The sequence below is a fragment of the Ceratotherium simum genome, chromosome Y (genome assembly GCF_057802395.1).
Source record: "Ceratotherium simum simum isolate JZ-2026a chromosome Y, ASM5780239v1, whole genome shotgun sequence".
NCBI classification, from domain to species: domain Eukaryota; kingdom Metazoa; phylum Chordata; class Mammalia; order Perissodactyla; family Rhinocerotidae; genus Ceratotherium; species Ceratotherium simum.
In genome coordinates, this window is record NC_141941.1 from 3,443,455 (window position 1) to 3,515,543 (window position 72,089).

General features: G+C 36.8%; 1 long non-coding RNA gene across 1 annotated transcript; it reads right to left on the bottom strand.

Annotated features, from left to right (window-relative positions):
- Positions 1–28,353: 28,353 nt before the first annotated feature.
- Positions 28,354–54,328, bottom strand: LOC147911615 (uncharacterized). The gene is made up of 6 exons (XR_015550811.1): positions 53,939–54,328; positions 46,309–46,416; positions 30,189–30,373; positions 29,666–29,769; positions 29,157–29,264; positions 28,354–28,943 (listed from the first exon to the last, which is right to left on the bottom strand). It is a non-coding gene; the product is annotated as an uncharacterized LOC147911615 (long non-coding RNA).
- Between the last annotated feature and the right edge of the window lie 17,761 nt (positions 54,329–72,089).

The following is a 72,089-nucleotide window of genomic DNA, read 5'->3' on the forward strand; positions in this document are numbered from 1 at the left end:
CACCTTGAAATCGAGAAGAAAAAAGACACATGAATATCAGAAATGCAAAGTCTTAATCAAGAACCTCACAAAAAAGAGTATTTGAATAGCCAATAAATATACAAAATGGTGGCCAACTTCATCGTGCCCAGGAAAATACAAATATAACACCAAGGAGGTACATAAACATACCCTCTGGAGTGGCTAAAGAGAAATAGTTTGACAATACCAAGTGTTGTTGGGGATATGGGAAAAGGAAACTTCCATAGACTGACGGTGGAAAGTAAATTGGTACCCAACTTTGAAAAACAATCTGGTATTATCTCATATACGTATGAACCAGACTCCCATGCCTGGGAGTATATACCAAATTGAAATGAGTAAATCATACATTCCAAGCACAGTGTACAACATATCTATTGCAGGTTTATTTTTTATACCCTCAATCTGGAGATCCACAGTGGATAGCAGGAGCCATAACACTCAGGATAGTGTTATTTTTGGAGATAATGGAGGAGTCAATGTTTCTGAGGGGTCGAGATGGATGCCAGTGGTGCTGTTAGTCTTATTTCTTGCCTTTGGTGTTCATTTCTGTAATATATCATCTACATGAGGTCTACATTAGCGTTTGTGCCCTCTTGGTGCATATGTTCCATAACACCAAGTGTAAATGTTTCCATACTAAGTCCATCTCCAGATCGTAATTGAGAAACACAAAGATTATAGAAGCACTGGAGATGGATGTAAACATTAATTCTGGACCAGAAAGCACAGATTTGCAAATATAACTTCTCAATCATTTTTTTTGCATCCCTCACCCTGCTACAATTGTCCCAACGAAAAGATTCACAACATATCTCCTCCTCTTATTTTTTTTTCTTTTGTTTTTCCAAATATTGGTGATGGGGAATGAAAGTTCTGAATTGAGACTCATGTGTTTTGAGTTCTAAACGACAATGGAAAACCACTTGCTGTAAGATCTTGAACACATTTCTAGACAGGGATCAGTTTACTCATCATTAAAAGTAATTGAGTAAAATAATCTCTAAGACATTTTTACAGCTTTAAACTGGTATGCTTTCAATTAAATATATGGCCACAATTGTGTTCTAAGAGAAAAACAAGAAGCCGATATTCTCTGGGTATTTATGTATAAGCGCATTTATATTTTCAAGCAGTTCCCACAAATCAAGGACATTATGTCTGAGCATAATATTTTAAAATTGAATGCCCTCCACCCCTCCAAATTATCACAGTAGCCATGGCTTGTACTGATAGGATCAATCAGTTCAGCATTCAGAAAAAGTAAAAATATTATGCAGCTGGACCACAGAGAGGGGATATGTTTGATACGAGAAAACTAGATGACTAATGTTGTGTGTTTGAAAATATCCATTGAAGAGCTTCCGTGAAGCAGCTGTCATATCCCGAGACACACAGTGTTTTTGCATTTTAAATGGACCTGTTCTCCTTACAAAGTAAGTGAAATGCAACTACCGTGACCTTGAGTGAAGAGTTTCAGAAGCTAATTAAAAAGGAGCCCCAAGATATTTCTCGAACATGCCCAGTATGCCCTTCTGGCATAGGAATGTTCCTAGGAGGGTTATTCATCGACTGTCTCCCTAAGTTAGGCAAATGCATTGTCAATTCTCCATGCAGGGCTTGCTAATTAAAATACTGATCCCACAAGAGACGGAGGCTCCATATTTTCTGCTTAAAGTAATATCTGGTGAGCCAGCTACACTTGATAGTACTAAGTTATTAAATAAGAGAAAATTCTCCAGGAAGCTGGGATGAACCAAACAGAACAGTTCCATTAATTGAGACTTAATTTTCTTAGCCCTTTAGTAAATCCGAAACAAGATCACGGAGCAGAAATCAAATAGAACATTGAGATGAATCACAAGAGAAGTGGGTGGGCTGGAATCTCATTGGAAGGTTTGACAAAATTGTGTTGATATCCACTTCAGTTTTGGGTCTCCCAGGACTTATATTCCTTCTAGAATTGTTGGATACCCCAATTGTTATATCTGTATGTTTGTATCAAAATTATATTGCCACACAAAGGAATGAAGTTCTGATACACGCTACAACACAGACGAACTTTGAAAACACTATGTTAGGTGCACAAAAGGCCACATAGTGTGTGATTCCGTTTATATGAAATGTCCAGAATAGATAAATTCTTAGAGGCAGAAAGCTGAGTAGTGGTTTCCAGGGGCTGGGGGAGGAAGAGTGGGGGAGAGAGTGCTAATGGGCACAGGGTTGCCTTTTGGTGTAATGAAAACAATCTGGAACTAGATAGTGGCAATGGTTGCACAACATTGTGAATGTACTAAATGTCACTGACTTGTACTCTTTAAAATGGTTAAAACTGGTAAATTTGGTATTATGTGTATTATACCACAATTAAAAAATACATATTGCTACATATGGGAAAAGAAACCGAAGGTGTCCAGGTGGCTGGAAAGAATGAAAACTGGGCAGTATTTAATATTAAAAACGCAATAGGTATTCTCCATGAGATTTTGACATGACAGACCCTCATGCTTTTTCACATTGTCAATATTCTGATTGTCCCAATGTGTATTCTGTCCCGAATCTCCACCTTGAATGCAAGACTTGAATATGCAAGGTCTGGTTTGACTTTTCACACTTGGTGGTGAATCATCACCTCAAAATAACATATTTAAAACCAAACTTCTGACTTTTTCTTTGATATCTACTCCTCCTGGTTGCCTCTGTATCAATAAAAGCTAACATAAGCCCCATGATGGTTTTATTTGATACTGAATCCAGAGTTTAGAACATTGCCCAGCACCAAGTAGGCGTTCAATAACTAATTACTGTTGGATGAATGGATGGGTTTTGTTCTAAATCTCTATATTTTATGAATATGACTCTTTCCTTAATTGTTACATAAGGAAGAAAATAGCAATATCTAGCCTTGTAAGTATTGAAAGGGATGTTTTATTGATTATTCCTAATCTGGAAAACTGTTTATCCAAAGTATAAGAAACAGAGGATTTAATGTACTCACTCTGTTATCAAAGTTTGTGTTCAAGACAATAATTTTCAGATTTCCAAGTTCTTTTTATATATTTTCCTCTGACACTGTCATAGTTATCAGAATTTTGAAACATGACATAATGTAGACACGATGTTACTAGATCAAATAATGCAATGGGGTAGACACCATTTTCTCTCTGCACTACCACACATCTCCCACTTCCTTCCTTTGGCATCAGAAGTTTTTCCCCCATCCCTACTGAGTGGGTCATTCCACAGCATGGTTCTTTCACTTATCCAGTTGTGCTCCTTCTGGGTTTCTCTAAAGCCCTCTACTACCCTCAGAGATTTCCCGAAATCTACAGGAAAACGGACAATCTTGACAGCTTGGAATCTGTGGCAACCTGGGTAGTGTTCTGTTAGATGTGAGAGTCCTCTAAGGCATTTTAGAGGTGAGTGTTTGCTCAATTATTAGAAATGTGACCAAGACTGAAAGGCACTTCAGCTCTTCCAGAGCCGAGAACCGTAGCTCTTTGGCCGTCTGTGTGGAAATCATCTCTGTATCCTTGTACCACATTCACAAGATGATGAGCCACGGCAATATAGAGGGTACGAGGCAGCCATTCTGCTTGGGGCTTCACTTGTTCCCATTTTCCTTCACCTATCCTGGCAATCCTCTCCATCTCCGTATCTCTGTTACGTGCTTTTCATCTGTTCATCTTTGACAGGAAGACTCTGCAACTCTTTTAAGATAATTCTGCTTTCAGTGCCATTTGCTAGCAATTTACTCAAGATGGGTAGACATGGCGATTAAGGATCTGGAACAGCTTTGACCCTTGCTGAGTCTGGTCAGAACAACTGTTTCATAAGGACATTCCTTTTTTTTGAAAGATCCATTTGGAGCAATTCATAAATCACAGGTTGCTTTAAGGTCACCTCTTTACATAATAGCCTTCCTGAAACTGCATAAAGTAATACAGTATATTCGTCTACTGGATTGAGTTTCTGCCATGTGTTCAAAACTCATCTCATTCAGGTTCTTATTCAAGCCAGTGAAGTTTTAAGCAAGAATAAATTGTAGAAGTTTGAGTGTCCTAAATTACATTATTCTTCTTTGCCGTAGGATGGAACATCATATAAACCTCAACGATTACAAAGTGTTTATGCTATATAAATTTCCAAAATAGAAAAACTTAATACAAATAATGGAGAATGGAAACATTTGGTATTTGAAGGTACCAGAGCATACACAGGAGAAATAAAACAACAATGAAAAAAAGAATCTCATTATCATCAAACTTGTATCTTTTCCTCAATTCTTCTTTTAAGTGAAGGAACTATCTCCCTACATGTTTTCCCATGCTAAGGAAAAATAAAATGGGTGAGAGAGAATCACAATCAAAGTCCACCTTTACCTACGAAGCATGATTGTACTTAAAATGCAGAAAATGTTTTCCCTAGGTACCAGGATGCAAATTAATTTGGGATGATTATCAAGAAACTCAGCATTAGTTCCCTTAGAGTCTTGATGATGTAGAAAGAATTGTTACTTCAAATAGAATTTACTTGTAACCTAGGTAGAATTTGCTATTATTTTGTCTTGAAAGAAAAGCTTCCCTAGAAAGGAACTTTAAGCAAAACAAAATACACTTTTTCCTATATTTGCATAGTTTAATGTCTTCCTTGAAAATTCAGTTTGTATAAGAACCATGCAAAACATTATTTGTATTCATATGTAAAACGGATTTAGTTTCCAGACTTAGATAATTATAAACAGGTTTTTTCCACCTACATTTATGCCTGGGGGATATCCGAAAGTACTGAAGGAAAAGGGACAATTCTTTGTACATAACTGTCCTCTATCTTGTCAAAATGGTTAGCACGTCTGGGCCCTGCCCACTAAATATCAGAAGAGATTCCACAATCCTTGTGTCAACTACAATTGACCCCACAGATTTCCATAATGTTAAGTGATTATATGTATTACATTTGGTAGTTTAAGAAATCTTGATTCTAAATTGTCCCCCTATATTAGCCTGGGTTCTTCAGAGAAAGAGAATACATATATATACACATAGATATAGATATTATATATTGATATATATTGATATCTACCTAGAAATATATATTTATATCTATCTATAAATATATATATTTACAATATATGTAACTTCTCACCCTCCATAATCTTGTGAGCTAAATTCTTATAATAAATCCCTCTACGCGTATACATGTATATATACAGAGATTTATTTTAAGGAATTGGCTCATGGAATTATGGAGGCTGAGAAGTGCCAAGATCTGCAATCAACAAGCTGGAGACCCAAGAGAACTGAGACTGTAAGTTCTAATCTGAGTCCAAAGACAGGAGAGGAATGATGACCTAGCTGGAAGAAAGTCAGGTAGAGAGAGAAGGAATTCTCCCCTCCTCTTCCCATTTGCTCTGTTCAGACCCTGAACAGATTGGATGAGGGCCACCCACACTGTGGAGGGCAATTTGCTTTACTCAGTCTACTGATTAAAATGTTAATCCCATCCAGAAACACCCTCACAGACACACTCAGTAATAATATTTAACCAAATATGTGAGCCCCCCATGGCCCGTTCAAGTTGACACATAAAGTTAGCCATCACATCTCCAAGTGGAAACAGGTGTTATTTGTCTATTCCCACCACAACCGACAGCTGAGTATCTCCAAAAATGGTTGGTTGGGGAAGTTTGAACCATCCTGGAGAGGAATGGCTAACATATTCCATCATCTCGAGATGGTTACTGGATCCAGGAAGTGCCTGTTTCTTAGCAACCATGAAACGGAAAGAGGAAAGTAAATATCCATGAAGGTGTTATGCCTTCTCAAGTCCTTCATGTGTATAACATGGAAAAAATTATTCTACATTGTTTTACCCAGATTATACATTTTCGTGCCTAGTGATACAAGAATTTTGTCTTCTCCTTAGTAATAACATCAAAAAATAGTTATCCAGTTCCAGAAATACTACTAATTTTTTTGAGATGTAAATGTGCTGAGGCCCCTAGGTCAAGGTTAATTCAGAGATAAATAGCCCATATGAGTACTATTTCCAACAGTTGGCTTTCGTATTAATAGTCACAATTTTTAGGGTGTGTCTTAGTTTATGCTGCAAAAATGATTAAGTTTAAAGAAATAGTATTTTTCCCTCTGATCCTGAAGACTTAGCAGAAATATTTTAGAATATTAATTAAGAACATGTGCTTACATTTTAACAGCTGGTATTTAATCTATTATGGCCTCAATCCACTTAGCTACAAACCCTCATACATAGTGTGGATAATAAAAATTGAAGAATAATCATCCACTTACAAAAAATACCAAGTTGACAAAAGATGGAAAATGCATAACACCGTTTTGCTATTCTCCCCACTCATTCTGCACATGTACATGATCGTTTCGGTGACGTATAGATTATAGTTAATCTTACTCACTCATTAATACATAAAGAAAGGTGCGCTTCCAAGAACATAATCTTACCTCTGCAGTCCCTGCCATAAACAGCAAAAAAGTTTAGTCGCAATTAACATTTAAAATGGCCACATTCTTACATTTGGCTGAAATCGTAAAATAGTCCATTTGCCTGAATTTTTTTTTAAATAAAATTGACAGTACAATTATTTGATACAGGAATTCTCTTAATGGAATTTCTTTTAAACCAATCAAAGAGAAAAGAATCTAGTTATAATAACAGTATCCATTACTTGCCTGTTAATTTAATGTGTCACTATGAACCCCAAAGACTTCCTTGAATAGGTTTTATGGACCATAACTATGTGATAGCCTAAAAAGTGAGATTATTCTATAACTTGCATCTGGCAGGAATGTAGAAGTAACTTCATATCTGGCTTTGAATACAGAAATTTCAGTCACTCTTTCTGTGGCCCAATATTTTGGATTATTACCTTCTTGAAAGAGATTTATTGTGCTCCTCTATAAACAAAATCTGTGTGTGTGTGTGTATATATATATATATATATATACAGTTATATTTATCATATAAATGCAGATATATTTATATACGTAAATATATAATTCCTTGAAATATTAACAGATGTATTAAGATGGTCTATCCTTGCTGGCAGAACAGAAGGTTCTCCGCAACCGTCATATTTTTTTGCACTGTTTCTTTGATCATGACCTCCCTTTATAAGCAATACATTTTCTTATCAGCCATCATGAAATCCCTCTCCCTTCCATGGTTTAGCTAAGTTGCCTAAAAATCTTCTCTGATCCCCATTCTAGTCATTGCCTCTTATTTTGAATTTGGATGTAACGTATTGTGTGTAGTTTCCATAAGATTCTGGCTTATTTTATAGTTAATTATATGTATTTCTGCTAAAAAGATATCATTAGATCCCAGCAACATGTCATATTGCACCTTGAAATACAAGTTTCTTGACAAGATAAACACGTATATTTAGTATGGTACAACTATTTGACCATTTTTACCTTTAAAAATTATCTACTGAGTTTTCAAGCTAAGATCTACCCTAGAAAGAAAAAAACTCCCTGCATTCTAGAATTATTCTAAACATCATGGGCATCATCTTCTAACGATTAAAAGGATTCCTAGTTCACCTTGTCCATCTCCTACTCTGTGAATATAATCATTAAGGTTATTTTAGTAGAATCATACAAAAATATAGCCTATGTAATATAAAATATAATAATGATTTTTAAGATTGTCTATAATTGTCAAAATTCAAAAACTAATTCCAGAGGTTTAACAGATTGAATTTCTGAATTTATAAATATAGTCCTACATAGCAAACACTAAATTCACATATATAACATTTAAAATTTAAATACTTAGTTCACGGAAAATTAATATAGGTGGGTCAATAATCTTAGCTTCATGTCTGGCCTGACATTAAGTAACTATTTCACCCTTAACAAGCCACTTACCTTTTCTGGATTTAAATTTTGATTCTATAAAACGGAGGAACTATATTAAGGTTATTTCCCATATTTAAGGTTACATAATTAGCATATATATTTATATTTTTCATATAAAATAATGGCGATGACCTATTTTCCTAATTTACCTTGGTGGTCTGCTATAAAAAACTACCCTATTCCATTTTAGTGACTATCCTCATTTTGGAAGAGGCGGAATAAACAACATGTAGCATAATTCAAAAGATACCGAGCTATGTCGACTGGTTTAAAATTGTATTTCATGTTTGGGTATTTTGTGAGGAACCTCAGAAGAGAGAGAGAGGCATATAATTTATGGAGCAGAGATTATGTGGTAGGTAAATTGCATAAACTTGTCTGCAAAGCAAATTTAATTGTATAATCCTATAATGCTATTGACAATGTCATTTAAACATCACTTCGGTGAAAGTCATTTTGTTCAAAGAGGTTTCCTGAATAGGAAAAAGAAAATACAAAAAAGCTGTCATAAAAAATACGATCTTTGTTTATATTCAGTTATTGGATGTTTCAGGGTAGAGTTGAGATCTTCTCTTTCCCGGCAGGCAATTAATCTCTAGCTGCTTCATTTCAATGTCTGAACTCATTTGTGTTAATTATCTAACCTCTATTTCTTAAATCTTTGGGTAACTGTGGCTTCTTTAAGTCAAAATCTTCAAAAGCAAAGCATGTCTCAAGTCAGAGCTCACAAATCTTCATCTGTTTCAAGTTTCAGAACTATGTGTATACTAGTGTATATTCACATATGAATACATATCTGCATATGCTTTGTGTACACATATACGTGTGTACGTATACACATATATTTGTGTATGTGTGTTTGTACATGCTCATGTATAAATGTGTGTATATCGCATTGTTTATAGATTTTTGAAAGAGCTTCGTACTCTATATTCTTTTAGGAACTTATTTTATCTATAAATATGATTACTCATGTGCATTCATGTTTGCAAGTAAGCAAGCAGTTATGATGATGTGTTTTCAATATTCCACTAAGTAAGCATGGCATGCTCTTTATACCCGTTCTTCTCCAAATGTGTTTGAAGTTACTTTGGGTTTTGTACCATTTTGCAATGTCACTAAAAACATTTTTGTGCTGCTCTCCTGGTACACATGACCAGAACTTTCTCATGTGTGTATGGCTGGGTCATAAGTCTGATAGCTGAATTCATCATAAACAAGGGAATGCAGAAGGCAATGGAATGACATTTTTTAAGTGCTGAAAGTTACATTTTCTGTAACCAGCAGAAATATCTTTCAAAAAATGAATTTGAGACAAAGACTGTTGGAATTTCTTACTAGCGGACATGGAGAACAAAGGAAATACTAAAAGAACGCTTCATAAAAATTATAGATGGATACAGAAAAGCAGTAGGATATAAAGAACCAGCAAAGGGTTAATATATTCATATACCTCAATAAATACTATCAAACAGTAATTCTGATTGTCTTTGAACTTCAAATTTTATTTAAACCAAAAATGAAAGAAAACAGTAACCTGAAAAGAGAGGACATAGGTAAATGCGTTTGGAGATTCTAAAGTTATAGCTGCATTGGGGAATTTGTAGTACTGTATTGGAATATTTTATACAGGGCATTATAAGTCTAAGATGTGTGCTACCATCTTTAGACTAGTTATAGAACATTAAAAACCTATAAAGAATTAAAAGAAGGAACAAATAAAACAATAAAAAGTGTCAATCGATATTATAGAGGAAAAAACTAATTAGCAATTACATTAAATGTAAGTTAACCAAAAACCCCCAATAAAATATAAAGGTTGTCAGCTTGGATTCAAAAAGAACAAGAACAAAGACAAAGACCTTATATTGATTAGAAGTTATATATTATACTGATTTAAAAATAAGAACAGAGAAAATTTGAAAGTAAAAGAGTTGGAAAGATATACCATTAAATCCATAACCAAAAGTGGCATCCAATAGAAAATTAGAGCAATCCCATATTTCTATGCACCTAACTATATAGATTCAAAATACATGCATAGTGAATATTAAAACAAATTTTATGAACTGCAAATGAGAGAAGTGAGAGAAGGCATAAAAAGTTCTCAGCGTTATGCAGTCACATAGGAAGCAATTAGCAAATGACCAGTATGTTCATTTTGGTAGTTAGGCTTCTTATCACTGCATTCCTGTCAAGGTGGGACAAAGTCCCTGCATATTCCCTGCAAGAAGCTAGACCTACAAGTCAGAGAAATGAAAGGTTTTAGGTAGAAAACGATAACAACACAGAAACTGTCTACTTCTCAGGAGGTTGAACGTGAATAGTTCTGGTAGAGACTGTATCATATATAAGATACAAATGGTAATAAGACAGGACATTTTTCGCATGGAATTCTCTCTCTCTCTCAGAAATAACTCAAAGTGTTTAAGCTGGACTGACCCCATTTAAAGTTATCTCTTTTATAGGGAGAACATGTGGACACCTGCTGTGATGGCCTGACATGCTGGATCTTTACACTATTACAATTTTATTTTTTTAAAGACTTTATTTTTTAGAGCAGTTTTAGGTTCACAGAAAAATTGAGAGGCAGATGCAGAGATGGGCAAACACCCCCGCCCCTACACATGCACAGCCTCCCGCATTATCAACATCCCCCACCAGAGCGGTACACTTGTTACAACTGATGAGCCTTCATCGATACATCATCATCACCCAACATCCACACTTTATCTTAGGGTTCACTCTTGGTGTTATACATTCTTTGGGTTTGAACAAATGTATAATGACATATATCCATCATTCCAGTATTCTTCAGAGTAGTTTCAGTGCCTGAAAATTCCCTGTGCTCTACCCATACATCCCTCCCTCCCCACTGGCCCCTGGCAACCACTGGTCATTTTAGTGTCTCCATAGTTTTGCCTTTTCCAGAATGTCATCTAGTTGGATTCATATAGTATTGTAGCCTTTTCAGGTTGACTTTTTCCCATTACAATTATTTTCTACATGAAAAAAATGTGAGAAACTTTACCTACTGAAAGTAGTTTGATAATTTATATATGCTCACTCGATTCAAAATTACTTAATATCTGGTCACCTGGATATCCAGAATTCGAGATAGCAGAGAATTTATACACAGAGCTAAAAGAAATATTCATCCTTCATTATTAAGCACTATAGGTTAATGAAATTGAGGCAGAGTTTGAGAGAGAGAAGGGCATTGAATCTGAATGAGAGATTAAATTCTTGCAATAGAAACATTACGAGGTAAAGAAGAATTTTAAAAATAATGTTTAAATAACTGTAGGTAATTTTGTTTTACAGTTTCATTCAGTTTTCTTCATAATACTGTGAGGGGGTAATGGTTGCGCTCTGCTGCGTATGAACATGTTGGAACTTAAAAGTGTTGCCATAGACTTTGAACCTGAATCTATCTGATTTTATGAAAACATGGTTACATGTAGATTTGCCCTAAGCCCTTTTAAACTGTATGGAAAATGTGAGTCTGTTCAAAAGTATCTTTTGTACAGAGATAATCAGGAGATTTCTTCTCAAAGAGATCCTTAACCCTCCACCTCAACTATGAATATTTACCTCAACTATGAATATTTAGTTGTCTATGACGTCTTAGAAATTTTACTTTGCATACGGGGATCTAGTAGCAGGGAATACTGAATGGACTTAATTTTAAAACTATTTTACTAGTAAAACATCAAAACATAATTAGACTTTAAAGGTTTACTACAAGGCAAGGACCCAATATTTTTCAGGAACTCTGTGATCTTCAACTCATTAAGTCAAAATAAGTCATTTTGATCCGTCTTCTGTAGGAGAATGGAAGCATTAGAATCTCCCACTGTGAAACATGGTTATATTTCACTCTACGACTATGGTTACCCTTAAAAAAGTCACAGGGAAATATTAACCCTGACAAACAGCTCTGTTGGCCTCTCCTTGTGGCATGGAATATTTTCCAGACCTTTAATCTGTTCTTAAATTTCGTATCTGTATGCTAGTACAGTTTTGGAAGTCTGCATTGAACATATGCCAAATCATCCTATTATGTCATTCCCTGTGATATGCAACTCTACCTGTGCATGCATATGTGCCATTATCAAAGCCAAATTCGTTTGACATAAATAGACTGAGAAGAACTCTAGCAATCTACCTTCTGTGGTCCCCTACTGCTGGCTTCACAGTGTCCTCCAGAGATTATGTACATAGATACACAGAACCTGTGACTTTGCTTCTTAATGCTTCAGTATTTATAGAGAAGTCTATTTTCTTTAAAAAAGGGTAGCTGAGGGGCCGACCCCGTGGCTTAGCGGTTAAGTGCGCTCGCTCCGCTGCTGGCGGCCTGGGTTCCATCCTGGGCGCGCACAGACGCACCACTTGTCCGGCCACGCTGAGGCCGCGTCCCGCATACAGCAACTAGAAGGATGTGCAGCTATGACATACAACTATCTACTGGGGCTTTGGGGGGAAAAGATAAATAAATAAAATTTTAAAAAATTATTAATAAAAGGATAGTTGAACAACTTTCTCACAAAAATATAAAAACACGTTATGGTCTTATTTTTACTATAGTGAACTCAAATCAAGATTTTTCTTAATCCTTGGTTTACTCACTTGGGAAATCTTCACCTCTAATATCTTCCATTCTTGGTTATCGGTAGTTATGGTAGAGTAACCAATGGTCTCATTTACTTTTTTCCTTAGGGAAACAAAAGAAAAGAAAAGAAAAATCCTCCTATGTCTTAAGCTGGAGATGAGACTGCTGAAAATACTCTATTTTTCAGCTCCACTTGCCGCTAGGTGTGGGTAGTGTCTGGACAATAAGCTGTGAGCAGAAAGGAAGCAAGAAGATCCAGGGATACCACTGAATGGACATGTGTGCAATCGCTCTGCACTGGCCAATCCTTCCTGGCAGAAATAAAGGAATAAGGAAGGTAGTGAGCATCTTAGATCTTGCATGAAGGCAGAGTCGAAGCTCTGGGGAAGGCAGAACAGCAATACGGAAGGATCCTGGGTTCCAACCACGGATCTCCCGTATCAGTGTTTAACACTTGTGTAGGACATAGAAGTCCTCTTATCTTAAGTTATTGTGATCCCGGTGATGATTAAATCAACAAACCTTGTTCCTGAATCAGTACTCTCCTTCCGCCATCTTGGCACATGATGATATTTCTCCATCAATATAAATTGATGAGTTTGTTGATGTCCAGAAGCTCATGGGCTGGAAGCAACAGCCACCCCAGACCCTGAGTTGTTGTTACAAGAACTAAAGTGATAAATAACAAATAAGAAAGAGGATAAATGTGCCCCCAATGTGCCACAGTTTAGAAAGCTGTGTCCCGTTAATAAGATAGCTATTATTAGAAATTCTGTACATATTAATTATGTTGTATAAACTTAATTAACAAAACAGAAGTTTTGAAAAATAGCGTGGATCTACATAAGGATAAAGTTTGCTTCAGAATAATAGAAAAACATTGAATAATTTTGACTAAGAGACTATGATGTGATAAATGGTTTTTTAGGAAAAAAAGTAACAGTAGGGTGTGGAAATACTTGAGATAAGAAAGAATGAAGTTTGTTATAGTAGAATAGATGATAAATTCTGAGTGTCTAAAATTAAGTAGATATAAAAATAAAAAGAGAAATTTGAAAGACACTATCAAAAACTTTTTGATTAGCAGATTGTAGAAAAATATTAACAAGTTTACTTTTTCTAATTTTATCCATGAATTGCTAGGAACCTGAGGATAGCATCGACAAAAAAAAAAAAAAGCAGAAAAAAGAAATATAAGGGGGAGAGTATTTAGAAGATGATGACTTCACTTAGGAGCGTTGAGGTGATTTCAGAACTTCAGGTTAGCCTTACCTAGAATGCAAGTGGAAATGAAAAAGTGTTCAAAGAAAGGATGAATAATGTGTATTTGCAGAAAGGAGATAGTCAAAAACACCCGGGTGCACCGAGCACCAGAATCATAATTTGTTTTTTTCTTATACAACGTTGTTATAATTAACAGAAGCTTCCAAGAGAAAGCTAATCCACCTAGAATTGCATGGATGGATGGATGGATAGATAGATGAGAGATAGATAGATGAGAGATAGATAGATAATAGATAGACAGACAGATAGATGGATAGATGACATAGTCAAGTGCCAAGCAGATAATAATACAGGTCACTGTATCTACAGTGTTATCTATAATTATGTTTATCCATGTTCTTGTTCATAGAACAGTATGGAAGAAAATTCAATACAACATTAGCAACGGCAAAACTCTATATTGTGCATTATGAGTGAATTTTTTGCTTATGTTGTATGTTCCTACATTTCTCAAGTTTTCAACCTTGAGTATTTATTATTTGGGGCTGACAAATCAATAAAATATTTTTAAAAGGAACTTTTCTTCCAACCATCTTTCATTTGCTCTTTGTGACAATGAAATTCAGCCTTATACAACATCGAATTCTAAGATGATTCTAATTGTAACACACGAATTATAATTTTTTTTTTCAAGTGAAGACTTGTCTCATGCCAGCTACAATGATTTCAAGTGATAACGCTCATTGGTTTTCTAGCCAAATATTTCCAAACATCATTAACAAATTAACTTTATTTAGAGATTCATCATATTAAGCATGGCATTTCATTGGTGTCAAGTGAATATTATTTTTTCAAGGCAGAATCTCTGAAGGGTCTTTTTAAAAAATTATACATTTTAGTGTATTGTTTGTGTTCTCACATTTTTTAAGAAGATTTCTTCTAAATGTATAACTTCCTTTTACTATTTCCAGTGAACCAAAAGTATACATTAAAAGATGCATTTTTCTGGGACACATTACATTTCTGACGGCCTTGACTAGAGCATAAACCTACAAGATTAAAGAAGTCTTTTACCAGCGCAGCTTGGATTGGTAGGGACGTATACGTTATTTTTGCTATTTATAGAAGAAAGAGCTTTCTCACAGGACAATTGACCAACGTAAATATTTCCTTGTGTAAACTGTCTGACCTTTTATTAACACTTGGGATTTAGTTCTTTGAATCTGAAAAGGCTAGAAGACTAACTGAAGAAATATGAATAATATCAAATCAGAAAGTTCTACCTTGCAGTCTTTTCACACATTTTCCAATAAATACTATTTTATATATTTATACATAACATATATATAATTTATGGATATATATGTATCCAATTTGTACAAGTACATATACAAGTGTATATACATATACACATTTACTATTAAAATTGTATAATTACATAAATTATATAAATTTATAAATACATTACTTATATATAATCTGTATTATATATGATACTTGTACAAATTGTATAAATATATACATTTAAATATATTTAAATATAAAATATAAATTGAGTATCTAGTACCATTGATATTCATTATCAAAAGTTCAAAATGTATTTAATACTACTTTTTATTGTATACAATAGTAACTATACGAAATCCCTCCAACAAACAAAGCGACAGGGATCTTAGGATGTTTTTAGATAAAGTGAGGATAAACTACACAAAGTAAAGGAAGCAGACCATACAGAAATGCACTCATGCTAGAATAGAATAGAAAAAGGTTTACTAACTAAAGTTAAAATATAAAGCTATCACAGTGAACACAGCTTATTTTATGTCTCACATGATAAAGTTTAAAGGCTGACCTTTATCTTGTTCTGATTTACCAGGGAGAGATGATGGCATTATGCAGAAAAAGTTCAAAGTGTAACGAGGTAATCCTCAGTAAACATTTCTTCGTAAACTTCAAGACTTTCCTAACGGTAAGATCTACTGGGGTGTGAAATTGTTTCCTGGGGACAGTGGGAGAAGAAACCCAAATGATGTCGTTTAAAATAACTGGAACAAGCCCTGGAGAGGACCACTCCTAGGAGTTAATGAGGACCACTCCTAGGAGTTAATGACCACTCACAGACATGAGGGGTATTTCTCTCCTCCTCATTCTGTGATTATCAAGTCCCAAGCTTTTGGCTATTAAAATATGCAGGCAATGCAGCACACATAATTTATATCCAATGGTGCAGATGACAGATTCCTGGGTAACATTTTTTAAAAATTTGAAATTGAAAGACAAAATATGAAGCGTGTGCATTTTCTTTTACTTTCTGTTTTTTTCCAGCTTTATCATGGTATAATTGAAAAATAAAAATTGCATATATTTAAGGGGTACAACATGGTGTTTTGATAAACGTATACACTGTGAAATGATTGCTACAATCAAGCTAATTAATATGTAATATGGACACTCCACACGCCCATGTTCTCATCAGCAATGGCTGACGAGATTCATTGGTTCCAATTAGCACTTGGGTATTTTCATGTCTGGATTTCTGCCATTCATAGGTTTGGTGGCTATCTCAGCAGCAAACTGGAATCTTCTCTGAGTGTTTCACTCTATCAAGTTGAGCTGTGGTCTATGGGCGTGTTCACTTTTCCACGGTCAAGGCTATCGTTACATCATACGTGATGTTTATTAGATTTTTATATCGTTTAACTTCTGAGAAACGACCAAAAGGAAAGATGAGAATATCTTAAAGATTTATAAATGGTGATATTGTGTCTAGCTGCCCCTGCTCCCAGGTTTTTTCCTTTAACCTGGCCGTATTAAATTAGTTTCATAATCATTTATAAAATACTATTCCTTTGCTATACTTTGTAAATGATCTGAAACCCAATTAACACGTACATCAGTAGAATTTTAACTCCTTGAGAAAAAAATAACTGTATGATTCTGTAAGAGCTTTTTTCTCCCCAAGTTTTCTGCTTTCCAAAAGCCCTATCAGTTTCCCAAATTTTTGAGAGCAAATAGGAATTTCAGTCAGTTGAGAGAAACACATCAGGCATAGCATTATTTCCTTGCTAAGGGCATCCAGAGGAAGAATATAATGTGTGAAAAGAAAGTGATCTAATTCCTTTAATTGGCTATGTCCAGGTGGGGACTGGACATTTCAAAACAACCTTTTGGTGGGTTTCCATGAGCAGAGAACAATAATTCAATCAATTTGAAGAGTAAAATAAGCCTATTAATCACTACACAGGTATACATACTCATTAAGCTTTTTTCTTGCTGTTATTCATGTATTTTATTGATTTCCGTACTGAACTGATCTCTAGGTAAGACTGTGTGTAGACATAAGCTCTCCACCATTAATTTAAATATCAGTAATTTTCTTTGTGTTTAGATATGTTTATTAACATATCTCTTGAGACATCATTCAAAAATACTCCTGTTGTTCTCAAGGGAAATAAAGCTTCTGTTTATTAATCCTAAAAAAACAAATTTTGAGAATCTAAAGTACTGAGGGAAGGCTCTATTAGTTTAAACTAGAACAACTGGGAAAAATGAATTGTTAATAGAATTACAGCCACGTGCTGCCTAATGACATTTTGTTCAACGACAGACGACATACATGATGGCGCTTCCACAAGATTAGTACCATACAGCTTAGGTGTGTGGTTGGCTATACCATCTAGCTTTGTGTAAGTACACTCTATGGTGTTTGCACAACTACGAAATCACCCAATGACGCATTTCTCGGAATCTGTCCCCATTGTTAAGTGATGCGTGACTGAAAGGGCTTCTTAAATAGATCAGTTTAGGGAATCTCACTGCCTGAAGGTGGCCAGGCTAAGAAAAGAGGAACGTCACATCAAGTTAAAAGCAGTCAGTCACCAAGAAAACTTAAAAGATAGTCAATACAAAACCATTTTAAGAATAAGACAAATATATAAATAATTACTATTTTTCTTAATTTTAAAATTTTGGATAGAGGACACAGCATGAAGCTGTAGTCTGATAAAAATGAATTTTACATAATCCTTTTGATATTATTGAAATTCCTTCAGAATAATTTCAAAAACATTAGTACAGGTCAATTTAAACCATAAATATGCATTAGGAATATTGTAACTGCTTAACATTTAACTACAATTTAAAAGAGCCAAGATGCACACAGTGGTGGTACAAGGTATTCACTCACCCAGACTTGAAGTGAAAGGAAAAACAGCAAAGTCCACAAATGACTCGATTTTGAAAACAATTTTCCACCAGATGGAATAGCCCACTTTAAGGAGGAGATGACTGTCTAAGACTATTGGAATCTAGAGTTAGCAGAGGAAAAAGCAGCCTTTTTTTTTTTTGCTAAACAGTAGGAAAGGGTATTTTGCAGCAGATGTCTATATAGGAAAGACACATTTCATTTTGCTACCTAATATTTATAAAAGGTGTTTGCCAATAATACAAATAGACAAACCTGACATCATTACTATGATTGGTCAAGTCTCTAGCAAACAAAACAAAAACTCAATACTGATTGCTACATAGGAGAAATGCTAACTAGAGGATGAAACTGCAGAATGGAACCTAAACATCTTTCTTTAACAGTACCAATTATTCCCTAAATTATTTTCTATAAGCTTCGATCTTACCTTTTTATGACAATGGATAAAATGTATCTGTTAGTCATTCCTCTGAAGGAAAATGGAAAGCATTTTCCTGTAGTACAACATCTTTTATCCAATTCATTATTCCAAAAAGATTATGTAAATCTTAAGTGATGTAAGATAACAAGAAAAAACTGCTTAGACAATGCCATTTTGTCACATAGAAAGTAGACTGTAACTTTTGGTACCTCCTGATGTCTACTGGGGTTATTTTCCTTCAAAATCTTCGCTGAACTGAATTAAATTCGTATGTACCCAAGGACATAATGATCTTTTCCTTTTGATTTCTTTCTCATGTTTGTGGCTAATTTTTTTCATATTTAATACTGCTTCAACTCTCTTCATTTTAACATATGTGAGCTATGGATGTACATGATTTTTTCCAAAATTTGGAAGTACATGTCCATTACCTTAGTTGTGAGTAATTCATCCTTTTACACTGAAATGTATTGCAGAATATAGAAAAGTTATGAAAAGTACAGAAACAGAAAAACAAAGAAGAAAATACACACTTTTATTTTTACTGCTCAGAAGCAATTATTTTAATATTTTATTATATTTTCTTTCAACATTTTATAAACATTTTAATGAATAATTGAGATCTTCCTGTATATAACCTAGTATATACCCTGTATAAATCTACTGTTCTCTAAGAAATTTTTATTATTAATTAAATATTTTTCCACATAAAGTGCTGAGAATGTAATTTAATGACTGGTTTTAACTAATTAATAACTTAATAATACTCCATCACCGCATCTACCGATATTTAATTATCTTTCCCAATGCAGCGAATGTTTCCAGATTTTTTTAGACTAATGAATTGTTCTAATATAGTCTTCTCCACTTCCTCATAGGTTCCTCGCTTCTCATTCTCCTCTATCCCTTCCCATCAGAATTCTGCATTCACTGGACCACTGAAATCCCTGTTGTGAAACTCAACAATGACCTACACGTGCCAAACCCAGTGATGTTCCTTAAGCTTATATTTCTAGCCTTCTCAGCAAGATCTAATACAAATCCTCCTTGCTCAATGGCCTTTCTTCCTGTTTATGACAGGGCTGGTGTAGTTTGTCCTCCCCTTCTGTGGCCTGGGGTTGGTAAGTTCAGATCCCGGGCACAGACATATGCACCGCTCATCAAGCCATGCTGTGGCAGCGTCCCGTATATAAAATGGAGGAAGATGGGCATAGATGTTAGCTCAGGGCCAATCGTCCTCAGCAAAAAAGAGGAAGATTGACAATGGATGTTAGATCATGTCCAATCTCCCTCATCAAAAAAAAAAAAAAAAAAATCAGAGAGTCCCCGGCGTGGCTATGGACCCTTATCTTAGTGATGACTTTCAGGCTCTGTTGCAGTTTTAAACACCATCTAAATATAGATAACTCCAGACTCACATATTTCTCATGCTTATAGATGTTTTTCTTGCATGAAGAAAGCAAGTCTCAAATTTTACATAATCAAATAGATCTCTTCATTTCCCCAACTTAAAAGAAAACTTATTCTATGCTCCCGTGTTCCTCACTGTAAATTTCCATACTGTAAACTCAGTTGTTCAAAATAAAAAAAAATCTAGAAGCCATGCTTGATTCCTTTTCTCCCTGTGCTTAATAACAAACTAAAACAACAGCAACAACAAACAACACACCCACACAAACACAAAAAATCTCTAGTACCTACAATATCTATTCTACCTGAAAAATATATGCATAATCCACCAATTTTCAACATCTACTAACCTACACCCTGTCATCTCTTCTGGGCTGTGGTTACATATTGGAATCCTATTGGAATCCTATCTTCCAGTCTTACTACCCTACACTCTGGTCTCCATCGAGTAATATTTTAAAGCATATGTAACAGTATTGTATATAAGAGTACTATATCACTCCATCCATCCCCTGTGACGAACACCCTCTAATTATCTAACACATCGTTCAGAATAAAATCCAAATTCTTTACCATAGGCTTCACAACATATATCATACGAACCCTGCACAATACTGCCGTTATCTCTACAAAATTACTGCTCATCAACCACCCTGGTATTCTTCCTTCTGCTTTCAGAAAACACCCATCACCTTCTCTCATCCTCTCTTCTGAGTAGGCCTCTTCTTCAAATCTCAACTAGGCTGGGTCCTTCTCATTATTCAAGGCTTTCAGCTCAAATGTTGCCTTGTTTGACTACCTTCTACAAAGTATACTATCATATCATAGTCAGTATCATGTTATACTCTTTTATGTTTTATACAATAGTACTATCATATTCAGAAATCATCTTGTTTATTTGTTTGCTGGCTGCAAATATAACCTCCATGAGAGGTGAGATCTTTTACGCCCTGTTCTCTATTTTATCTTCAATGCCTAAACAAGGCTCAGTACATAGAACTCTTAGAAAGTATCTGTTGAATGGCCCATCATAACCTTTTTTTATTGAGTTTTGTTAATTATATTTTTCAAGGAATTGGAAAATTTTTGAAGTATAGCGTTTTTTGTACTCCCTTCTGCTATCAGCGCTGCAGAGTGAATTCCACTTCTAGTGTCCCTGTGTACAGCAGAGCTGAAGCCTGCCTGGTCTTTTTTGCACCATCCTCTCACCTTCTGGTGGTCTATCAGACAACACTCTGATGCTGTTCATAGGGTTTTCATGGCCAATGTTTTCGGAAGTGGATGGCTAGGTCCTTCTTCCTAGTCTGTCTAGTCTGGAAGCTCTGCTGACATCGTCCCACCCTGGGTGACCCTGCTGGTATTTGAATACTGGTGGGTATCACGGCAACATGGAGCCACCAAAATATGACAACCGGCAGATAGGTGGTATGGGTCCCTAGCTGGGACACCAACCTGGGTCTTGGCGGTGAGAGGGCCGAATCTTAACCACTAGACCACCAGGACTGGCTGGTATGCCCTTATATTTTTAATGTCTGTTGGGTTCTTAGTGATGTTTCCCCTTTTATTCCCGCATTCTTTGTCTTCTTTTGTGTTGTTGGGTTTTTGTTTCATCCTTGGCAATGCTGGATAGAGGATTAACCACTTAATTGTCTTTTATTTTCTTCAGAGTGTCATTCTTTTGATATCATTCATTTTTGCCTTTGTGTGTCTGTTTCCAATTTCTTTGATTTTTTGCTCTTATAGTAACTATTTCTTTCCATTTTCTTGCTTTGTGTTTCATTGTTCTTCTTTCTCTAGTTTCTACAGGTGAAATCTTAGTGTGCAGAATTGAGATTTTTTTTTTCATAATGTATTTAATGCTATAAATTTTCCCCTAAACACCGTTTTAGCTTCATCCCACAAATTATGTTGTGCTGTATTTTTTTCCATTCAGTTCTTTATTTTCACTTGGAACTTCCTCTTTGGTTCATAGGTTATTGAGAAAGTTGTTGAATTTTCAAAAATTAGGGAATTCCAGTTATCTTTCTATCATTGATTCTTAGTATATTCTGTGATGGTTGAAAATAATTCTTTGTATACATTTCTATTCTCTTAAATTGTTTAATATTCTTTTTTTTTTTTTTTTTTTTATGGCCCGGAACATGATCTGTCTGCAAGAGTGCCTTTGTGACCTTGAGGAGGATGTGTATTCTTCAGTTCTTGTGTGATGTTTTCAAAAATGTCAACTGGTTGAAATTGCTGATGGTTATACTGATGTCATCTATACCCTTAGTGACTTTCCACCTACTTGTTTTATTCATTACTGAGACAGGAATGTCGAAGTCTCCAAATATAGTTGTAGATTTATCTATTTCTCTGTTCAGTTCTATTGTTCTTGCAAAACTTTTTTCTAATCTCTGTTTTTAAGTACATACACATACTTAGGAATTTTATGTCTTCTTGGGGAATCAACCCTTTTATTTTTATGTAATGTTTCTTTTTATTCCTTAAAATATCCTTCTTTTGAATACTTCAGCAGATATGAATATAGCTATTGCCAAGTATCTTAAATTTAGCATAGGCATCTTTTATCTTTTATCAATCTTTCATTATTAGCCTATCTATGTATTTATAATTAAATTTGGTTTCTTGTAGGCAACATATAATTTATCAGGCTTTGTTTTTTTATCCATTCTAATAATTTGTCTTTTTTTAATGGATTGACATCATTTTGTATAATATATAGCTTTAATTAATTAAGGCCTGTATTCAAATACTATTATATTGTCTAACATTTAGGGTAAGGAATTTACAACCATCTATACCCAATTTCCTCCCCTCATCCTTGGTGATGGTATTGATATATGTTTTACTTTTACATGTGCTACAGACATACCAAACATTACTCTTATTTTTGCTTTAAAAGCTTCTCTTTTAGAGCAATTAAATTAGGAAAAATTAATTTGATTTTGCCTTCATTTATTCTATTCCCAGTGATCATGTGTCTGTGTGTAGACCCAAGTTTCTGTCTAGTGTCACACTGCCAAAAACCTAAATGTGAAAGAGATAATTAAATTACAGTTACAATTATAATCCCCATGATATTCTCAACAGGACAGTATTTTAACAGAAAAGTCCTACACACAAATAATCTGTCATTAATGTCAACCTTTGCTAGCTGGCTGTTGGGTTTTTGCTACATGGTCTAGAATTACATGTGTAATGCATAAAAATATGTAGTGCTTCCTGAATATTTTGTTTTGTTATATTCCTTGAATTTCATCTTCCCCTGGCTTGGGGGTGCCCAGAAAAGCCTGCTATTTTATTTTCCACTCATAGTGACTTTTTCTTTTTTTTTAGAAGGTCCTAGCTTTTTTTTTTTTTTTTGAGGTAGATTGGCCGTAAGCTAACATCTGTTGCCAAGCTTCCTCTTTTTTCCTTTTTTCTCCCAAAGCCCCAGTGGATAGCTGTATTTCATAGTTGTACATCCTTCTAGTTGCTCTATGTAGGACGCTGCCTCAGCATGGCTTGATGAGTAGTGGGTATGTCTGCATCCAGGGTCTGAACCGGTGAACCCTGGGGCCACCAAAGTGGAGTGTGAGAACTTAACCACTATGCCACTAGGCTGGCCCCATTATACTGACTTTTAAGTCAAAATACTGTTTTTCTTTCTTATACATCTAATGTCATTTGTAAATTTGTACACACTACAGTAATATTTATTAAATATTTGTTATGTGCTTGACATGCTGAAGTCATTTATCTGTATTATGTTATCTATTTCCCATAGTGATCCTTTGAGTACAGCAATTACTTTCCCTATATCCTGATGTGCATCCTGAGTAATGCATGCACGTCACAATACACAAAATCATCAGAATTGGGAGTGCAACTTGCACATAGACCACTGATCATGACAACAAAGGCAGGCAGAGAACAGCTAGAGGTAATATCCTGGATTCAGTACAATCAATTAGCAGGTAGAAATTTCTGTTAAGAACAGAGGACTGGTACTGTGGATACAGTCTGGAAACCAAGAGATGGGGACTGAGAACGACTCCACTGGAAAGAGACCCCAATGACTTAAGTATCTCAAATGCTACAATCTGTGCCATTTGATGACACGACGCTTTTTCTGGCAGGTCAAGCGGGGTATCTTAGTACAAGCTATTTTGGTAAAGAAAGAATTCTACTACACTCTATCATTGTATAACCTGAAAAAGTAAAGGGGAGGACTCTTGGTTTAAAATTTGAAGTCTCTTGTTTTCCAATGTGTCCATCTCTGGTTTGGGATTATGTATGTAATCTGCGATGTCGTTGTTGATTTCAGTTATAACCTACAACATAGTAATAATGATATCTGCTGTTATCATTCCTTTTTTTTTTTTTTTTTTGGTGAGGAAGATTGGCCCTGAACTAACAGCTGTTGCCAATCTTCCTCCATTTTGTATGTGGGATGCCACCACAGCATGGCTTGATGAGTGGTACATAGGTCCTCGCCCAGGATCTGAACCTGCAAACCTTGGGCAGCTGAAGCGGCAGAGCACACGAACTTAACCACTATGCCACCAGGCCAGCCCCTCCATTTCTCTTTTTTTTTGGGGGGGGGGTCTAAGTAACAGAGGCCCTGCTTTTTTTTTTTTTCTTTTTTTGGTGAGGGAGATTAGCCCTGAGCTAACATCCGTGCTAATCCTCCTCTTTTTTTGCCGAGGAAGACCGGCTCTGAGCTGACATCTGTTGTCAATCCTCTTCCTTTTTTTCTTCCCCAAAGCCCCAGTAGATAGTTGTATGTCACAGTTGTGCACCCTTCTAGTTGCTGTATGTGGGACGCAGCCTCAGCATGGCCGCAGAAGCCGTGCGTTGGTGCGTGCCCGGGGTCCGAACCCGGGCCGCCAGTAGTGGAGCACACGCACTTAACCGCTAAGCCACCGTGCCGGCCCGCCCCTCCATTTCTTGATTGATTATAACAAAGCATGCATTGAACTGCTTGCTTTATTCTCATGACATCATTTTGTTCTCACAAGTATCTTATGACATATGTTCTAATATGTCCATTTTGTAAGCAAAGCAAGCAAAGGCTTGAGCCAAAGGATATCACTTACACTTCATAGACAGAGCCTGGATTTACACTTAATTGAGATACAATATTTCCTCTGAATTAAATGCTACATTAAATTACATTATTCAGCCACTTCTCAGACATGTAGCAAGTAGGTGGCTGTTAAAACGTAGAGTCAAATGCAATGCATGGGTGAGAGAAAATTGTAACTAATGGAATTTGGAGAGCTAAAGAGAGCTCAGTGGAGAACGTAATACACTAAATAGGTTCAATGAAGAAAATAGTAAAGGTATAGAGACAACTTATGATAATAAACAGATCTATGCACCCATAATTAGCAAGTAAGTTCTGGTCATCTAAATAAATGTCCTGGCCCAGTGCTTGGTTTATGATTGTGGAAAATTCTAATGAGTAAGCCATCAGCAGGCCTAAGAAATTATTTCACTGAGCTAATTTCACTTACATTTTTAAAAAATGCCAATGACAACACTCCAAATTAATGGCAAATCCTTTTCTCCCTAGGATAAGGTACAGTTGTCTAACTTTCCTAGAAATATCTTCCAGGAATAAGCTGTCTCTTTAGGATTTTTTAATTAAGCGTTTTTTTTTTTTTTTTTTAATTTGTTCCTTCTTCACTTTTCCCTTCTCAAATTGAGTTCTTTTTTTTTAAAAAATGTGTACCTTCCTTACTTTTCCCCTCTCAAATAAAAAAGGATACTTTATAAAAGGATTTTATAAGGATGAATGGCTCAATTGTCAAAGCAATAAGTAAAGGCAGAGAATAAACTCATGTTGATCATTCTAAATTAGAGAATAATTTTCTAAAAAAAGGGTGAAGTAGAGAAAACGATTTCAAAAGAAAAAGAGAGACTCTGTCACCATGGCAGCCTATGGCTAAAGTTTTAACAATTGAACACTTTGATATCTTTAATCTGGATGAGAAAATAAAAGAGAATAATCTAAATACCAAAGGATTTGTGCCGACAATAATTAGTTTGAATAATTCTAGCAACAATCAGCCAACATCAGAACTCATGCATCGGCTCTTAAACTATTGTCTTATCCACAGTATATATTTTGACAACAATGAGATCCTGTCCTTCTCCCCCTATAGTATGTGACAAGAGAGTTAGATATTATACAAACTTCCACATATAAGTATCTATGTGTCTTTGGTTCTTATCAAAAAATACCTTAAACTGTGTACTTCTTTAGTAGACTGTGGATAGCCCTGTAATTATTTTGCTGTTTTTTCATTTTTCTTCATTCTGTGTTATTAAAGTTAATGTGATTCTCACTTATTTTTGTTTAATGTTGAGAAAGTATGTAAGAGCACAAAATTCAAATGATTTGCTCTTTTAATTGTCTAAAAATACACGATTAGATAGCCATTTAAATTTTTCATCCCAAACTTAAATGTGAAATGCATTATTTTCATGTTTTAAATATCTTCACAATGTACAGTGGAAGGCAGCCTTAGTCCAAGCATTATTTGGTTTCTGACTGCAAAGAACAAAAGCGTTATATGTTGGAATTTTATAATACCAGCACTACTAACACTTTGCACTATGTTAACTTCAATCAATTTGATTTTGACAGGAAACTAACGTATGTTTTTAGACACAGTTGCAGTTATAAAGTTCTTATTTAATTTTGTTTTTCTTTTTCGATTTACTGGTCGCTTTTGAGATACTGAGTGTGTCATTGGAAATATGTGCAGTCAACAGTGCAAAACGATGTCGGATTTTGAATGAAGATAAAGCAATCTAGATTTAGGAACATGGGACCTATTGCCCATTAGTTCAATGAAAGACGTTTTGAGTAAGGTAACGGGGGTGTGAACCAGACTGCAATAGGTTAGACAATACGTAAGACGCAAGATAATAAATTCTAAAAAATAGAATACTTTTACTTAATGTACTTGGTGGGTCATTTTCTGACTTCCTCCACTAAAATACAATCTCCAAAAATGAAGGGAACTTGTCTAATTCATTTCTGTGATTCCATCCCTAAGACAGTGGCTGACATAGTCAAGTTCCATAAACACTTGTAAGGTGAACTAACATACTGTTAACATTACAACACATTTTACAAAATAGAAGTTACAGTCAAGACTTAACCATGTGGAAAATGAAGGAGACTTGCATCCAGGCAGAGACACTGGCGTGTGCAGAGACCCTACCCTAAGGGGGAAGTTATTTCACACATCCCCCAATTTGGGTATACTGAAGCGGAACGAAGAAGGTCGTGAGAGATATGTTGACGGTGAAGAGAAAAAGCAGAGGAGATTGAGAGAAGAGCCAGAGCTCTTAAATATTTTAGGTTGCACATTCCCTGGGTACCAAGGGAAAATACGAATATAAAGAGAAGGAGACTTCTAAGATTTAGACTCTGAGAAGGGATGCAGAGCCCCCCGCTTGGAAGGGCAGGACTGTAAGAACCTGGAAGATATTCCATATTTGAATAGGCAACCAAATCAACAAGGATAAAAAGTGGAGGAACCATACATTTAACAAAGCAACAGAAAAAAACTAGCATCTACGTCTGCCCAGTGTGCACTGTGGACACATCTTTTGGTGGACCCTACGGGCACTGCGTTGGATACAGATGTAGGAGCAGAATTTCTGAGTCCTAAGATGTTCAGCATTAGTAGAGGTTGCACAACAATGTCCCAAAGTGGAAGTACTGCTTTCCTACCCCTCTTTAAAAATCCATATGTCTGGTTTATTGTGTATCGGATTTTATTATTATTCAACAATTCTATCTTTTTTTTTAAACCTCTAATTACATTTTAATTTTTTCCAGTTTTATTGAGATATAGTCGATACACAGTCGTGTATCACTTAGGGACAAGTACACTTTCTGAAAAACGCGTCATTAAGTTATTTTGTCGTTGTGCAAACATCGTAGAGGGTACCTGCACAAACCCAGATGGCATAGCCTACTACAGTCATGCACCACATAATGACATTTCAATCAATGACGGACTGCATATACGACGGTGGTCCCTTAAGATTAGTACCATATAGCCTGGATGTGTAATAGACTATAGCATCTAGGTTTTTGAAAGTACACTGTATGATATTTGCCAAAGAAATTGCCTAACAATGCATTTCTCAGAACATGTCCTCATCATTAAGTGATGCATGACTGTACGTACCTAGGCTATATGGTACTAATCTTATGTAGTCCATCATTTACCGAAATGTTGCTATGTGGCACATGACTGGATAATACTGTATAAGTTTAAGGTGTAAAACATCATGACTTGATATATGTATATACTGCAAAATGATCACCACAATAAGGTTAGTTAACATCACCTCACATAGTTACAATTCTTTTTCTTGTGATGAGAGTTTTTAAGATCTACTCTTAGCAACTTTCAAATATGCAATACAGTATTATTAACTATAGTCACTATGTTGTACATTACATCTTCATGACTTATTTATTTTATAACTGGAAGTTTGTACCTTTCAATCCCCTTCACCAGTTTTGCTCACTCCCCACCCCCCACCTCTGGCAACCACCAATTTGTCCTCTGTGTCTATGAGTTTGTTTTTTTAGATTCTTCATATAAGTGAGATCATACAGTATTTGTGTTTCTCTGTCTGACTTATTTCACTTAGCATAATGCCCTCAAGGTCCATCTATGTTGTTGCAAATGTCAGAATTTGATTCTTTTTAATGGCTGAATAATATTCCGTTGTGTATATATGTACCATATTTCCTTTATCTATTCATCCATTGATGGATACTTAGAGTGTTTCCATATGTGGGCTATTGTAAATAATGTTGCAGTGAACATGGGGGTGCAGATATCTCTTCGACATGATGATTTCATTTCCTTTGGATATATACCAGAAGTGGGATTGCTGGATCATATGGTAGTTCTATGTTCAATTTTTTGAGGAACCTCCACACTGTTTTCCACATTGGCTGCACCAATTTACATTCCACAAAGAGTGCACAAGGCTTCTCTTTTCTCCACATCCTCGACAGCTGTTTGTTATCTCTTGTCTTTTTGATAATGGATTTCCTAACAGGTGGGAGATGATACAAGTTTCCCCTTCTACGCAAAAGTACAGTATTCTTGTGAAACATTTTGTAAGCTGAAATGGCAAAAAGCAAGTAAGCAATTACCATTAATTTATATGGGAAACATTTTTGAGCATTCCTAGACCCCCAAAATAACCTACCAAATCATACCAAATAATCCATAAAACCTAAAATAACATGAACATATAGTAAAAGCAGGAATGATATGGTAAACACGCAGACTGTATAAAGTAGACATAACGTATGTAGATTATAGTTTTGCTTACCCGAATCGGGAAGATGGCGAGCACATGGGAAAGCTGAGAGGTGGTGGTGGTGATGATGGTGTGTTAAGATGACTGGCTGGAGGTTGGGGCAGTGGGAGATACAGGAGACTGGGCCGTAGGAGAGAGAGGCAGAGTCATCTATTAACATCTCATTGTCATCTGAATCCATAAGGACAGGCAGATCACCAACGTTTACCCTTCTTTTATGTCTGCCTGCCTAAATGTCAAACGTCCAGGTTCATTGCCTGCTGTGGCTGATGTGAAGGCTTGAAATATGACAGTATGCATGACTGCTCAGCCTCTGTAATGGCAGGCTGCAAAACAAATGCCTAATGCTATTTTCGCTTTTCACCTTTACTAGTAAAGGGAAAATCCTTTTTGGATTTCTTTAAGTTAATGAAAACAGGTACTGACTTAGGTCTTTCATAAAAGTGAAGTGGCATAAAGTGAACTTTCCAACAGTGGAGAGAAACCTGTATCTCATGGTGCTTTTGATTTGCATTTCTCACCATTTCCTGAGGTGCCATTTGGTTTATCCATCCACTCTCGTGTCTTCTGTCATTCTCAAGGCAAATCTCTAAACCAATAACCAATGATGACTACTTTGTTTTCTCTGAAATTAACAGAATAAAAAGAAAACGGTAAAATAAAGCTCCCAACATTGGAGTGAAAGTGTAACTGTCATGAAGTCCATGGTCCATGGCACTCAACTCTACATGGCGAAATTTTCTGACTGTGACATCATGTGACTCTTTGCCTGGTGGTTTTGTCTGTTTCTGTTTTATTATTGTTGTTTTCTTGGCCAGGGGAGCATGGCTGGCCACAGGACGGGGAAGGCAGAAGTATCCAAGCCAGCCAATGCCGTGGACACAGCCCTCCATCAGTGACAGGCAGGAAGTTGGTAGACCCTCACCCCTCCCTTCTTGCTCTGGGCTTAGGCTCATTCTGAGACCCACCTACACTGGACACAAGATGTCCACAGAGAGATGAGCTTTCCACTTACCTCAAGTGGTAAAAGACATGAAAACCTACCCGTTATTGGCTTCACGCTTCCCCCAAATGCTGTCTTCTAGGGTGATTTCTCAAAGCACTTGTAAAATTGATGCCTTGACTCAGGATAGTCTTCTGGGAGAACCAAACTAAGACCTTTCCACAAGATTCTTGCTTTTTCATACTTCCATTGGCAAAAAACACATCTCCCTTTAATTTAAGCAGGCCTTATGGGAATAATAATAATAATAAAATATATTTCTAACTCATTCATACAAGCAGAAACAATATTGCTTTACATTCTTTATGATTCATCAACATTTTAGTTACTAATATGGGAACTATTGGTTTTTACCTTTGGGGAGACACATTCAATGAAATAATCATGCTTTTAAAACCGAAATACACAAACCAGTACATATTTGCAATCTTAGTACACAAATATGGAGGAAATAAATTACCATTTCATAGGAGGATGGCAGTATTTTCTCGAGGCTACATGCAACTTCTAACAAAATTTGCATTAAAATATTTTTATTTTCAGATTAAGAGGACAGAGTACCAGGAAGAAAAAATTAATATCTGCACTGGTTGTTTCCATCTGTCAAGTGTTGGTATATATATTTTACATTATAAATACATGCATACGCATGATATTGTCATTAAATAATCAAAATGGGATAGTTTAGTAGCAAATATTTGAGAAATGCTATCTATAGATGACAGTTAAGGCCCTTAGCAATGAGAGAGTTTCCCCGGAAGATAAAGCAGAAGTGTGGACAGCTGGCATGAAAGAGAATGCAAATCAGACACCAGCTTTTGATGTAAAACAAAATTTTAATGTTAAACAGAAGATGATTTTTTTGAACTGGGAAGGTCTACTGTGCACATATTCCACATTTCAGAAAACTATGTTAATATCTCTGCATTTTAAAAAATATGATGCAATGATTAGCTTAATTTAAAAATCAGATGTGATAGAGGGATTAATTATGTTATGAAATAATCTTCTGGACATGCAGTTAGGAAAGCAAGCTTCCTTGTGACGTTTAGAATAACACTACACCAGACTGTTCAGGAATACATCTTCTGTGAGCGTCCTCGCACCCATGCAGTAGTCTTGTGTCAACTGTATCCGAGTTTTGCACTGCACTTACACTATCAGTTTAATTGTTCTGTCACACGTGCATGGCCGTCTATTTACTTAGCTAATATGCTTTGATTGCTGGTGTTTTGATTTGGTTTTCAAAAACTTCCCTTTATAATGGATACTAAATAATGCTTTTTGTCATAATTGGTTTTGCATTAGGAGCTTACTGCCGCCTGACATTATAAGAAGAAATACGTAGAGTCATCAAACGTATTTTTCAGCAATTTCCTTTAAATAAGACACAGCACGAATTAATGTTTCAATTACATTTCAGAGGGCTTACTCAATTGATATTATTTAATATATCTGATGTGTTTAGTAATGATGTTTCCTGAGGCAAAACAATATCAATGTGTGGGGATATTGTTTTCATTTAGTAGTCATTAAGAAATTACCCAGCTTAGGCAGCCAGTTATAATCAATGATTTTTGCAGTAAATTAACACATTCATTGGATCAAATGCCATTCTTTTTACTTTAAAAATTATTCAAAATTAAGATTTCTTAAACCAGGGGTTCTCAAAGTGTGGTTCCTGGACCAGCAACATCAGCATCACCAGGAAGTGTGCTAGAAATGCCAATCTTGGGCCCCATCCTAGACTACCTGGATTCGTTAACTTAATTATGTATGCTATAGAAAGGCCCACCTTCTTCAATGAGATTCAGAAATATTATGAACATTTTAGATAATGGATTCTACCTCTGTTGTTCTCAGATGAGTTCCCTGCTGCCAGTCATAAGTTGGTCTGAGTTGAGTTTTGACATTCTCTATTAGATACTTAAATGTAGGTCACGATAATCAGGATCCTGATATCGCAGAGCAGATCACCCTGGGGCTACTCCCAGGAGCAACCAGCTTTTTGCATTACAGGGTTTCACCTTTTAGACAGGTTTATATACCAGCTCTACCCCCTGACTCTGCTCACGAGAGTGTGGAACCTTCAGGGAATCAACTGAACGAGACTATGAAAAAGAATATGGGGATGGACGTAATTATTTCAGAACTTGAATGCTTTTCAATTTTGAGAAGCAGCTTCCTTGCCCTTTCTTTTCTCAGAAGCACAGGCATAACACTGCTACGGTAGAGCTGCCTGTGTGAGATGTGCCCTCTCATTACATCAGCACGGCGAAGTTGAGCACCTGCTTTCACTAGAGGCTCCTGTAAAGCGGGCAGCCTTTAGCACTGCTGCGATTTGAACACAAAAGAGAGTTCCAGGAGATCAGAACTGTGCTGGTAACGGATATTGAGTTCCCATTACTGCACCTACTGGAATGTGCTAATATTTTTTCTATAATTAATTGTTCTTTTTTTGATATCTGGATCCCAGACATTAAATGTTACTAAGTGCTGTGGTCTAAATGTTTATGTCCCCCCCAAATTCATAGGTTTAAATCCTCATCCCCAATTTGATGGTATGAGGAGGAGGGGCCTTTAGGAGGTGATTAGATCATGAGGGTGTAGCCCCCATGAATGGGATTAGTTGCCCTGATAAAAGAGACCCCAGAGACCTCCCTCACCCCTTTCCACCATGTGAGGACACAGAGAGAAGATGCCATCTAGGTTCCGAATCTGCTGGCACCTTGATCTCGGACTTCCAGCCTCCAGAACTGTAAGAATGCGTTGTTCATAAGCCACTCGGCTTGTGGTGTCCTGTTACAGCAGCCCAAAGGGACCAAGACAACAAGATTCTCAGAATCTCGGAAGTCTCAGGAGTTTGCCCCAATATGCCCTTACCATGGGGAAGCCATTGGACGTTGGGTCTACCTTTCTGTGTCATGGTGAAATGGTGGTGACACATTCGAAACATTGAACACATCAATGGTTGGAGTTCCTCATCAAACCAAAGGGGGGTGTAACAAAACCACAGTGTTGTTTCTGATCTATCTGCTCACTGCTGTTTCTTGTTGTGTACATCTACAGTGATGGCTCTTCACCCGGAAGTCAAGCACCGCTCGCTACAACGTGTCCCAGCCTATTAGCATCAACAGTCCCACCCACTTCGGGGGGCTCCCACTGTGTATTTCCCGTGATTGCTGAGCAAGGCAGCATCTCTGGGGGGGTCCTCACACATTTCTCACGTCTAGCAGACATCTCCTTTGACAGTGAGGTAGCTGGTTCTGCCTTTGGATTCCAGGCGTAATTTACAATGCTTCCCACTTTATTGGTCTGCAAAACCAGTGAAGGGGAGAAAGACTTATCCTCTACCGACTCTGGGTCCTTTCTGGCTGGGCTACAAATTAAACTGACATGAGACCGAATAGCAGGAGAAAATCAAACAAAGCTTTATATCATGTATACATGGGAGAGACCCACTGGGTAACTGAGTATCTCTGCAAGATGGCGGAGGTTCTCACCTTAAATTCTACCTTCAGCTAAAGACAAAGGAGGATGTTGGGGGTGGGGGAGTTGGCTATGGGAGATTAGCAGAAAGCACAGTAAACAAGAGTATGTAGATTTAAGTCCTAGCCTTCCCCACTGACAAGAGTTTCTAGAGGTAAGGTCATCCCCCTTCTTCCTGGTACAGAGAGGGAGATACCTTTACAGATGGAGATTTCTCTTATAAACGTAAATGTCTCTTACAAAGGGTAATTTCTACTTTTCAGAGCTTCTTTCCCTTCTGCAGTTTCTTAAAAGTAACCAGCCCAAAATAATCCTCATGCCAAAGAGACACATTGTGGGGTGGCCAATTCTGGTCTCCCACACCAGCTTTCTCAAGAGTGTGACTGAGGAGTTGCTAGTGAATTTTCTATACAGGACAGTGGTACATATTTTATATCATATCATCCCAAACATTATTCTGGCCATTTTTATATGGGGTGAGAACAGACATAGGGATGAGCAGTGTATATTTAATATAAATAATATATACATTTCTTCAATATATATCTGATAAAAGAAAGTATGTGGCAAATAATTACATGAATAAATTAGCTGCCAGAATACTTAAATATCAAAAGTACAACTTTAAATTTGAAATAAACAATCCCCCATGCCAGTGTGTACCAGAATTGCATTTTTGTTGAAATCACCTTGTGGTTTTTGCTAAAACACTAATTCTCCACAGACTCCCTTGATGTAGTCTTTAAATTTTTTTTTACAATGCATTAGCTACATATATTTTATGTTTTTATTTCTATGCATGAAACATTACATAAAACATATTTATTTTTATATACAGATTCTGAGACACCTCTAATGTCTAATGAAAATTCCAGATGACCCTTATGTTCAGAGTATTTCAGAAAACTGAGATAATCAATGAACTTTTGCATAAATCCTCTTGTTTTTCATAAATTCTTTATGAGAACAATTCCAAATGAAGCAAGAACTCAAAGATATATTCTCAACTTGATATTGTCACAGTGCATTCACCTTGACTTCCAAGCATCATTTCATCAGTGGGCTTCATCAAAGTGTTATTATTTTAACTACGCTCACTATTCTCCCTGGATTGGAATTTGAGACTCGGAAAATGACATGGCCTTTACTAGAGATTTGGAGAAAAAGTTTGCATTGGAACCAAAATTACATAGCGGGAAAATTACCAAAATCACTACCAATCGAAATCTAATAATTGAGACAAGATGTCACTGTGTGTTCCTATTTTGATTTCCTTAGAATTGTGTACCGGTACGACTGGGAACATTTTTTTTTAAACAAAGAAAGGACTTCACGTAAAATGAAAACGCATTTTATATAATTTATCCCATATGATGTTTTGACCACGTTAATCTTACATCATTTTACTTTATCAGGGCAGAAACATTAAAAATGGGTTCTATTTTCTTCCATGAACTCTATTGGACACCTTTCAAGCATTCCATTTCATCGCTAAGATATTATGTCATTACAAAGATAAGAAAGTAATGTATAACAACTAAATTTGTGAACGAGTAATTAGAAAATATTAAAAGAAACGTCTTAACACCTTGGCTAAATTCCTCAGGGAAAATTGTTATAAACCGTGTTTCTGAAGAGCCAGCCCTAGTGGTCTAGTGGTTAAGATTCAGTGCTATCACCATCAGGGCCAGGGTCCAAGTCCCAGTCAGAGAAACACACCACTTGCCTGTTGGTTGTCTTACTGTGGCAACTACGTGTTGCCGTGATGCTGAAAGCTATGCCACCGAAATTCAGATACCAGCAGGGTCATCCATGGTAGAAAGACCTGGCCATTCACTTCCCAAATAATTGGCTCTGAAAGCCCTATGAATAGCGGTGGAGCGTTGTCTGATACAGCGCCAGAGGGTGAGAAGATGGAGCAGAAATATCGGGCAGCGTTCCGCTCTGCTGTCCACAGGGGCGCTGGGAGTCAGCGTCCACTCAACCGCACTAACGGCAACGTTTCCCAAATCAGAAAATTTCCTCAATCATGTGGCGTTCTCAGTGAACACGGCAATCTCACAAAGAGGAGTAAACTAATAACCAGGATACACAACCACGCACTGAAGCTTTTCGATTCCTTTTAGCGCATCTTCCTGTTGGCTTTGACTGTTTTGGATTGTTGGTGATTGACTCTGCCTACTGTGGTCATACGGGAATGCTGCCTAATGTTGTGGTTCGTAGGCAGGACTTCGCTGGGGTCGTAGGGGTGACTTCAGCTACTTCAGCTCTTGCAGTCACATTTTTGAATAAATCAGTGTAGTTTCTCTTTAAAAATGTAAGTAAAAATAAATATAGAAATTTAAAAAAATATTACTGCTGTGTTTCCCTGTTGCAAATCGTCACCTATTTCTTGTTCTATATTGAGGAAATTATTTGTAAGAAGATGGTACAGATCAATTTTCTACATCAACTTGTTTGAGAGTTTTTGACCACGATTGCATTTATTTCCTCAATTATTGAGTGCCTAGCAATGACCAGGAATATAAGCTCAAGAGACAGAGTGGTAAATAATGCCATGACCTCTGTTTCCATGAAACTTACATTTTTGGGGCTTGAGTGTGTTGGACACCAAATGGGTGCATGCAGCTCTTCTGATTCTCTGCACTGATTCCTTCTTTCCAAAGGGAACACCTACGCAAATGCACATTTCCTCTTCTGTGGAGGAATGATGTAGAGCTGTCCAAAATTTAAGCTGAAACCTAGGGCTTGGGTGGTACTAGGTCTTTTCATGAAACTCTAATCTTGGAAAATTGCCTGTCCAGTTATGAACAAGGAAGAGATTCACATCGCGATGCATGCTTCTGGTTTCCCAAGAAACCACCAAGGGGGCAGATCTGAAGTGCAGAGGTTACCTGGGCAATGGGAAGCAGGAGATAGGACACACCTGGGTAAATGGATGTGCCTTCCTGTCTGCCTTCTGGGCACTTGATGCAATATGGCTTTTGGGGTAGCAGAAAATTCCTCTCCACCTCCAAAGCAGTCTACATCCTAATCCCTGGAACCATGTGAGTGTGTTCCATGTCAAAAAGGGACTTTGCTGATGTGATTAAATTAAGGATCTTGAGATGGGGAGATTAGCCTGGATTGTACAGGTGGAACAAATGGAACCACAGGGATTTATAAGGGAAAGAGGGAGGCAGAGATTGTAGTGATGCATTTGCTGGATGGAAGGGGACCACGAGCAAAGAAACACGAGCAGCCTGGAAAAGAAGGATATACAAGCTGAAGAAGGCAAGGAGATGATTCTTCTCTAGAACCCTCAGGAGAAACACAGCCCTACTGACACATTCATTTTAGCCTGGGGTGATCCATTTTGATATTCTGATCTTCAGAACTGTAAGATAATAAATTTGTGTGGTTTTAAGCAACTAAGTTTGGGGTGATTTGTTGCAGTAGCCATAGGAAACTCATACAGTGGCCGATCCATATCTGCTGAATAAAGGAACACACATCAGTCAGTTGATCAATTCAGGCATTCAGACGTAAGTCTTTTCTCGTGGAACCTACAATCTTGTAGGAGAAGTGAGTAGCCCCTGACAGTGTGTGTTTGTCATGTTGTATAACCTAGTAGTTATTAGAAAGCCTCCTCTTATGGCTGACGGATTGACTGTCATTCTCGGTTTTAGAAGTTTTGCTGATTTTGTGCTCGTTGTTGTTTTGGATAAAGGGAGAGTTGTCTTCATCTATGCAGATATTTTAGTGGGGAATTGGAGAGACTTGTCAGAATCACCAAGAAGCCACTTCCTCTCAATGAGGAAGAGTTAGAGAGTAGGCAGTCTCCCTCCCAAGAGGGTCACTGAATAAATATCTGCACCTTGATGATTTGGAAGTGTTTTCTTCTGCTTCACATCCCTCAAGTTGTCTGCTATCCACATGGTGATATGTTCTGGCAGAAAGAGGACACTAATGCAGGTTTTCTCTGCTGTCTTGCAGGGTCAACACATCTGCAGAGCCTCTTGCTATGCTGCTTCGAGGTTCTTTGTGAAGCAATGGCCAAAAAGGCAACATACAGCTTTACTCTGCATCCCTTCGCGTCTTTCCATGCCTCATATTTTTTTCCTGACCCTCACTACACAAGGCTCACACCTAAAATGTGTCATCTCTTTAATCCTTGTCTAGGGCTCTCCTTTCTTCAAGTGTCGAACTAACACAAGGAAAGAGGAAATGAACAAATATACACCTAGCTGCCACCTGCAATAAAACAGAGATGAGTGATATGGAGAATATTAAAAAAATATAGAGGGCTAGGCATTGAAGGGGGGTTCTATTTTGCTAAAGTGCTCAGGGAAGTCTATTAGATGTGCTTTTGCAATGTGTCTGTAATCAAGCGAGCAAAAGTGTCATGAGACTTAGGGACAAAAATTGAAGAATTCTGGTGACAGGAGTGTGATTGGTTTCAACACAGAAGCCTCATAGAAGAGAAAGTTGGAGAGAAGATTAGGAAGCAGATCATATAAAACCTAGGGTGTTGAGGATTTAGACTATATTCTGCTGTGATAAGATATTCTACTTATACAACATAACATGCATGAATGACCTATTTTATTTATAAAATACTGTGGCTTTTATGAAAGCAGTGGGCAAAAAGGAGTCACTATATTAGTTTGCCAGGGCTATCCTAACAAAGTACCACAGAATGAGGGACTTAAACAACAGACATTGATTCTCTCATGGTCCTGGAGCCTGGAAGTCCAAAATCAACGTGCTGGTGGGGTTGGTTCCTGGTGAGGCTTCTTTTCCTGGCTTGTAGATGGCCGTCTTCTCACTGTGTCCTCACCTGGCCTTTCCTCTGTGCTTATGCAGAGAGCTCCGCTGTCTCTCTCGTATTATAAGGACGTGAGTTCTGTGGAATTAGGGCCCTACCTTTATGACCTCATTTAACTTTAATTACTTCCCTAAAAGCCCTGTCTCCAAACACAGTCACATTGGGGGTTACGGTTTCAACATATGAATTTTAGGGGGACATGATGCCATCCATAACAGATGCAACTGGGGACAGGGAGACCCATCCTAGGGCTACTGCAGATGGGCAACTGAGAGAGAGTGGTTGAGTTGGAGACAGTAAGAATCAGATTTGAGATATCTGATAACTGCAAAGTCAACAAGATTTTCTGGTAGATTAAAGGCGGGGTGGCAGAGAAACAGATGAGGACTCCATAATTTGGGACAGAGGTACTAAATTTGTATAAAATGAGCATTAAATTTGTATGCTTACGGCACCTTTATTTTAGACAGATTTCATGGATTCAGATTGATTGCATCATAACGTCAGTGGCAATAGACTCGATACAGAGTGTTTCTCATCTCTAGTGACACTGCTCTGGTTACTGCTTTTATGATCTTTCAGCTCACATTTCTTCCCATGCTGTCCTAACATTCCCATTCTCAATCGCTCCATCTCCCCTTGCTAATGTCACTGGGTAACGGTGATGCTTTTTGCCCCTGGCATCCCAACGTCCTTCCATTTCTGATTCAGGGCTATAGTTTGATGAAATAACCTTTATGTGTGTTTGGAATTTAGGAAGTTGTTGTAGTTGCTGTTATGCCCTAATTATTATACAGCCTTTTGATCTTACTTAATCCATCATGAGCTATTTAAAAATAGAATTATGTCATGGTTTCTCCTCTATCAAATGAATACACCAAAAATGAAAAATTAGGAAGAGGTAGCACTGAACATAAGCTGGGCAGTAATTTCTGTTGATGGTGCCCTACAGTATTCAGCATATCCATTAACATACTCTTCTGTCCATGCATAACTTCATGTGACAGAGCAGCCTATGATTTTAGAGTGGAAAGGGATTATTGGAATGCTTTCCAACCCCAACAAGAGCCAAGTAAAACTGAAGTTCAAAGAGATGAAAGGTCTTGCTCATGGTCGTGGAGGCAACACTAGGTCAAGGAAGAATGCCCAGGACTCTTTGTTCTTCACATACTATGCTGTTCCAATCCCTCACTGTGGGAGAAACTTCTCCATGAACATTGTCAAGATGATACTGCACCCCCCCAAACTGCTTACTCCTTTCTCAGTTTACTCTCAGAAGTACCGTGTTTTCTCCATCCATAAATACTCTTTTCATGTTTCTAGACGTGAGCTTTCTCAATTCTAAAATAATAATAACTTCACATACAATAGTATAATCTCCTTTTGGTTAATAAAGCATAATAAATCGTGCAAGCATATGAAATGACTTGAGTGAAGTATTACGATTTCCATTATTTCTAGTAATTGAGTCCATATTGATTGCATGCGTGAGTACAATAATGCCATGCAGCCCAATACGGTACAGCTGCTCTCTGTCTGAACTGTCCAACTCTGCTTATCTTTTTAAGACCTAATTTGAATAGCTCCCTTAGAGTCCAATTTATTCAGTGGAATATTTTAAATAGGATTAAGCATAAATTAAGTACTCTGCCAGACTTATGGAACATTTTAGACTTATATAGTACAATGCTGAGAAAATGGTATTTTTAAATCCTTTTCCCTCCAAATGCCAACTTACATTAAATTTGATATGGCATGTAACCACTACAGGATTAGATGCTACGTTTTGAAATTAGTTGTGTTATTGTGGTAAATTTGTGTTACTTCTAATTGAAAATCAGAGGTTCAAATGTTCAAATTGATTAGATGATTTAAAATAACTAACAATGGATATTCAGAGCACTATAAAGCTTATTCGCACTATGGAAAACAAATGCTTCTTCTATGCTAATATTTCACTGTATTAAACTACTATTAAATCTGGTACTCACTATTTTGATGTTTTTAATAATGGTTGTCAAGTGATGGCAAGAATTTATGGAAGTAATTAAAATTGGGGGTTTTGTATCCCCAAAAAGAAAAAATGCTGCTGGTCACCTGGGGAGTTACTTCACTTCACACACACTCACATGCACACATTCGTTGTGAATACCTGGACATCATGTTCCTGGATGATTACTGCCATCATTAACCACTGTTACAAGATGGAGTGTGTTGTACCAACCAGGTGTACTAGCATGATACAAAGACAATGCCAAGAGGATGTGCTGAGAATGACTTTTTCCTGATTACGTAGACAGAGAGGGAAATGACAAGTTGAAAGACCTGAGTCTTATTCATGACTCTCACGAGAAAGCTACTTGACATACGTGACCTTCATGTTCTTCATCCAAGAGTATGCATGGTGCTTTATGGAATTATACGTTTCAAAATATTTTCACATACACCATCTTATTTGATTTCCACACACATTATGCACCCACACACACTCATACACACACGCACACATGCACACACAGCATAGATTACTAATGTGGTCTATTTTTAAAAACCAGACTAACTCATGGGAAATATAAATATGCATACATGATTATTCAATTAAAATGTCCTCTATTTTCACAAGGAACATTCAATTTTGACTTTAGAAAATAAAGGTGGGCCAGCCTGGTAGTGTAGTGGTTAAGTTCATGCACTCCACTTCAGCGGCCCGGGGTTCAAGGGTTCGGATCCCGGGAGTGGACCTACACACAGCTCATCAAGCTACGCTGTGGCAGCGTCCCATATACAAAAAACAGAGGAAGGTTGGCACAGATGTTAGCTCAGGGCCAATGAGCTAACCTCACCAAAAAAGAAAATAAAGATATAGATAGACGTAGGCAAAGATATGAATGAGGAACAAAAAAGAAAGAAATAGGTATAGATATATAATCACAGCAATATGTATCTATCAAGTAAAACTTTTCAAACAAAAGTCAATGACAAAGTTGTCTCTGAATGAACAAAATTGTGCACACAGGAAGTTAATAGGAAAGTATCTATTAAAATCTTGGTCTATAAGAGAAATTTTCTTTTCTACCTAGTTAATTTCTTCATTTTACTTTCAGATTTCAGGTTTAACTTCAATTTTCTCTACATTGCTTTGGCTAGTCTAAGTCGGTTTTTTGTTTTGTTTTGTTTTTCAGATTTGAGGTATCTGTAAAAATTAGGAAGGGAGCCTGCTCTGCAGATCACCAAAATTTTCAGTGCCTTTCTTTGATCATGTGGACTACAAATTGGTATTGTGGAATTGAATATCACCCATATTTTTGCTTGGGTTTTTTTTTTCTTTTTAATTTTTACTCTTTTCATCAGTTCACTGGGTGTAGGAACAATGGTACTTTTGTTCTACATTCTTTAACTGGAAATATCTTCAGGCATTTTCTCAGATTTTATAGAAATCTGCACACACAAATATAGGTAAATACATATAGAGCACTATTTTTTTTTACAGATCAGTTTTTGGTAAAGTGCTTTTTATACTTTGCAAGATGACATCACATTGTTTCACACACACAGTACAAAGTAGCACTGCTCTATTCTAAACTGGGTGGGTTTAATTCTTGATCCGACACCTAGTGGGAGGTGATGAGGCTGTGATTAGTCTTCTCTGGGCATCATGGAGCAGGAGGAACACTTATAAAGAAAGAAAAATAGTTACTAGCCTATGAGGAACATTCAATAAGCCTTAGCTCTTATTCTTCAGTATCTTCTCTCCTCCCCTTACTATAATTGCTTCTCCCATGATCCTATTCAACAATGTATGGGAGACCGTGTTATTGTAAAAATATCCTTGTCTCTCATTTCTAGGCATTCCCTAATGGGACTGGCCCTCCCCATGACAGGATGACACCTCCTGTCCCGTCGAAGCCAGATGTGGTCCTACAACTTGCTCTGGTCAACGAAATATAAGTAGAAAAGACATGCTTTGTTTCCAAGCAGACATTCTGGGAGCCGCTGCCCGGTTCCGCCATCTCCCTCTTCTCTCTGCTAAGAGAATGGACGTTATCAAAGATGTGCACTGGGTGTTCAGCCTGGAGAAGTAGCGTGTAGAAAGCAAGACGCAGAGGTCGAGGTGACCTCCAGCCAACATGCATTTGAGAATAGGAACAGCATAGGACTCAGTGTCCTAAGCCGCCAACCATTTTGTAGTGGTTTTTTAGTGATGGCACAGCATTTTGATAGCTGGATATTACAAGCCAGTATTCAATATCACATCCCCTGCCATCGGTTATTCAGACATTCTGCTATTGTTGGGACTGTAGACATTTGTTCTTAATTTTTCTTTCCCAACAGTGTTATGCAATTTGTCTGCATATGCATCTTTGAACTACTATAATATTATTTGGGGAGGATATATTCCCCAAAGTAGAAAGGCTGAGCCAAGTGTACGTGTGTTATAAATTTTGATAGATGTGCAGAAAATGTCACCCAAATATTTTGCAAATTTATAAAAATACTAAAGGGATGTTGATGTGTACCGATTTCCTCCTACATTAACCAACACTGTACATCGTATATGGGCATGAATATTTGTTTGCGTGTGTGCCTGTGTGAATGTTTATACAAACCCATCCTCATGCTTGATTAAAAACACGGGTTGAGCTCTCTCATATGTTTATTGATTAGCTCTGTTGATTTTTATGATGATTTAAACGTTTTCTCATCTAATTATCTGATGTTTCAAACTAAAAATAATAACATTAATGATAAAGCATTGCATATCTATTAAACTCTGACTCAAGGCAAGGTACATTTTAAAAGTGCCTCCTACTTTACAAAAATTATGTCAGTTGCAGAGGTATGATCGTTATGCAAAACTTTGCACCTGGCTTTTAAACTATTCACTTTACTTAAACAGCTGGACGTACACCTTGAAAAGAGATCTGTGTAGAAATTAAGCTTTGGGATTGCAAAATATTGCATTGTATGTATATAACACATTTTCTTTATCCATTCGTCTGTTGCTGGACACTTGGGTTGCGTCCTCCTCTTGGATACTGTGAAGAAAGCTGCAGTGAACGTGGGTGTGCAAATACATCTTCAAGACCCTGCTTGAATTCTTTTGGATATACATCCATAAGTGAGATTGCTGGGTAAAATGGTAATTCAATTTAAAAACTTTTGAGGAACCTCCATACTGTTTTACCTAATGGCTGCTCCGTTTGACATTCCCGTCAGCAGTGCGCAAGGGTTCCAACTTCACCTCCTCGTCAACACTTGTTATTTTCTGTTTTGTTTTGTTTTATTTTTGTAGCAGCCGTGCTGATTGGTGTCAGGTGATATCTTATTGTGCTTTTGATTTACATTTCTCTAATGTTAAGGGATGTTGAGCATCTTTTCTTATGCTTATTGGGCACTGTATGTCTTTTCTGGTGAAATGTCTATTCAAGTCCTTTGCCCATATTTTTAATTGGGTTATTTTGTCGTTGTTATCGAGTTGTAGAAGTTCCTTACATATTCTTGATAATAACCTCTTTTTAGATGTATGATTTGCAATTATTTTCTCCCATTCCATACGTTGCAATTTCACTCTGTTGATTGTTTGTTTCGATGCGTGAAAGGTTTTAAGTTTGGTGTAGTCCCGCTTGTCTATTTTTGCTTTTGTTTTTGGTGTCACATCCAAGAAATTATGCTGCCTTAACAAAGAACGAAATCGCGTCACATGCTACAACACGGATAAACTTCAAGTACATTATACTGACCAAAGTAAGCCAGTCACAAGAGGATACATACTACATGATTCCACTCCAGTGAAGTAGCTAAAGTAGTCAAAGTCTTAGAAACAGAAAGATGTTTACCAAGGGCTGGAGGAAGAGGGGAAGAAAAGTTAGTATTTAATGGCTATAGAATTCCAGTGTTGCAAGACGAACAAGTTCAAGAGATCCATTGTACTACAATGTGAATATACTTAACCTTACTGAACTGTGTGCTTAAAAATAGTCAGGATGGTAAATTTAATTGTTTTTACCATAATAAAAAAAAAAAGAAATTAAGCTTTAAGAAAAAAGAAAAAAGAAAGTATGCAAACACAAATTTGGAAATAGAATATGCTCCTTTTTTACATTCCCACTAGATGCAGATATCTTACAAAGTTCACAGGGGTATAATCATTATATACATAAAATACGAAGGATATAAATCTTCCTAATGGGACCATTTTCAAGGACATTCCTATGAAACATGATATCCAGGCACATTTAAGGCAGTTACAGTACTCTATTAAGGTTGATTAAGATTGCCAAAGCAACAGTTACAACCTCAGAGAATAAAGTGTTCAGTAAAATCGCTTTCCTCATGAATAGCCTGGCTCAATATATTAGAGAAAAACGAACCGAGTGGCTTATATGGCAGTTAAAATAGTTGCATTGTTCTATTAAAAAGCAATCATTTGATATTAAATTGGCCATTAACAGATATTAATTTGTACTTTTAGATTACTGGTAACTGAAATAATTCATTCTTCATTAAAATAATTTACTCTCATAAAAGATATTAATTTATGGATTTATAGATTTTTAAAAATTTACATATTTTATTGTCCCACTTGTTTTAAAATCTTTTAAATGTCTTCCATTCTTATGGCTACTATTCTATGACAAATTTATTCTATACCAGAAATAACCAAACACACATATGCATAAATGTGTATTGTGTTAATGTGTCTGTTGGAGATGGACTTGTATAATTAGACAACTTTTAGCGGTAATTTATTGTATATATTATGATCTTTAAATAACCACCACAGTATATGTTATAAGGATTTACAAAATATAAAGACATAATTATTGAACATTATACCTTGTGACATGTAATGTCCCACTTGGCATAAAATGCCAAAATTCCATGTTTTAGTAGTACATATAGAAATCACGAGGAATGAACTCAGCAAGAACAATAAGGAAGAAAATAATACAGAATAAATATTTGCTTGCTATTGTTTGGTGTTAGCTTAAGATATACCTTTGATGATTATAAGAGCTAGTGACCCCAAAATTAATGGTAGGTACATGAGGAGGCATCTTAATATTGACTAAATTTCATAACTGTAGGCAATCATTTGATTAAATGATGCTAATACCTCACATCTTTTAAGCTAAAGATTTTTGTGAGATCCATAAAACTAAGATATGTTTGGGATTTCTCTGCAAGCTTTAAAATTTGAGAGTACAATTCTGCTGTTGTTTATATCCATTTAACCAAGAGGGAGCATGGTCCAGATAAATTAAATGACTTTGTTTACTAAAATCACCAATGAGTGGTCTAGCCAGAATTTCAGCCATGCCATTTATATTAAATGCTACCCAAAACCCAGAAGTCAGGTAACTTTGCTATAGCTCATAAAGCGTCCTTAGACTGTTGAGGACAATACCCCCCAAATGCCTTCTTTAAGAAAAGAATGAAATGACTCAATGATGGCTGACATTTTCAAATTAAGCATGATAGAGACCGAGCAGTTCTTTAACAGTCTAGATTCTTCAAAGAAAAAATAAAAAAAGCTGGAATACATTAGTAATGAATTTAATGAACCAAATCCTGTTTTCTTTCTTTTTTTAATACTACTTACCATGAATGGGATCTATCTATAGATCTGGAAGTGCCAATATAAAAGTTTTAGGTGGAAAATATGATGTAATAGTTTACTTTAACACCCTCATATTTTTGATGAATGGTAAGTTTTAAGGCTGCCTGAAAACGTCTTTAAATTCATATTTGTAATTCCTATAAGATGGCATTGATAAATAGGATTTCAGAACATGATTTCTAAAAAGTGTCCCCAGTGAATTTCTGAGGTTCTAGCCACAATGAGCATTCTGAAAGCACGGTACCTTGCTCAAGATGGTCTTCAGGCAATGGAGAAGGTTGTGAGTCTGCAATCGTATCAGCTTGGATATCCTCCCTTTTCAGCACACATAGTCTCGTTCTGTTATTAATTCCTGCAGAGACATACAGTAAAATGATAGCCATTTTAAGTATTACAGGACACACACCTTTATTACTCAAAGTCTCTTCAACTTTTTCTTCCAGTGTAAAGTAATTCCAATATTGAAGTTAATTCATAACATGGATGAATATAAATTGAATGTCTAAATTCCATTTGGAACCTCCATTTATTGAAAGCACATTGTATGTCAGGCTCTTTAACGAACATTCTGTACAATTAATCTAAATTGATTTCCACAACCATTTTTGGAGCAAGTGCTATAATCTGTAATATGCTGACAGGAAGAGTAAAAGTCAGAAAAGATCTCAGAACTTATCCCATTCCACATACTTAGAAGGTTTTAAGGCTGGTTTGGAATACAGGTTTAAAGAATTCCATGCTAGAATACTGTTCTGTCTCAGTGACGGTATATGTGAATCAACTTTTAGTCCTAAAATTTTGAGCAGCATCAATTCCTTAACTATTTCCAAATTCCCACCCACTATTGCATTTGATTTTTCTTATTCTTGTTTCTGCTGTTGTTTTATTGTGTTTACATTCCTCCCTTTGCATGAAAATTATACAGGGAGACATGATGTATTCACATTTAAGACTACGTCAATATTAACTGTAATTCTCACAATTACACTGAAGATTATGTGGTATTCTTGCCAACAGTTGTCAAAGAATTCATCCTTTCATACTTTTTAAAGAGTCTTTACTGGTTGTTTATCCAACAGTAATAGAGAATTTTCCTCAATTTTCCATCAAAAACACTTCAGAGTTTATTAAAAATATTCAAGTATTCTGTAGAAACTCGGGCTGGAAGATGTGAATATTATAATTAATGTTCTTAGAAATAATCAAATTGCTGAAGGTTTTGGCACGATAAATTTTGCATGATTATTTGGCCTCTCAGATTAAGATGTCTCTAATTAGAATCTGAATTTCCGATATTTACATGAGGAAAGCAAAGTATTTGTGTCCATGATCTGGTGTGACCCCTTACTCCGGAATTAGGCATTATTTCTTTGATCTATAGATGAGTACCTGCAGCCCCGTGCTATTGAAAGTAATTTTTTTTAGCTCTTATTTATTTAACTTTTCAAGTAGCAATTATGCAGAATCTCTGGCATATTGTTTGTCAGTAATGAATGTGCTATTCTGAGTTTGGAGGACTAGGGGCATTCATTTGTATTTCAGACAAAAGGTAGCCCTTATTAGTTCATCTTGACAAACACTGAAAGGGTAGTCTTAAGTCAGATATCACAATCCTTCAATAAATAACAATCACAAAAAAGCTGTTGATTATATCTACAAAAAGTGGAATCTGAATGAGGATTAATATCTCCAGTAAGGAGTTGTGACTTTTCTAATAGACACATGGATAGGGACATGCTTATTTATAATATATTTGGTTTCCTTAACATATTGTTTTAAAGAAAAAGCATGCTTCCCTTCTATTTTACATGTTTCAAGATATAATTATAAAGTTCTCTGTACGAATGTAGGAAGTAAAATTATGGACATCCAATACTTCAATCTACCTTTAAAGACACTAGTCTGTTTGAGTTTACATTCAGTTGTTTCCCAAAAGAATATGTGAATTTTAGTGAAATAGATTGTTTAGCATGTTTCCTCACATTTTATTCATAGCTCAATGAAAGATGGATCAATGTTAAATGGATTTTAAATATAAAATATGCATTTGCAGAAAACAAAGGTATACAAGACTCCTATCCTTCTCCTAATTCACTCTTGAGGTCGCTCATGGTTTCTGAGGCAAAATCTACAGAGCCTCAAAGATACCAAGAGTTTGAACAAAGAACGTATTGAATAAAGCCTGCAGTCACTGGCTTAATGAAGCAAAGGAAAATATAGCCGTGTAACAAGAAGATGCAGCTTAAAGAAGGGAGACTAACTCAGGAGACAGTGCTTCCTCCTGATATAGAATAAATAAAATGTGCAGATTGGAGCTTTAAAGATATACTGTTTAGGAGTTGTGTTTAGAGAATGACATTTTTAAATACAATATTCTAAATAACAAGTATCAACAGGGGCAAGCGAATGGGACATCACAGAAAACCACAATATTTTGGAGGATTGAATACAGGGATTATCATATAACACAAGAAAAATATACAAAATTAGCAACAACAGCATTTAGAAGGTTCAGCCCTACAGTTATTTTCTAAGCTAATTAAAAATACTCTAATTTTAAAAAATCATTGAATTAATCGAAAGGAATTCCATTGTTGACACCTGATTCAACGGCCTGGACAATCAAATGTGAACATATCTCAACACAGAGAGAACAAAATACAGTCATGCGTTGCTTAACGAACGGGATACATTCTGAGAAATGTGTCGTTAGGTGATTTCATCGTTGTGTAAACGTCATAGAGTGTAGTTACACAAACCTAGATGGTGTAGCCTACTACACACCTAGGCTATATGGTACTATCTTACGGACCACTGTCGTACATGCAGACTATTGTTGACTGAAATGTCGTTACGCAGTGCATGAGTATAGTGGAGAATGATTAATTTAAATGGATAAGGTTATAATCTATGAATGAGTTATGAAACTGCCAAAAGAGAATTCTTGAAAGCAAGAATTGTACTTGTAAGGGAAGTTACAATAATAGATGGACTTTAATGCCCCAAACGGACTCAGTGAAAATTTAAGAATTGGCAAAGGGAAAAGATAATAATTATAAAACTAATGTTGTTGATGGAAAAGAGAGCAGGGGCTGATAGTTTTAGAGAAATTACAAATACAGGTAATAAGTAATTGGGATTTTACTTGTAAATAGTATTTTTAAAATGCACTGGCAGAGGGGAGAGGGATTATTATCAACCGATAGTCAAGAATGTGAGAATTTACAAGTTAGCAAGGGAGAGTATAGACTGAATACTAACTGAACCAAACCATGAAAATAGAGGATGAAGAGAATTCAGGTTAAATACAGCAAATTACACCCTAAGAATTCATCACCAACACTCCAAAAAAATTAAAATTATAAAGAGGGAATCAATAAAGGCATTAAACCTCATGGACAAAGTATAATCTATAACATCAGATAAAGTATGTCAAAAAATTTGCAAGCAGGATACGAGTTAAGAAGGGAACTCTCATACACTGCTGGTGGGAGTGCAAACTGGTGCAGCCACTATGGAAAACAGTATGGAGATTCCTCAAAAAATCAAGGATAGAACTACCATATGATCCAGCTATTCCACTGTTGGGTATTTATCCAAAGAACTTGAAAACACCAATTTGCAAAGGTACATGCACCCCTGTGTTCATTGCAGCGTTATTCACAATAGCCAAGACTTGGAAGCAACCTAAGTGCCCATCAAGGGACGAATGGATAAAGAAGCTGTGGTATATATACACAATGGAATACTACTCAGCCATAAGAAACGATGAAATCCAGCCATTTGTGACAACATGGATGGACATTGAGGGTATAATGCAAAGTGAAATAAGTCAGAGGGAGAAGGCCAAATACCGTATGATTTCCTTCATTAAGTAGTAGATAATAACAACAATAAACAAACACATAGGGACAGAGATTGGATTGGTGGTTACCAGAGGGAAGGGGAGGGTGGAGGGTGAAAGGGATAATTCGGTACATGTGTGTGGTGATGGGTTATAATTAGTATTTTGGTGGTGAACATGATGTAATCTATGCAGAAATAGAAGTACAATGATGTACACCTGAAATTTTTGCAATGTTATAAACCAATGTTACTGCAATAAAAAAAAAAAAAAAAAAAAAAAAAAAGAAAGAATGCCTTTCCCAGAAATGCAAGACAGGTTCTCCAAAAAAAAAACGTCTTAAATTCTCAGCACGTGAAATACAATAGACTCACCCCAATCTATCTTGATGAACTTGTGAGACAATGACAATATCATTAAAACTAGCAGGGGAAAGAATAGATTACATTAAAGGATTGTACAGCCACATAGTATTGTGCTTCTCAAGAACACCACGGAGAGTCAGAAAGCTGAGGCGTTTACATTTGTGAGGAGTAATTGCCATTTGGGAAATATTTACCTGCCTTGAATGATACTGAATGCAATGGCTGATTAGAGCATTCTTTGCTCAAGAATCTGGTCAATATGCCTCAATATTGCAACAAGAACTATAACAATAGGTATCAACCTAACAGCAATATTCTTTATTGTCTCAAAAGAAAGGATCTGGGCAGAAAGAGTTAAAGTTGGTTACATTTCCTGAAAGGGTTCCAATATTCAGTAGGAGAAAACAAAGATAAATTTGTAAGTATATCCAAATATACTTTTTTGAGTGATTTGTTCTTTTTTGTAGTCACTTCTTGCAAAAAGATTAGCCAAACTACTAATTATTGTAATAACGAAGAAATGTGATTCAAGGGATTTTAAATTGAATGCTGTGCCTTTATTGTGAGTTTATTTTCTATAGAATATAATTGGAATGAATTTAATAGTGGAAATTGTTTCAGTAATATATGATATCTCTAGTACAGTAATTTCTAAGGATTTGAGAAGTACACAAATGGTAATGGTCACTGATGGTAATAATATTTTTACACATATGTATAAAAGAGTTGAGAGAAGGAGTTTATGACCCAGTTCATAGCAAAGTTCCAGTTTATAAATTCATATAATATCTATATATCTGAGTTGAACAAAAATACAAATCTTCCTTGCACCATAATGCTCCATTAAATACTGATCAAATTTTTGTTCACGGTTATGAAGAAGTCAAAAATATTTCCTCCAGTAAAATAAATATAAAGCAGCAAAAAGCCATATAAAGTATACTGGTCAACACGCATTACTTGGGGAGTCCTTAAAAGCAGCAATTACCACCTCAAAGTTCATTTGTACACTGGTGTCTGTATTTTTAGGTAATTTATGCCAGTTCTTTTCTATTTCCTTGCCTTCATTGAAGAGCCATATTTAGCTTTCTCTAAGATATAATTCTGTTATGACATTCCAATATGGAACATTAAAATTCTCAAACATACAGGAAAGTTGAAAGAATGGTGCAGTGAAGGCGCATATAACATCCCCAGAGAGGTACATTTTACTTTAGTTGGTTTATCATATAGCTATCCATCTGTTCATTCCTCTTTCCACTCGTCAAGTCATTTTGTGTATATATATATATATATGTGTGTATATATATATATTTGAAAGTAAGTGGCAGACATCAATACAACCGATTGCCAAACACTTCAGCGTGCATATTATCGATATTTATGGTTCTTTTTGTTTTATTTCAGGTAAAATGTGCGCACCTAATTGAAGTGCATCATCCTGAGCGCACCTGTCTGTGAGTGTTGACAAAGGCGTATGCCTGTGTAACCTAAACCTCTGTCAAGAGGCAGAACTCACCCTCACTCCACTCCTTCACGAAATTCTCAATCAATTCACACCTCCACTCAGATAGGCAAGAGAGTTCTGATTTTTTTCACCATAGGTCTATTTTGCTTTTTATCAAATTTCATATAAATGCAAACATACGATTTGTATTTTTATATGTCTTCTTTAAGCATTTTTAAAAGATTCGTCTGTTATTCTTTATTGATAAGCCATATCTTTTTATTACTAAGTAGCAGTCCATTTTATAAATATATCACCATTATTGCATTCATGTCGTTATTGATAAAAACCTAGACTGTTGCTAATACTGGGTTCTTATTAATAAACCTGCTTGGAGTGTCTCTGTACAAATATATTGTGGATATATTTTCATATTTCTTGGGTCAATTTTTAGGAGCAGGTCTGATTGGTCTTGGGTATGGGCGTTTGTAGCGTTGTAGGAAACTGTTAATTTCTCTCATTACAATGTGAAGGTTATTTTGTAACTTTATATGTTTATGTAACCTTCTTTTACTGTGCAACACAGGGTTCTTTCAAGTTAAACATTGTGGAATCTTTTACTACATTTTTAATATCCACAATCCTCTTTGTCTTTTACTAGGATATTCATTGTGACAGCTTCCTGGTCACTTCACAACCTGCATATATTTTGATGAACTTTCCCTTTTGTTTACACTCTTTCAGCTAGTTTTATCTCATGTGACATAATTTTACATACAAGCCACTTAATACTTTATACATCAGGGGACATATCAAGTTCATTTTCTTGTTGAAAAAGGATATTAAGCTTTCTAATTTAGTACAGACAGGCTCACTTGTATTTTAAATTATATGTCTTGACAACATTATAATATAACCATATTTGAACCTAGTCATCCTAGTGAGCTATTCAATTTATTCTCCCATGTTGGAGGTAAAGCTTCTCCAAGACAGGATTTTGGGATATATTCAGCCAGAGAACCAGAACTATTATGAAATGTGTGTGTATGTGTGAGCACGTATGTGTGTGTGTGCATGTTTGTGTGTGTGTGTAAGACAGAGAGAGACACAGAGAGAGAGTTAAAAGATTCCACTTGAGTGAGCGGTGATAGCATTTTGAAGTTAGGAAGTTTCTCTTACTCATCATTATATTTCCAACGCTTTGCACAGTGCCTAACTGACTGGGTAAATATTAGTTAAACCCATAGGCTAGTGTGTCATAATTATACCTTCAAACCAGTGTCCTCTTGAAAAATTACATGAAGACAACATCACCGTCATTAGTCCTCATCGCTTAGGAAGCATGGAGGAGCTACTCTCTCCTCTCCCTCCTTCTTCTTCTTTTCCTCTTACTATGTGGAAAGATAATGGTTAGAAGGTGGTTCTGCAGCTTTTCCTTTAATTTCGTGGAGGCCTGAAGATTTGACCCTTGGTCCATTTTTCTTACATCGTTAATTCCAGGAATTGTTGGGTTTTTACGTGTAATGAATCCAAGATAAATGAGAGTCCAGCTGAGGACCATGGAGCAAGCCGCGGTGCCTCATTGATGAGATAAGTGATGAGTCGTTGGCGGGGATGGGTTGACCCTACAACTGGAGGCTATCGCTTAACACCTGAGAACACTCCAGGACCGAGAAGACGTGAGAGATGGAAGTACTCCACAGCTGGTTCCTTACCTGAATTGAGGTTGTCTTTTCGTGTTCAGCATGGTCCTTTGTGAAGACTCATGTTCCGGGTGTAGAATGGTGGGAACATTGGAAGCTGTGCTGGGGGTCATGAGCCCTGTGCTATGCCGATTCTCTGCGCACTGTCTGTTGCTTGCCCTTTATGTGGCCGAACACTTGGCACTGGGTGAAGCCTATCCTGTCTAACATGTTTGGCTGTCATAAGGACCCAAGTGGATGGCTGTTGCTCAACAAGAGTGGGCCCTATACCATAGCAAGACGCTCTAAAATAATTGATCAATACTATGGACTTGATATATGGGGGAGATAAGGACAAGAAAAAAGTATAGAACAAATTGAGGGCATTTAGGTCTTATCAACATGGGTCACAGATCATTAAGGTACCAAAAATATTTTTTTTAAATAAAAATTGAAATGGTTCATTTTTCGTGAGGTTACTTTTAGCTATATGGATTTAACAAAGCAATAATAAAATGACAAAAAATGCCACCTACTGAATGCTGTGCAGGTATAAAAACAGTCCATAATTAAATGACCAAGCCGAGGAATTTTCTGCTCTCAGTGCCCTTCGGTTCTTAGGTTGGCGAAGCCACTGGACACATTGAGGTTCCCAGGAAATAGTGACTCTTCCCAGAAAGATGCAAAAATGCATGCGGCCAGTTGCACGTGGACACCCGCCTCTCCAGCCGAAAAGGCCAGATTCAGAAATTCTCAGCTTCTCTACAACAGAGACAAATCACAATACGTGAGCAAGAAAGGAACAAGTGGCTGAAAACTTCGTCGGGCGATGGAATTCAGAGTCTACATTGCACTGATCAGTGCAATTCTTTATAAAACAATGACGACCTCCTCCTTTATTTCCAGACCAACTTTTCTGTGTGCAAGTTCCTTCCCCTTCCTCCTCAACACAAGCCCTGTTGCACTTCCCTTACTGACCCTGCGTTTTTCACTAAAGCATTCATTTTCCACCTCTACTGTAAGCAGGTTATAAAAGCGTTTATTACACAGGTATAGATCTTTCCTTTTTGTAGTGGAAATTTTATTACACGTACTCAAACTACCACGTACAAATACGCTGCATGTACATTTTGGGTTTTACAGATCTGAAACGAATTTCCAGACCAGCTATTTAGGACTCTGGGAAAATTTACGAGGGCAACTCGCTGGTTAATGACTGAGGGTGTAGCTATGCTGCTGCCGTGCCTACTGAGGCCGAGATGTGCAAACAGCAGACATAATACTCTCTGGATTTTCACTAATGATTTGGTGACTTCTACATGTTTGGCTTCTATATTCCAGGGAAAGAGAAAATTTAAATAATGATACTTAATGGTGAGGAGCCAAATGATTGACAGTGATCCTTTTCATTCTCCCTCTAAAGTTTTGTTTTGTTTTTGTGAGGAAGATTGGCCCTGAGCTAACATCCATTGCCAATCTTCCTCTTTTTTTTATGTGGGATGCCGCCACAGCATGGCTTGATGAGCCATGCAGCGGGGATGAGTAGGATGAGTAGGTCCGAGCCTGGGATCTGAACTGTGAATCCCTGACCATGGACGGACTGCGCCAACTTAACCACTACGCCACCGGGCCAGCCCCTGTCCCTCTAAAGTTTTAAAGTAAAAGATGAAAATGATGGACAATTTTAGAAACTGCATAGATTTCGGGATATCACGATGTATGTAATTGGAATCAACATCATTGGATTTTCTGTGATAAGAAGCAACAAGTATGTCTAGGACATATTTCTTATATTAAAAACCAATATGATAAACATTGTTAATGCAAATACATGTATTCCTTGTTTCCCAAGTTATATTTCACGAAAAATGATGTTCAATGTCACATGACATTGAGTTTAATTTCTTGTGATTTTTAAATAATTTTAAAAAGTTTCCCTCCAAGGTCTCTGTTTATAACCCATTACTTGGAGTTAGAAAGTAGTTCCCACAAAAAAAATCCCTTCCCTAAGTCCTGGCTTGATCTTGCTGAACTTGTTATACATGGAAATAGAAATCATGTCAATGTTTTCACTTTTATTATGCAATTTGCAAGAGTTTGTTGCAGAATTGAAAGTAAACTGGAAACTCTAGGAGTTATATGGGTCTAACACATGCTACCTTTATTAAACCATTTGCCACTCGGCAGCTGAAGTTCAAGATTGGGAATCCTGGAGGATCGTAGAGGATAGAAAGGCAAGTGGATGGGTTGGGTCTTTTATACATGTTAGGAAGGGTTTACCTTCCAATTACAGTCTTTAGGTAGTGAATGCTGAAATTGGGAATGATGTGGGGAAAAAATAGAGAAACAGATGGGATGGAGGAGGAAATACTATTGTCAAAATCATGAAAATAAATGAAGACTGCTATTAAACTTTATTTACTGAAGGTGATGAAAATGGGGAAAATTAAGAGACTACAATACATATTATGCATTTTAACCAGTGGTATGGCTATAGCAAGCTGTTTGACAGAATTCTCTGCCTTGTACCAACTGGTCTGCATTAGTTTACCTCCGTGTACACATGTCCAGTGTTATGGGCTGAGTTGTGTCCCCAAATTCATACATTGAGGCCCAAGCCCCTAGTACTTCAGAATGGGACTGTATTTGGAGATGGATGTTTAAAGAGGTGATGAAGGTAAAATGAGGTCATTAGGGTAGGTCGTGATCCAATAGGACTGATATCCTTATACGAAGAGGCAATTAGGACACAGACATACACAGAGGAAAGACCATGTGAGGACATGGGGAGAAGATGGTGTCTACATGCCAAGGAGAGAGGCCTCAGGAGGAACTAGGCCTGCCCACACCTGGATCTGAGATTCCAGCTTCCAGAACTGGGAGAAATACATATCTGTTATGTAAACTCCCCTGTCTGTGGTCTTTTGTTATGACAGCCCAAGCTGACTCCTATACCCAGGTCCTAATTTCCATTATTATTTTATTATCAACGTTTGATAGCCACTGACGGCTGCCTGGGAAACCACTTTATTGGAATGTACTGAAGGAAAGTGTACACAGAAAACAGAGCACCGTGATACACTCCAGCAACATTCACAAAACGTCTGAGGAATGCATCCCTCCCCACCTCCCACTGTCTGCTTAGTGGATTTAATTCAAGCGTTCAGTTGACCACAACTTCCTTTTGATTTAATAAATTTATTTAGCACAAACAGTTATCGCTGATAAATCAGGAGAAGGTACATCCACAGATGCGTGTGTTTGTGTTATATGTATAGGAATCACATTGGCCATTTTTACTTCTTTGAGGCAGATCTGGGAGATTGTTGTGGCTATAGGTTGATTTTCTTCTATGGCCAAACCATGCAGAAAGTGTGAACCTGGCCATATGCCGTGCCAAAAAGACAAGGTCATTGTTGTTTCTGTTGTTTATTTATTTAACACACACAACTCAGACTATACGAATATTAATTTACTTTTCGATATTTAAATCTTTGAAAACCAGATTTCAACAAGTGTTTCTGTCACCAAACATGGACACTAACCTGCTTCTCTTGTCTTTGCCTATATTCTAACCTCTGTGTTTGACCTAAGTCTCTTGTCTGTTTGCAAGGTGCAGGAGTTCCTTTATCTGACACCTTGGGGCCTTGAGGTTATGTGGTTTTCAGCTATGTTCCAGGAAGAAGCTCTAAGAGACAACCGCCTTGCACCCAGCCTCTCTGAAATGGACCAGGCTGACCCAGACTGCGACCACAAGCCTGGTACCTGCACAGATAGGCAGAGAGTTGTACTGAAGTAACCTGCCCTCTTTAACACCATAAATTCCTCTCCTTTGGGAGGGACAAAGCCACCATTTTTAGGTCATATGATGTCTGTAGAAACATGATTTCAAACCACGCTGGGCAAGCTTATGCCTACCTCTACATGTGATGATGAGACTTCCCTTTGGATATTCATTTCCTACCCCAAATAAAGGTACCCTCCCCCCTCGTGCTCAGGAGCCATAGCTTTGTGAACAAAACTACTTCTGGTGCAGTTTGATTTAACTCCCAAGAATGGATCCATTTGGTCCGGTAACATTTCTACACTTAGTGGAAAAAAGTTAATCTTAATGAAAGAATATCAGAAACTCTAGGTTATCAAAAATAAGATATGGCAATACATCCTATATTTTTTACAGCCTTTGAAACCTTCTGAATGGGTGAATATCCTGACTTTTTTTAATGTCATGCCCCAAGTCAATATCAATATACATGTCATGTCAAAATCCTTAGCTTCAGAAAAAGGTTAAGAAAATGATTTTTCACGAAGAATGCCTAAGGATACGCAGAAATAACGTTCTTTGCCCTACGGAATCGCAACTGCAATATAAAAGTCATAAACTTTCCATCTTGTTCTTTTTTTGAAGATAACTTGAAAATCTTACTTAGAAAGGATATGGTAGAATAAAAACACATTGTAGTTTTTTAGCATATTTACTCTCCCTTCCTTTTTCTTTAGTTTATCTCACATCTTCTCCTCAAATTTATCGTAAATGCTTCCATTCTATAATGAGACAAACATGGAAATAACCATGTTAGTGAAAACAACAAATCGGCCAACTCAAGCTCACTTTTACTCAGTGTCTTATATTTAACTAGTTGATATATTCATGTTGCAGAATAAGCTAATATGTGCTGCATTTGCTATAGTAATCATCTCTAGGGATGAAATTTTTAATAAGAAATGTGTGACTCAGCCCTCACTCTGTTATAGCACTGTGTTAACCCAAGTGGGGCTTACAGTTGGGCAGATAAATAAACCTGGGGATGGATAAGAAATTAAAATGTATGGAGCCCACCCTGAACTCTGTGAACCAGAACATTTTGCGGGAGTCTGTGTGTTAAGAAGCTTTCCATAGCATTCTTACTTACACCAAAGACTGAGAACCACTCTTCTAGTGGGTTCTACTAAAACAGAGAGGGTATGTACAAAGTGATAAATAAAATATACTGTAGTTAAGAGAAGGAAAATCTTAAACAGACATGGCAAGGTTCTCTCCTGAAAGATCCATCAAATTTGAAACCAAATGTGTTGGGTAGACATTAACCAGGTGAAGAAGGGAAAGTATCTTAAAAAATGCACAGAAGCAAAGAGGGAGAATTTGAATTCTAGGTTGCTCATTTAGCCACACCATCCTACAAAATACTAGACATTTTTATTTAAAGTGTATTTGCTAGGTTAATTCAAAGTGCTCGCCCTCCACTTCAATAAAATATAGCCAGTGTACAGGGCATAGGACAGAACTGTAGAGACGGTTGGGTGAATATCATTCTTTAGGTGCTCACATGCATACTCTTCACACTGAATGTGAATAAAAGTTAAGAGAGAGGAAATTGTGGGGAAATAGCTTTACCTGTCCACCTGTCTTATTCTGGGATAAAGGTAATTAAACACCGCTTCAACTGTGATAAACGTCATCCAATCGAAACAACAGGAAGCTTGGAATTGTTTACAAATTCAGAAAGTACACTCAGGGTTAAAATACATGGGCACGCAGGCATACTCATGTATCCCCCTACATTAACGGAGCACTAATTTGTGAAGGAAGATGGTAGTATGTCTTTGAATCGAGAAACTGATATTTATGAATGGCTACAAGGTTTGAAAATGGAGAGGTAATCACTTTTTGTAAAAATTTAAAATAGGCAATTAAACATTCCTATTGATTAATTGCAACGTGCAGATGTAGAGATGATGTTTGAATCCAAATGGGACTAGAAGAGCTTTATCTAAAATTTCTCATGTAGAAAACATGAACCTAAACTTATTTTAAATATTAGGAGTGATAATCTACTAAAGGTATATATCATTTTGTGTATTTCATTCTTTGTCAGTAAATTATAATATGTTTTAAGGATTGACCCACGGATTTGGGGTAATGTCATGCATCGTCTTTCTATCTACTTTAATATGTGAATCTATAGCTATGTGGATGTATCATTAAAAGCCACAAGGCTGATCTTCCAGAATGGATTAGTAATCATCAGCAATTGTATATTAGGTAACCATCCACTCAATTATAGAGAACATTACAATCTGACATGTGGATAAATTAAAGGCTTGTAAGAAATCTATGCACACATTCTAGATAGAGACGTTCATATTTGAGATAACAGTTTAAGATTTATTTTCATAAAGGTGATTTTTATTCAAAAATTTATGGACGATTTGATTCTTGGTTAAGTTATGCAAAAAAGAGTCCTCATGCCGACTTCATTGTAACATTCCTTATGACATAGGCATTCGACCGACGGATGCTACTGGCCAATATATTCTCACTCTATAAACTGAGTTGCTAAAAATGAAAATAGAAAATAAAAATAACCACCTGTGTTGAAAGAATGATCTATGAAACAAAGGAGGTTAACTATTTCTCACATAAATATTTTAATGCAATAATTAAACTAGAGAATCACCAGCCCTGCATGAGTATTGTTTCATTAACCTCCAGATTTCTGTAATTGACAGGCACTTGAAGCAACCTGGCGTGTGCAGATAGTAAAATGTTAACACAGGAGTAAAATGTTAACACAGGAACATTCTTTTCATGCTCAGCGGATTTTAGTTCCTGAAATAAGTACTATCTCACTGGGTCCATTGGGTTTATTCCCCTTCTGCATGAACCAAGGCGGCATTGTACTGGAAGCAACCGTTGAAATCATCTTATTTTCTAGAAAAATGGGGCATTTATAAGAAAAAGGACTTACCCAAGGTCATTGATTGAGCATCGTGGTAGTACAAACATTCTGTATGCTACTTGAAAATGAGGCTTCTTTAAACAAAAGACTTTAAGACTGTTTCCCCCTTTTCAAGAATGATTGTAAAATCAGGACAACTTAGTTATCATTCTGAGAATTAGTTGGAAAAAATAAACCAATGTTTATTTTCTTTCTTTTTTTTTTTTTTAATTTTATTGAAGTCACATCGGTTTATAACGTTGTGTAAATTTCAGGTGTGCGTTATTATATATCAATTGCTGTGTAGACCAAATCGTGTTCACTACTAATAGTCTAGTTTCCATCCGTCACCACATACATGCACCCCTTTAGCCCTTTCTCCCTCTCCCCCAACCCCCTCCCCTCTGCTAACCACCAATCTGTTCTCTTTGTCAATGTATTGATTTGTTTATCTTCCACATGACTGAAATCATACGGTATATATGTTTCTCTGTCTGACTTATTTTGCTTAGCATAATACCCTCAAGGTCCATCCAAGTTGTTGCAAATGGCACAATTTTGTCTTTTTTATGGCTGAGTAGTATTCCATTGTATATGTATACCACATCTTCTTTATTCATTTATCCATTGATGGCCACCTGGGTTGCTTCCACCTCTTGGCTATTATGAATAATGCTGTGATGAACATAGGGGTGCATATATCCTTTTGAATTAGTGTTTTCACATTCTTTGGATAAATACCCAGGAGTGGAATAGCTGGATCATGTTGTATTTCTATTTTTAATTTTTTGAGAAATCTCCATACTGTTTTCCATAGTGGCTATACCAGTTTGCATTCCCACCAGCAGTGTATGAGGATTCCCTTTTCTCCACATCCTCTCCAACACTTGTTATTTCTTGTCTTGTTAAATTATAGCCATTCTGACAGGTGTGAGGTGATATCTCATTGTAGTTTTGATTCGCATTTCCCTAGAAATTAGTGATGTTGAACATCTTTTCACATGCCTGTTGGCCATCTGTATATCTTCTTTGGAAAAATGTCTGTCCAGTGTTTATTTTCAAGATTCCATTCTTGTTGGCATATTTAGGGAGAATATCCATTTCTAATATTTACTTGCTAAAAATATTTTTAAAAATGATTGATGTGTTGAAAAATTGGCAGATTGTTGTATTTAATATGGGATATTGCTAAAATTCATTCAATGAAAATGACGATAGAAATTCAACGACTAATAATGATCATTTAAAGGCACAACTTTCTTTAAATGATTTTTTTTTTAAAATGAGATCTTTGAAGTAGAGATTATGTTAGGACGAGGTAATTCAAACAAGTACAAGAAAAAAAGAATAATTATATAAGATCCCAAGGTCTTGGAACTTTATGGGACCACTCAATTCACTGAACACTACTTACTATTTGCAATATACTAGACACTGTAATGTGGAGAATATGCATGTCTTAACCTTAAGAATTCTACAGTCTTATTGAGTGAAACAAGACTGTGCAGAGGTTGACAAAGTAGAACATGCTTTGAGATTTTTAGATTTGTTGCAATGACTAGGATATTATTATTGTTGTTCATTATGATTATCTTAACTTAGAAATGAATATAGTTAGTTTTCGGTAAATCTTTGGTAAATATGTGAATGAATCAATGAATGAATGAACTTCCAGTGGAGGTTTCCAGTTCTGAACTGTCCTTCCATGCTTCCACGAAAATAGGGTAAAGCAGACATTATGACATTTTTGCTGAGGCACACGTTTAAAACGTTACAAGAATTAAACATGTGTTATCATAACATGAAGTGTTCATGTCTCTTTCAACACCAGAAACTAGAAAAAAACACAGCTGAAAAATTTATAATTTAAAGCAAGGTGGAGTAAAACCACAGTTGGCAAAAAGTAACCCAGTGCTTAAAAGAGTGGTGATCCAATTCCAATTTTGGCTTCACTTTCAAATTCCTTATCGTCTTACATCCGAATTTTATTATTTTCATATACATTTCCAGAGACTATATATTCTTTTTCTTCCCCTCAGGAAATAGCTGCAGTTCTCTTTTTTTTTTTTTTTTGAGATATATTTGATATACAACATTGTGTAAGTTTAAGGTATATAACATATTGATTTGATACATTTATATTGCAATATGATGGCCATTGTAGCATTAGCTAATACCTCTATTGCATCACAGAATAGTCTTTTTTTCTAGTATTGGAAACAATTATATTCTTTTAGTTTTAATGCTGTTCATGTTTGGTTAGAAATGAAAAATTGCCCGTGGTACTATTTCCGAGAATAATTGCCTGAAGATAATAATTGACGTCATTCAATATTGTGATCCTTGAATAGCAGATAATATAACAAAGTTGAACTGTTAACATTCTGCTATATTACGAAATAATATCTAGTTCATTGTCATACGCTAAAACTTATTTGACATCATCAACTCAAAATTACCTTTCAAAACAGCAGTCTTGATTCTTTTCCCCCCACCCTTCCACAAAGTATCTCTTTTCCTAGGTTTCTCCTCTCTCAGAAATGACTCTATCAGCCAGTTGATTGATCAGTCAATAAACTTAATACGTCCTACATTAGTTCGGTATCACCACTTTTTTTCCATTTTTCAAAAGTTTTTTTTCCTTTCCCTACTATACTCCTCCACTAGGACTTTGCATGGCTAGCCCATCTCTTGCTTTGGGGCTCAGCTCACACGGCCTGTTCTCAGACATTGGATCCTTTGCTAATCATCTTATGTATTTTATCAGCTCTCTCTCTAATTATGCTTTATCACACACATCTGCTTTATTTTCTTTGCAGCACTGTAATGCCTCTGGGCTGTACATGCTTTGTTGACTTTCAACCTCACCTATTGGAATGTAAATTTCATAAGGGTGGTGCCTTGTCTTGGGTTTACTTTCACTAGCTGTAAAGTGATTCAGAACATAACAACTAATGTAGGTAGGTACTTGTTATGGGCTGAATTGTGTCCCCTCAAAAGTCATATCTTGAAGCCCTAACCCCCAGGACCTTAGAACGTGACTGTATTTGGAGATAAGGCCTTCAAAAAGGTGATTAGGTTAAGATGAGGACATTCACGTAGGTCCTAATCCAGTATGACTAGTGTTCTTATGAGAAGAGGAGATTAGGACAGAGACACGCACAGAGGGTCTCAAGACCATGTGAGGACATGGGGAGAAGACAGCGTCTACATGCCAAAGAGAGAGGCTTCAAGAGAAACCAACCCAACCTTGATGTCAGACTTCCAGCCTCCAGGTCTAGGAGAGAATAAATTTGGTTTTTTAGCCACCTAGTCCATAGTATTTGTTATGGCAGCCCTAGCAATCTAACATAATACCCAATAAATATTGATCCCTGTTCATCAAATCATCCTCTGTGTAAAGAAAATATAACTTTCTTTCAGGAAATTTTTTTTTTTCAAAGTTGGCCCTCTATTGCAACTTGTTGAATTTTTCCATGCCATTATCCCTTATGACATTGTGATTTTAATTTGGAAATAATTTAAAGGAACATTCTCAAGAAAGTAGCTCTTGGGAAAGCCTTTGTGACCCCAGAGTGTTGCAGCCCAGGATGCTGATTCAATGTCTGGTCCTGCTGTCTGCACAGACATACCAGTTCCCTTAATATAACTACGCACAATCTGACCTGGAGAAGATGTCTACTTTTCTGATTTTAATAGATTCTAACATCAAAAAGCACTTTGCGTTAAGCTCTAATAAGATGGAATCTTGCACATAAAACTGTGCATGTGAGTCGTACTAAAATCTCAGCTTTTGATCACTGCTGATTGAACATTCTACAGGAGTGCTGAGAAAGAAGTTAGGGACAAAGAGCTCATTTTTTAATCAGCTTATGCTGCAGGAATGAGTGATCACTAACTTTGGGACTGTGAACTCAGGAGCAGCTCCCTCTGAAGGGAGGCAGGTCAGGGAAGTTTCCCAAGAAGATTAACTCACCTTTCAGGAGAATTCTCTGAGTGGTGTCTTTGAAAGATAAATCTTTATATAACCTGTATTTGATGATTTGTGTGTAGTCTACTGTAGGTGACTGTAATTTAAATGTAACTCATTGAATATGGTTTAGCAGGCAAAGTAATGGAAGTGCATCAAAACACATGGAATTAAGTACCCCATTATGTCTGAGTAATGTAGGGTGAATCAGTTAACCTCTCTATTAATTTAGCTTTCTATAAATGTTTAATGAGACAAAATCAGACTAATTTTTAAGTTTACTTACTGCTCTATAGTTCTACGATTTTTAGTTTTCTACTACTGCCTACTGGCCCATCTCAATAGACAAGACCTACCTGTCTCACAGGTGGAAAAACTGGCACTAAAGGGACTTTTCAAAATAATGTGTCAAGTTGCATAGCATAATTGTGAAGTTAAGGAAGATCCGTCACTGTTTAAAATGAACTCTTTCCGGGCCGGCTCCGTGGCTTAGCGGTTAAGGGCGTGTGCTCTGATGCTGGCGGCCCGGGTTCGGATCCCAGGCACGCCCCAAGGCACCACTTCTCCGTCCAACGCGAGGCCGAGTCCCACGTACAGCAACTAGAAGGATGTGAACCTATGACATACAACTATCTACTGGGGCTTTGGGGGGAAAAAAAATGAATAAATAAAATCTTTAAAAAAAAAAAAAAAAAAAATGAACTCTTTCCTTCAATAATCATTTGGCTAATAATGTGTAACATGTGATGATACTATGATGAGGATGATTATAGTGATGATGGTGGTAGTGGTGGTGGTGGTGATGATGGTTTAATGAATATATGGGTGTCAGGTACTTTGTTAGGTCAGTAGTTGTCAACTGCAGACAATGCAAGAATTGCCTGAGCTGTCAAAGAACAAATCACAGACTTTCCTTCTACAGATTATGAATTGTAGATCCGTGAAGCCCAGAAATCTCTTGGTCGTTATGGTGGATATAGCACACAGCCCTTACAGAGAGAAACACTCCAGAAAATTAACTATTAACTATGAATAATTAAGAGAAAGCACAAATCATAGCATTTTTAGGGATGTCTAAAGAGTCGTTACCTTGACTACTTTGGGCCACTTTTTAGTTGAAATGAAGCACTAGTTCTCAACTGAAGTGAACATAATTCAGCTCTACTGTTTCTCATATAAAAAACATCCTTCCTCACTGCTTGTTAAATATCAAGTCTCAATACATAGAAGCTGTTCTCTGTAAATTTTTTCTCTCCCCCTAATTTTCCACATTAAGGCCAGAGTGATGCTTTTGAAGTGTGATGGCTTTACTGATTTTCAGAGAAGTATGGGACCTAGAAGATGCTATAGAGGGTGAATCTTCAGGAAATCCAATCTTAAATACACAATGTTTGTTCTTCTGCCTATCATCCAGCCTCCAGAATCCAGACCTTAAAGATCACAGTTTCAACACACAGGCAAAGAAAGAGAAAGAATGTGGGGAATGATATCAGAGGTATTTATTGATTGGTCCTGTAAGTAGCATTCATCTACATGTCATTGGATAGAATTCAATCATGTGCCACATCTAATTGTAAGAGAAGATGGCAAATGTTGATTTGTCTGTGTGCCCACAAGATAGAAAGAATGGGTTTGCTGATTTTCCATCAAAGCTTGATAGAGATTTAAAAGATCATTACAGAGAGGTATTCGCTTAAGCAAGACATATTGAAGTGAAATGTACAATTATAGGCATTCTAACTAGTCCAATACAACTAGAGTCTAGTGTGCATGTAGGGCAGAGTACAAGACTAGAAATATACAGAAGGGAAAAATGACAGGGCCCCTTGTATGCGACGGCAAGTGTTTTGACTTGTGTTCTGTAGGCAGAGTAGAATCAAGGGATAATATGAGTCTTGACATCAGGTCTGTTTTGAAAGATCATCCTCACAGCATTTTGAGTAATACACTGAAGGACTGGTACAACTGAACCTTGCATAAATTTCTATAAGCACGTCTTTTAAGAATTGGTACATTTCCTAACCAGTGAAAAAAAATCCTAAGGTGTTTATCCAAAAGAACTGAAATCAGGATATCAAAGAGACACTTGCACACTCATGTTCATTGCAGCGCTATTCACAATAGGCAAGATGTGGAAACAACCTACATGTCCACAGAGAGATGAATAAAGAAAAAGTGGTATATACATACCAGGGGAATAGTATTCAGCCTTTAAAAAGAAGGCAATTCTGCAATATGGGACAACATGCATGAATCTCGAAGACATTATAGTAAGTGAAATAAGTGAGTCACAGAAAGAAATATTGCATGATCCCACATATATGTGGAATCCAAAGTAGTCAAAATCATGGAATCAAAGATTGGAATGGTGGTTGCCAGGCCTGAGAGAAAGGGGAAATGAAGAGTTACAAATCAGTGGGCATAAAGTTTCAGTTGAGCAAGATGAATAAATTCTAGAGATCCGCTGTACAACAACATACCTGGAGTCGACAATACCATATTGCACACTTAAACTTTTGTTAAGAAAGTAGACCTCACGTCATGTGTTCTTCCCACACAAAAATAAAATTTTAATAAAAGGAAGAAAATTCCAAGAACCCCAAACAATGCTAAACCAAAATGACAACAAATAAAAAGAAAATCCAGTGAATTAAAACCAAAAATGTAGGCAGTGAGCAAAGTCAAATGTTTGATTTTGCTTGGATTTTTTTGGAATTGAATGCAACACAGGAGAAGGAATCTGGAGATTTAGGCTGGGGTGTGTCAAACAAGGTGAGAGAGCATGACCTGACAATCCTGCATGAAGCAGAGCTCCAGGCAAGGAGCTAAATTGCCCCAGGTCAGTATTCATCTTGACTCCTAGTAGAAGCAAAGCAAATGTCTCCACAGGAAAGCAATTTCCCATTCCCATCTTCTGCGGGTGCCAGAAGTTATGTTGGATCAAATATGAGGTCACAAAATAAATAACCAAAACCAAAGAGAAGAAGCCTCTCAGAGTGACAAAAGAAAAGGATTCAGGGATTATTATACAAAGAATATAAAAGTCTGAAATGTTTAAAAACATTCCAAGGGTAATGGAAAATTCATCACAGGGCATGAGACTATCGAAAGTAATCAGTACCTTTGTGCAAAAGAGTGAAATTGAAATTTTAGGAACAGAAAATCTTTGAATTTAAAAATCCAAAATATGGGGAACAATCAGTTTATTCACAGCTTATAAAAATAGACTAGAAAATTATGCAAAAATGCAGCTTATGAGTAAAAAGCTGAGAATGGCTACAAATATATGAACTAGAGAATGTCAAGATGTTACACATCTCTAATCGGTCACAACTGTGTATCACTCAAAAGTTTGGTGTGGTTTGGCTTTTGCCTGTTTTGTTTTGCAGGGAGAGCACCAATGCTGGGACACATTTTGCCTTTGTAGGACTGATTTGTTTACTAATTGCTCTTTTGTTTGTTAGTTTCTTTTCTTTCTGCGACAAATCTCCAAGGCATGCTGCTCTTTCCAGGGGCCTCTCTCTCCCAGTAGCAACTCCTTCCCCAAAGTGCCCCCTGTACTAAATTATAGCCAATATCTATAATAATTTGCATTTTTATATAAAAGTATAATTGAAGAAAAATAGATGCCATTTGCATTAGAAAAAAATATATAAAGTATCTTGGATATTTCTATGAAAATTAATGCAAGTTTTTTTATGCGGAAAATTTTAGCATGTAAGGAAGGACATTCATTTATTGGTTAATATATGATTTAGGATGAGGACCACCCAAAGGGAGATCCCTGGGGGTCTGAGATGTTTAAAGCTGTTCAGAGGGATTTTTATCTTCTCTCTCTTTTTTTTTTTTTCTCCATGCCTGTGGCTAATCATAAAGTAGAATTTAATCATAGGGACCCTGAGCACACCTTTGAGAGGAATGGAATGTATTTGTGTTCCTGACAACACCCTTGGTAGAATCAGAAGATAAGATTTCTGGATTTAGAAACCCATTCATGTGCAAAGGGGGTATTTGTTAGATTAGGATAAAGCTGGAGATGGGAATTTATGAAGGAGGATCAGAGAAAATGCAGCCAGCAAAGCTGAACTGCGAGTCTCAAATGTTACTCCAGGTTCTCCTCATCCCTCTCCTTCATTTCTGATTCCCAGGGCATCTTCAGCATAACCTATGTCACTTAAAGCTATTCCCAGGTCCATTTCTAGTCCAGATTTGAAAATACTGAGGATTTGTCCCAGGGCCATGTTTTTAATCTTAGAAATAGAATTGGCCAGGGCTGCCCCGTGGCTTAGCGGTTAAGTGCACGCGCTCCGCTACTGGCGGCCTTTGTTCGGACCCTGGGCGCGCACCGACGCACCGCTTCTCTGGCCATGCTGAGGCTGCGTCCCACATACAGCAACTAGAATGCTGTGCAACTATGACATACAACTATCTACTGGGGCTTTGGGGAAAAAAAATAAATAAATAAAATTTAAAAAAAAAAAGAAATGGAATTGGCCAGAAGAGTAAAATCTACACAAATCAACATTTCTACAAAAAGTATCAACACGTGTACTATTTAAATGACACACCACTTCTATTTTACAATATTTAGTATAGAAGAATGAAACAAATGGTGTTGAGGGGAAAACAAGTATTTGATACAAAGTTGAAGATATTTTCTATTATGCTTACTTCTATTATTTCATCTAATAATTTCTTGCAGATAAACAGAAATTATATATAATGCATTGCATTCTTTTGTATGTTTCTACTTTTCTTAATCACCAGCTTCCTAAAGAGAACACACCACGTACCAAGATATAAACATAGATGGAAAATAAGAAATGCAAACTGTTACCCTGACATTATGAAATATATTATCATATTGGCACTTAAAAAATAACTACACCGAGTTTTCATATTACATGTGTCTTCAATTAAATGAAACAGAACATTACTGTTGGTGCAACTCCAGATCTCATAGCCATGTCTAAACATGGGTCTCAGTTTTCCATTAAAATTTCACGTTGTAGGGGCTGGCCCGGTGGCGCAAGTGGTTAAGTGTGCATGCTCCGCTGCGGCGCCCGCAAGTTTCGCCGGTTCGGACCGCAGGCGTGCACCGGCACACCACTTGTCAAGCCATGCTGTGGTGGCATCCCATATCAAGTGGAGGAAGATGGGCATGGATCTTAGCCCAGGGGCAGTCTTCCTCTTCAAAAAAAGAGGAAGATTGGCAGATGTTAGCACAGGGCTGATCTCCTCAGAAAAAAAAAAAAAAAGTTCATATTGTATTCACTGGTTACATTTTAAGTAAGAACACTGATAATAAGAAAGGCACTACTAAATAGTTTCTGAAGATTTAGGATAAACATGTGAAGCAGACAGTGAAAACAGAATATAATAATATATTGCCAAGTATACTTTAAATATCTGTTACACAATTCAAGCTTGATATTGGTTTTGAACTAGGTGGTAATGATTTTTTCTTTTGATATGGTATGGTTATTCTTTCATATTTGTTACCTGCTTTTTCTGCTGCTGTTTTAAAAACAGGTGAGCAATGACCATCATTTAGAGTTAATTTTCTATAATTGAAAGCACAATCTCTCATTTTTCCAGGCTTTCCATGTTCATCTAATAATTCAGGTGCTAAAAACAAGTGACTGTAAAGAGATGCTATTCTACATCCAATCAGTTAAGCTTCTTTGGAATTCTGCAGTTCACAGAACACCTGCAAATACCTTTATTCGTTTAATTATAAGATTAACTGGAAGGCATATGTGTATATATACACATACACATACATGTGCTTTCCAGTTATATATATATGTAATATCGCTTATTTGAAGACTGCTATTCATTTACATCGATTATACTGCTGTGTGGACTGGCCACCATATGAATGGATATTATAAGGGGTTAACGAAAGTAGACAACCATTTTCCTCAAATTGTCTATAAACAAGCCTCATCAACTGATATTGCCACTCAGAGCCATTTACTTTGGCAAAACAAATATGTATAACGCACTCTGCTCTCAACATAACACATATTTGCCTAAGAAATGCTAATGTGTAACAGTCATACACAGAAACCATTTAATTTCATCAGCGCTCTTGACACATGGTTCAGGATCTTATTATATTCTTAACTGTAATGTGATTTTTTCCTAACTAAAATTATGCTCTTAAAAAGAGAAGATTAATTGTTTTATTTTATTGTGTTGTGTTGCAGTCAGGGAGAGTTTGTGAAAAAGAGGGGATGTAGAATTAGGCTTTCTATGCTGAAAGCAGCATAGAAAGGTCAATAAAGTGCCATATATTACAGTGAATGTTAGCAATTTTATCACATAAACACATTTGCCACTTTATTAGTCACAGAAAAGTGTGTTCATGCTCTACACACACACAAAAGTCATAAATGAAGATATGGGTTTCATTTACAAATAGGAAAATGTACGTTTTGTTGCCTAATGGCTCATTTAATGCCTACCTTATTTCCTGCTCATCCACTAGGCTGTTACAGACTCCTAGGGATGAGTGAGATCTGAAACATCCCGGGCTGTATCTGTGTCAGGGGATCACTTCCCAGAGAGCCCTGCTGCTGCTCAGTTTCATCTTCTAGGCTTGAAGAGTAACCATACCCCCACCTCCATCCCCAAGGCCTGCTGGAGGCCCCTTTGTCATCGCCTACTGTGACATCTCACTGATGAGCAGATCACGGCATTGTGATGTTTTATCTTTGGGTCACTGGCCATTTCACGCTAATCAGGAATTCCCAGCTGGGCTGACAATTTTTGGTGAGTATTCTCCTGCTGATGTTTCTTAGAGAAGGCACAGCCTTGTTCTATAGACGGAGGGCGGTGACAGGGCCACAGAGCTCCACAGATGATCCCCTCCTGACACTCCTTGGGTGATGTCCCAAGATGGAATTGTAGACGTGGTGCTATCTGTTTCATTGGTGGAAGACTTAACTTTGGTCATGGATTCTGTTAGGGGAGAAATTGGGACCTGGTACAGTGGGAGTGGCTTGTCTCTGCTGGGGCTGATTCGGATAGCAAGGGGACGGAACAGCGGGGGCTGGCTTTTCACTTTTCCCACGATGGCTTTTTCACTCACATGCCTGGCACCTGGACTGAGTCAACTCAAGCCAGCGCTCATTGGGAGGGTTGACCAGAACACCAAAACGTGCTTTCACCCTAGGATTTGGACTTCTCATGGAATGGGGGCTGACGACCTACAGACTGCATCCCAAGGGGGAACACCCCATAAACATGTGGTCTGCAGAAACTAGCTGGAAGCTGTAGGGTCTTCAATGGCTACACAGCATCATTTCAGCCATACCTGATGATCCAGGAAGACACAGCCATCCTTGATTCGAGGGGAGGGGATTTAAACCCCCATATTTGATGTGGTGGATGGCAAAGAATTAGTGGGCACTTTTAAAGTTGCCAATCACAGCCACACTCACTGGATTGTCCCTCCACGTTTTAATATCACCATGAATAAAAGCACATGTCAGCATTGCTGGAAAAAAAAAATTTCCAAAAGTCACAGCACTTCTCAGTGATCTTCAGGAGCTCAGCAGAGAGCTGTGCAGATACAGAGGAATCCCAGATCAAAGATATTATTGATTACTCTAGCATGGTCCACCTAAGATTAGCTGTTATCCAGTCCCACGGAATGCTGAGTATTTCAGCAATTACACTTCATTACAATTAAGAAGGCAGACAACAGACTGTGAACTGTGGTGTTTTGTTGTTAAGAGGGAGGCAAATGAGAATATTTATTTGTTCATTCAACTCAAGTGGCTGTCGTTAACCTTGAAGATGCATACTTCATAAAGGTATGTTTGTGGACAACATCTCTAAAGATGGTACTTTTAAAAATATGTGTATTGCAGTGCTACACAGTGGTCAATGAGCTCCTTAAGATTCTTTGCTTTCAGAGCATATTATATATATTGTGGTACCCTTATATAGGTGTCTTGATTTTGAAAGATTTCAATTGTAGCTCTGGCT